The 72,089-nt window shown below is 37.6% G+C and overlaps 2 protein-coding genes across 2 annotated transcripts; one reads left to right on the plus strand and one right to left on the minus strand.

The window, feature by feature from the left end:
• Positions 1–4,764: 4,764 nt before the first annotated feature.
• Positions 4,765–30,778, plus strand: CGAS (cyclic GMP-AMP synthase). Its single transcript, XM_021000142.2, is given in 6 exon segments — positions 4,765–5,008; positions 5,011–5,468; positions 14,889–15,108; positions 26,918–27,160; positions 29,281–29,383; positions 30,360–30,778. Coding segments are annotated over 6 exon segments (1,494 nt in total). The 5' UTR covers positions 4,765–4,887; the 3' UTR covers positions 30,709–30,778.
• A 3,838-nt stretch (positions 30,779–34,616) lies between these two features.
• Positions 34,617–49,984, minus strand: DDX43 (DEAD-box helicase 43). The gene is made up of 16 exons (XM_021000141.2): positions 49,574–49,984; positions 47,852–47,907; positions 46,034–46,163; positions 44,121–44,234; positions 41,215–41,296; positions 40,261–40,417; positions 40,017–40,135; positions 38,875–38,985; positions 38,624–38,765; positions 37,957–38,057; positions 36,955–37,042; positions 36,172–36,299; positions 35,854–35,963; positions 35,397–35,535; positions 35,031–35,118; positions 34,617–34,730 (listed from the first exon to the last, which is right to left on the minus strand). The coding sequence occupies exons 1-16, from the start codon at positions 49,833–49,835 to the stop codon at positions 34,617–34,619; spliced, it is 1,941 nt and encodes a 646-aa protein (XP_020855800.1). The 5' UTR covers positions 49,836–49,984.
• Between the last annotated feature and the right edge of the window lie 22,105 nt (positions 49,985–72,089).

Raw genomic sequence — 72,089 nt, forward strand, 5'->3', positions numbered from 1 at the left:
AATGAGAAAAGAAAAAAAAACATTGCCATGTACACAGTAGAACATGAGAGGATTCAATGTAAAACAATAAATTTCCATTTCAAGAAAACCTATATGATAAATACTACACGTTGTTTTCAAAGCTGCCCTTGTAGGTTTTCTTTTGTTCTCTGCTGTGCACTTTTAACTTATTTTTACCTCTTCCTTCACTCCCCTCCCCACCCTAAAGAACGCGACAATTGAGTGTGGATGAATATAGATATATATAGATACCTATAAATATACATATATATATGTAAGACCATACTATGCTTAGTTCTACTTGTCATCTGTTTCTCTGAAGGTGGATAGCATCTTCCTTCCTAAGTCCAAGTCTTTCCATGTTTTTCTAAATCAACCGGCTTATCATTTTCTGTACCTCAGCAATATTCCAATCCAATCACATCCTGAGAGATTTTCTATGAAAGTTCTCCCCCCCAATTTTCTGCATTCCTTCTATTCTTGGCTATATAGGGTTTATTTGTACAAGAAAATTTTAATTTAAAATAGTCAAAATTATCCATTTTACAATTCAACAATGCTTTCACCTTATAGTTTAAGGTCTGATAACTGCTGAATCTGCTTCCTTTACATCTTTTTTCCCCTGGTTTCTTTGATGTTCCTGATCTTCAGTTCTTGCAGATGAATTTTGTTATATTTTTTCCTAATTCAGATAATTTTTTGGTAATTTAACTGGGATGGTATTGAATAAATAGATTAGTTAAGTAAAAATGTCATTTTAAAATTATAATGGCTTTACCTATGCATGAACAATAAATATTACTTCAGTTGTTTAGATTTGAGTTTATCTGTATAAAAAAAGTGTTTTATGTTCATGTTTATATAGTTACTGTGTCTCTTTTGGCATGTATACTCTCAAGTATTTTATACTATCTAGTTACTTTAAATGGTCTAAAACAATATTGAATAATATTGCTGACACGTTTGTAGTTTCCCTATTTTCCTCCTTTAATTAAATCTATTTTTTATTTAATAGTATTTAATTTTTTCAAATTATACGTAAAGACAATTTTCAACATTCTGATTTTGAAAGATTTTGAGTTCCAAATTTTTCACCTTCCCCCCTCTCCTTCTCTCTCCCCTCCCCAAGCTGGAAAACAATCTGATATAGGTTATACATGTGCAATAATGTAAAACATTATTTCTATATTAATCATGTTGTGAAAGAAGAAATAGAACAAAAAGAAAATAACAAAATAACAAAAAAGTGAAAAAGTATGCTTTGATCTACATTCAGACTCCATCAGTTCTTTCTCTGGATGTGAATAGCATTTTCCATCATGAGTCTTTTGGAAATGTCTTGGATCATTCATTGTATTGCTGAGAAGAGCTAAGTCAATCATAGTTGATCATTGTGACTGTTACTGGGTACAGTGTTCTGGTTCTGTTCACTTCACTCAGCATCAGTTCATGTAAGTCTTTCCAGGTTTTTCTGAAATCATCTGCTTATCATTTCTTTTCCCCCCTTCCCCCAATTTATTTATTTTTAGTTTTCACCATTCACTTCCACAGATTTTGAGTTCCAAATTTTCTCCCCATGTCTCCCCTCCTGTACTCCATGATGACATGCATTCTGATTACTCCTTCCCCCAATCTGCCCTCCTTTCTATTACTCTCCCTTCTCTTATCCCCTTCCCCTCCTATTTTCCTGTAGAGTAAGATAAATTTCTATACCTCATTGCCTATGTATCTTATTTCCGAACAACATGTAAAAACAATTTTTAAACATTGGTCTTTAAAACTTTGAGTTCCAAATTCTCTCCCTTCCTCCCTCCCCACTCACCTTTAGTGAGAAGGCAAGCAATTTTGTTATACATGTGTAGTCATACAAAACACTTCCATAATAGTCATGTTGTGAAAGACTAACTATATTTCCCTCCATCCTATCTCCCTCCTTTCCCCCTATTTGGCCCTGTCCCTCCTCAAAAGTGTTTGCTTCTGATTACCTACCCATTACCCTAATCTGTCCTCCCTTCTATCACCCCTTTCACTGTCTTATCCCCTTCTCCCCCACTTTCCTGTAGGGTAAGACAGATTTTGATGAAATCTATTCTAGCTTTAATTTTGTCTGAGATTATGATTATTATCCCTACTTTATTTACATAACAAATTGTACTCCTGACCTTTATTTTGTTTTTGTGTGTATCTCTCATTTTTTATAGCATTTCTGGTTGAATTCAAATTTTTAATCTGCTATCAACTTCAATTTTACGGGTAAATTTGTTCCATTCATATTCTGAGCTATAATTAGTTGCGTATTTTCCTCCTCCCTATTTTTCCTCACTATCCTTCTCACCCTATTCCTATCCCTCCAAACTCCTCTGCTTTACTTCTACTCAATACCTTGTCCTCCTATTCCTTAACCTACCACCCCTCCAAGAGTCCTTCTCTTAACCTCTCCCCTGCCCCATCTCCTTGCCCTCTTACTTCTTTCTAAATTTAGAAGACTTTTATACCCTTTCTTTGACCCATTCCCAGAGAGAGTAATCCAGCACTACCTTCCCTCCCCCCTACTAGCTTCTTCTGTATCTATTTTCCCTATTATGCCTCATTTGCATGAGATAATTACTCTTTTTTATCTCTCCCTATGGTTTTTTTAGAATCACCCCATCATGTGTAGCTCAGCCCAAACCTTTCTTTTAAACTATCCAAATAATGAGGACATTCATAAGAGTACTGATAATATTTTCACATGTTAGAAGTAAACAATTTGACCTTTATTGAGTCCTTTATAATTGGTCCTTGATGTTTTCTTATATTTCTCCTGGATGTTATTTGTTGAATTTTTCCTTAAGTTCTGCTGTTTTTGTCACAAATACCTGGAAGTCTTCCAGCTTATTAAATGTCCATTCTTTTTCATTCAGGATTATTACTTAACTTTGCTGGGTAAGTTACCCAGCTCTTTTGCTCTATGGAATATAGCATTCCAAGACCTGTGGCCTTTCAGTGGAGTAGCTGCTAGATCTTATGTAATCCTTATTGTAGTTCCATGATAATTAAATTTTCTTTCCTTGTTTCTTCCAATATTTTCTCCTTAACTGGGAGCTTTAAAACTTGGCTATGATATTCCTGTAAGTTTTCCTCTGGGATCTTTTCAGATGGTTATCAATGGATTTTTTTCTATTTCTACTTTGCCTTCTTGTTCTAGAATGTCAGGGCGATTTTCTTTGATAGTTTCTTGTAGTATTGTATCAAGATCCTTTTTTGTTGTAATTTTTAGGTAGTCTGACTATTCTTATATTATTTCTCCTCCACCTGTTCTCCAGATCAGTTGTTTTTCTGATAAGATGTTTCACATTCTCTTCTATTTTTTTTTCAATTCTTTTGATTTTGTTTTATTATTTCTTGGTGTCTTAGGACGTCATTAGCTTCTCTTTGCCTGATTCTAGTTTTCAAGGAATTATTTTCTTCCTTAAGCTGTTGATTCTCTATTTTAAGTTGGTTGATTGCTCTTATTTTTTTTCCTAATTTTCCCTCGGCCTCTATTATTTGATTATTAAAGTCTTTTTAAAGTTCTTCCAAGAATTCTTTTTGTGCTTAGAACCATTTGATATTTCTCATTGAAAATGGAGTGGCTTTTTTTTTTTAGCTCCATTATCTTCCTCTGAGTATGAACCCAAATCTTCTATATCCCCATGGTAGCTATCTATGGTTGTGATAGAATCCTAGCCACTGCCCAAAGACCCAATACCCTAAATTCCTCTTGGGCACACCTGCTGTTCTAGTGAGGCAGCGAGGCATATAAAGAAGGTGGGATATTGGGTCCTGGGGCAAAAGCTAGCTAGGGGCAGTGGCTAGGATTCCATCAGTTGGGTTTTCTCCTTTGCTTACTCATTTTTATTTTCGCTTTTTGTTTTATTTTGTTTTTAACAGATATTAGTGTAATCAAGTTTTAGTCCCAAGATATGGGGAATGCCTCTGCCAATCTCCTGTTTCCCTTCCGGCAGTAATGAAAGTCTCTCTTGGAGAAAAATGAGGGGGAGAAGAGGCTAGAGTTGTCTATTTTGCCTCCCTTAAAGCCACACACAAGGACAGCCCTTGCTACAGGTGGACCTCCTGGAATGTGAGGGAGGTTCTTCTTTCCATTATAAAGGATGAGATAAGAAGACAATGCCTCTCTTCAATCTTTTACAGAGGTAGGGGTTGGGGGAAGGATGTGTGGAACATTGTATATAACCTCAATTTTTTTTCAATATATTGATCAGTTTTGAAGATTTTTTTCTTTTCTTTTAAAATCCATTATAAGGAATAACTCTCTGAGAAGGGGAGGAGAGAAGGGTATAGGGGGAAATCTGGGAGATGTAAAAACAAAAAGACAACAATAAAATGCATTTTAAAAGAGAAAGTCTATATGCTATAATCAAGAATAGACTTGGAAAAATGAACTCTCTGTCAAAGGCATGCTTACATGTATATTGTGATAAAAGTGTAATTCCATGATAAAGAATGATTGCCAATCCAAAGCCAAATTGTACAAAGCAAGTGATTGCAGCCTAAGGACATACTGCTTACTAAAAAGTTTTTTTAGCTGTGAAAAGTTATAAAGTTTACTGCGCAAGTCAATAAACTTAACTATTTTACCCCATCCCAGTTAATTGCTCAAAGAGGGAACTTTGAGACACCTGGGGGTTTTCCTTCAATCTAAGTTCTTGGGCCTCAGACTTCCCGCCAGTTTCGTAAGTTTCATTTCCTTAGAATCTCCCCCCAACCCCCCCTCCCACACTCACCCGCCCTCGCTCCAGTCAGTCCTAACCCCGCACTCTCCACCCTCCCTCTCGCCTCTTCCTGGAAAGCCTTTTCTCTTAGAGACTCGAAGGCCGGAGACTCGGGAGAGCTCGGGTGGTCGGGATGGAGGGCACAGTGACAAGAGCTCCCGGAGCCCGGCGCAAGTGTTCTATCCGAGGTTCCGGCGAGACGCAGGCAGCACGAACCCGGGCTCCCCGCCGCCCCTCTCAGGCTGCCCCCGACCTTGGGACGCCGCGCCAGAGAAGGGCTCCCACTCCAGTGGGTCGAAGTCTCTACGGGAGAAGCAACCCCCTGTCATCCCTGTCAGAGCCCCGGGGTCTCAGGCCACTAAGAAAAGGCTTCCCCACCCAGGGGACGGACATACTCAGTGGGACGGGAAACCGGTCCTCAAGGAGGATCGCCCCCCTGGAGACCTTATGCCCGTATCCAACGAGCCAGGAATCTTACCCAAGGAAAAGGGGGATCCTGTGGACCGGGAGAAGGGAGTCCTCCGCCTGAACTCCCTGGGCTGGAGGCCACAACGTGTAGTGGAGAAACTAAAGCTGCGGCGTCAGGAGACATCCCAAGCCTGCGGGTTGGTGAACAAGGTCATCGACCACCTGCAGCGGCGGCTGCCCCTCTGCGACCCGGCCTTCGAGGGCATTGCGACGCTGGGCACCGGCAGCTACTACGAGCAAGTGAAGGTGAGTTGAGCAAGGGTTTGCTCACTCCTACCTCTCCACCTCTCCATTGAGAATGATAATAGCTGACTTCCTTGTAGATCTTTAACGTTTGCAAAATGCTTCATTATACTTTACATACATTACCTCCGGCTCTCTGCAGGCCCCTTTTTACCAAAACCTCAAATCCCCTTTGCTTCTATGTGTCATAGCTGTTCATTTTTCTGGGGGGATCCGAGAAAGAAAGCTGGATTTGGAATGGGAAATGGTTCACAAATCAACCTTGATACTTAATAACCTGTTGAGCAAGTCGTTTAACCTCTATGGGCCTAAGTTTTCTCAGATGTGAAATTGTGACTGATCTTTATATGACAAATGCACATATCTCACGTGAACCTCACAACAGCCCAGGACCGTAGTAGGTACCAGAGGCCCTCACTGTTTTACAGATGAGGAAACTGATAACTCACAAAGGTTAAGTGAATTGCTTGGTCAAGGGACAGAAGTGAAATTCAAATAATTTCGATAACTGACATTTACATAGCACTTTAAAGTGCAAAGAAGTAGGAGGGAAAAGTGTGATAAAACCTCACGATAGATTAAAATGAATACATTTTATGTTATTATTTTTGTCCATATCAGTGATTTTGTTGGTATAGGGTATTGCCATTTGGTAACTACTGTCTGAGAATATTGAAATTGATCCTGTATCATTTCTTATTGATTCTATTTACACTTAATTGATTTTGTCTTGTAACTTGGTAAGGCATGGTTCTTTGCCTTTGAACTTGGTTCAACGTTCAGTTGGCCTGTAATGGGTTAAGTTTAAAAATCCAGCTCTCTTCAAGGAATTTTGCTGACTTTGGGGAATGTGTGTGATCAGAATTTGGGTCTGGTATCTTTATCTACCAGGCTATCCTTTAAGCTTGTCTGGTTTGCTGTCCAAAAGTCTGGGCTGCTAGCTCACACCTGGACTCAAATAAGCATTTTTTTAGTCTCATGAGAGAAGGGGGTGGGTGGGTATTTGCTAGTCTCCATTACCAAACTTCCAACCATTCGTGTTGTTCCTTGTGCCTCAGGTCTGTAACCAATCATGTTGCTCTTAATCCCATGATTTCATGTACTCTGTTCTTTGTTCTGTACTCCCCAAAACCATTAAAAAAAAAAGAGCTGCCCATCTGCTTGGGGTCTTTGGCATTAACAGAGGCAAGCCCTTGACCCATTTACTGAGAGGTAGAAGGCCTCTGCTAATAAATGCTATATTGTGGGGAGATCTGCCTCAGTTTAACCTTTTGTTAAAATTCAGTTGCAACAAGTCCTTCTTTAGAGGCCTGGGGGCACTGAAAGGTTAAGGGGCTTTTCCCTCAGTCACACTACTAGTGAACCTCAGGGCAGAATTTAACATCAAGTTCTCTCCTCTTATTTTCTCACTGCGTTAGAGGTTAGACTGCGATGAACCCAGAACTCACTTCCTACCCTAAATCTTATGATCTTCAGCTTTGGGGGGGGGGGGGAGAGAGGAAGAAGGTGGCACTTGTTTCTCCTAGAGCCAATGATACTTCTGTTGCCACCCTCGGGTGAAGAGCTCCTATGACTCATGTTTAGATATGGAGGATTTACTCACAAAAGAACAGCGAATTTAGCAAAGAGTATAGCCTGGGCTGCCCTTTACACAGGTTCCCAAAATAGTTGATACCACCCCCCTGGGGTGGCTGGATCGGTCTAGGAGGGCAGTAGTAGCCCGGTGCAATTGCGGGACTTTGAATAAAAACAAGACGATGGTGGAAGCATAAGGAAAGAAGATAAGAAAATTTTGACAAACCGTTCATACATGTTTCATCTGTTGTATAACAGGGTTAAAATTACAGTGATCACGTTATTTTCCAAATAAATACACAAAATGCAAGTTATAACCCATCAGTCGTCAAGTCTGATGACAGGTCTTTAACAAGCAAGTGTTGGCAGGCAAGGGTGTAGCACATTATTCAGAAGTCTAGCATGCATTGGCAGGAATATGTGCCTGTAACGACTTGTTTACAGTAGATACTATTTGGTTACATAACAATATTGTGTCATCAAAATTTCATTCAGGAAAAAACCCACAAATTTATAATAAATTATTAAATTTAAGATATATTATTTAAAAATTATATTTTTTGAAGTGATGTAGATTTCAAAACAAAAAACAAAACTGTTTCCAGGGAGGCGCTGAGTAAATTTTTTTTTAAAAAAGGGGACAGGAGGCCAAATAAGTTTGGCAGTCTCTACCTTAACAGTCTATATGTCATCAAAATGACAGATGCAAGGGAACTGTAAAACCTTAGGGAAAAAGGGTGTAATTCCTCAAAACCTTCAAGTACTACATATAGCCTTTGACCTTCTGGCACTTTTTAAATACTCTGCTCTTTGATGGTAGGAAACTTAATGCCTTACTTTTTTACAATACCCAAATGTCAAGGTTACAGTTTCCCTTAAATCCTGAGGGATTTTGCAGTATAATTCTGCATTTCCTATCAGACATCATTTTATTTTGTGAAAAGAAAACTGAAATTTCTATGTGTTAATATTTCTAAGTAAAATTGAGGGTTATTTGCAAAAGAATTTCCTAAAAGCAGCAGTTATTAAGCTATAACTAGTTTAATTAAATTACTATAGAATGCCAACAATGGTAAAGTATTGTGAACCGAGGAAGGTTCGTTCATTCATTGACTGAACAAACCTTTCTGGGGTGTCTATCATGTAGAAGGCGTTTTGGATCTATAGACTTTAGTAATCAAAATATTGTGGGGTTTCTTGTGTAAGGTATGGGAGTTCATAAGAAGAAACATGACCATAGGTTCTTGTAGGAGAAAAGAAAATTCTTAGATCCCTATGCAGCAAATGCTTCATAGGATGATAAATTTAGAACTAGAAGAGACTTTAGAGGCCATGTAGTCCAATCTCTCCCTTTTTTAGATGGGAAAAAAAAAAACCAACTGAGGTCCAGAGAGGTTAAATGATTTATACAAAATTACAGAGGTAATTGTCAGAAGTGAGATTTTAATTTAGGTTCTCTAAGCAATAAAAACACTGGTGTTAAAAAGAGATTAAAATAAAAGGATAATATAGCATTGAGAGAATAAAATTCCATATTATATCATGACTGCATCAAAAGTAGTACTCCATTGCTGATTTTTCCTCCTATCAAAATCTGTCTGACCACTCCTCAGTCTCCTTTGCTGGTTCATTATCCCTATCAAGTCCCTTAACTGTGAGTGCTCCCAAGGTTTTGTCTTAGGCATTCTTCTCTTTTCCTTCTATACTCTTTGTCTTGGTCACCTCATTAGCACCCATGGATTCATGTATCATCTCTATGCAGATAACTAACAGATTCATATATTTAACAGTAATTGCTCCTGAGCTCCAATTCCATATCACCAATTGTTTTATTTTTCAGACCGGGTGTCCTAGAGACATCTTAAGCTCAACATGTCCAAAACTGAACTCATCTTTCTCCCCCAAAGCTTCCTTTCTTCTAAACTTCCCTATTTTTATCAAAGATATCACAATTCTTGTAGTCTTTTAGGTTTAGAATCTTGGCATTATTCCAGATTTATTATTCTCCCTCACTCCATCTATTTAATTAATTTTCAAATTTTGCTCTTTCAACTTTCACAAAATTTCTCACATCTGACCCCTTCACTCAAAACTATGTTCACCTGTGTTCAGGCTCTCATCATCTCTCACTTAGATTATTGCATCTGCCTCCTAATTGTCTCCCTGCACCAAATTTCCCATCATTCCACTCTATCCTATACACTGTTCCCAAGGTAATTTAACTTAAGTTTGTATCTGACCATGTAACTTCCCTATTCAATCAACTCCGGTGGCTTCTTATTGCCTGAAGGGTAGATATAAGACCCTCTGTTTAGCATTTAAAAGCGCTTCACAGCCTGCCCCTAACCTATCTCTTTAGCCCCACTGGACATTATGCCCTTTCCTACACTTTACAGTCCAGCCAAACTAGCCTTTTATCTGTTCATCATATGTGACATTCCATTTCCCACTGGCCACCTCCCCTTCCATGTCTGGAATACACTTCTCCTTACCTTTGCTTCTTCCTTGCCTTATCTTACCTTACCCTCTCTTTGTTTAAGACACTGCTCAAACACCATACTCTGCATGAAGTCTTTCTTGATCTGCTCTTTCTGCTAGTACTCTACCTTCCAAACTCCCTTGTGTTTAATTACTTTGCATATGTTTGTATTTATTTACTTTATATTTATAATTTTACTTTAAATTTATGCTCAAGGGCATGCTGGTGAATGTTTAATACCTCTGGGAGGAAGGGTATGCACACAGTCTTTTAAGTTTAATCTTCATCATAAACACCTCCTGACGTCTAGAGTAGACAATTAACCAAACAATAAATCAAACCCTAATTTGTAGACATCGTTGATTTCTGAGGTGTAGATGTTCACACTGAAAATTTAACAATTTGATGTTGCAAGTAGAGTTATCTCTAAGGCACCTGTTTATGTTTTATACATAGATACACACACAAATATCATATATATTTTCATATGCAATTGTTGTCTTCCCCATTAGAATGTACATTCTTGTTTTATTTAATGTACTTGTATCCCCAGGGCTTAGCACATAGTAAGTATATAATGCATATTTGTTGATTAAGGATTAAAAACTAGCCCAAGCAACCCCAGTTACATATAAATCAAATGAGAGAATATTTATAAAGAGCTTTACATACCTTAAAGCACTACACATATGTGGGGTGTTATTAGCAAGGGGAGGATAATGAGATGGAAATCACCTCTAATTGACCTGTTCATTCATTCAAAAAATTACTGAACACATATGATATATAAGGTATTGTGCTAGTTAATATGGGGGATGCAAAGATGAATAAAGCAAAGGCAAATCACAGACTCTCTGGACCCTTTTCCCCTTCAATGAGTGGTTTGGATAAACATGATCTCTAAGGTTCCTGTTGCCTTAAATTCTAAATATATGATTCTAATCTAGTAGAATGATAAGATGTGTGCACAAGTAATCTTAGAGAGGATATACATATATATATATGTATATATGTATATATACATATATATATATGTAATTATAGGGAGGGGAGGGGAGGTATTCAAACTGATGATGATAGCATGATCTTCAAAAGTGCAGAAGCACTGTGACTGACTGGTTACTTATGCCCAGAGAAATATGATTTTCTGAATTTCCTTATTTCCTTATCTTCCTTATATATATCTTTGGATACAAAGTCTCCCATTCTCTCCTACCTTCTCTTTCCTTTATTTACATTTCTTTTGCATACTTTAATTTGTCATTTATCCACCTTTAATTTGCTTGGGTGGTGAGGAAGGGGTGGGGAAGGGGAGAGAGAAAGCATGGTTTGCAGACTCTACATTGTAGAGCACAAGAGTGCTAGACTTTAGTGAGGAAAGCAGGGTTCAAATCCCAGCTGTGACACTTAGATGTGTGACAGTGTACAAGCCTATTAACTTCTTTGAACCCATCTCCTCATCTGTAAAATAAAGTACCACAAAAAAGTTAGTTATTGCTTTCCTCTTCAGTACTTCCTATTTTTTTAATCTACTTCTTCCAATAGGATTTTTCTTTTGTCTATTTTTACCCCTATTTTAAAAAAACTTTTCATTTTCCTACTTCTGGGGATTTTTGTTACAAGGGGTTTTTTCCCTTCAGTAGAGGTATGGGGAGGTTCAAGAGAGAAAAAAAATGAAATGTGAAATTATTGATAATTGGGAACAATAAAACTTAATTTAAAAAAAGTAAAGCTCTAGTTACCTAGAAACAGTGACATTCGTATACCATTTTGCAATCTACAAAGTGCTTTATATACATTATGAATTATTTAATTTTTATCCCCATTTTACAAATAAGTTTAAAAAAAGTCTCTCAGAAGCTAGATGTGATGAATAAAAAGCCCCAGAGACAGAATTTCTGGGTAATTAATAATCAATTTATTAATTAGGCTAGCTGATAATCAATTAATTGATGGTCAGTAGTCTCCCTTGGTAACTGTTATGGTCTGAGAGGTTGAGACCCCTCAAAAACTGGAGTACAGGATGGGGTCGTCTGGAATGAATTCACAGACTTGAGCATTCTTTAAGTCAAGTTGACAAAAACTTTATTGTTACACTTTTCAGTGGGCAAGGATTCCTAAGGAACCTTCGAGAGACTGATGATGGAGCTATGGTTTGTATGGAAAAGGGATGGGGAACAGAATGCAAGGGATACTGATTAGGTAATCTGAAAGTCCAGGTGTCTTTGGGAGCTATGGATGGGAAAGTATAGGGAGTATACCAGACAGGGAGGGAGATATCAGAGGCATGAATCTTGGGAATCTGGCAGGAGGAAGAGTCCTTGGGACAGCGAGGGACAAAACTCCTCGGGCCAGACAAGACACCCCTCTCTCTCTGTCCTGATTAGAGAATGCTCTGCAACAAGGGAAAGTTTTCTCACAAGACAGGAGCTTACTAAGGAATTGGGAGGCTTCCAGAGACATGGTTTGAGGGCTGGGGAGTGAGCAGCCCAGCACTCTTTCACCCAGCTTTGTGTACCTGCACCAGGGAGAGAGATAAGGGTCTTGCTGGGGCCCACTCATGAGTAATTGCTAGGCACAGTGTCCTTGGGCTGGGGAGAAATTGTCAGAGACAGTGTTTCTGAGACTACGGAGAAATTGGGGTCCGAGTACAAGCATAAGCACCCAGACACAAGCACCCAAGTACCTCATCATAACCAAGTGAAAACTATGGAGATTCCTGACTGCTTATATACTTTTGGAAGAGGAGGTGCCCCAACAGGTGAAAATCACCCCTGATTGGTGAACAATTAATGAGGGGGGTAGACATTTTAATGAAGAGGTGGGCTAAAAGTCTTCAGTTCCTCTTGCTGAGAACATGACTTGGTCATGAGACTCAGCTGCCTCCAGCAATCTGAACATAGAAATCCATCTCTACCCAGACCACTCTGATTGGTTTTCTCCTTTGTAAGCTGAGTCCCCCTAAATTCTAATGGAGGGCCTGCAAAGGGCATAGACTTACCTCCTAAGGGCAAGAATTCACCTAGATTAGATTCTGTTTGTCAGGTCTTCTAGTTGGTTGGGGTACTACCCAAGATCAAGAGCATGTACCTGGAGGATTTGGGCAGTCTCATCTATCAGCAGTGTCCTTCAGAGACTGACTGACCTGCAAGGGCTGGTCCCTGAAAGAGGAAATAGAAAGGAAAAACCTCAATCCTGATTTAATAATTGGTTATTAAAAGAAAATTAAAACCACTCAGTGTCTTGTCTAAGTTCACAACTATAGGAAGTGGCAAAATCTAAAACTGAAAGAAGATCCCCCAACTCTAAGTTCAGCATTCCTTCCTATACTAAGCAGCCTCATTCAATTATTTGGATGTTTCTGTCCCTGCTAGATAAATGAGCTTTTATTTCTTTACAAAAGTACCTGCAAACTCCAATATAAACCAGAAAAAAATAAGGTTGGGGACTACAAATGTATAAATAGGGCAAGATTTCAAAGTATGTCAAATAATGATAACAATACTAGCTAGCACTTATATAGTTCTTTAAGTTGTGCAAAGCACTTTACAAAAATTATCTCATTTATCCTCCCAACAACCTGGGAGGTAGGTGCTATTTATTATCTACATTTTAAAGTTAAAGAAATGGAAGCAGACCTAGGTTAAATGATTTGCCCAGGGTCATACAACTAGTAAGTATGTGAGGCTAGATTTAAATTCTGATCTTCCTGTCTCCAATTTGGGGAATTAAATTTTTTTGATAATCAAAAGAAGGCATTAGAAAACCTATCCTCAGCCAATGTCGTAGGGAGGATAATGAATATGGAACCCTATGTGTGTAGTTAATTCTCTTGCAATGGGACACTGGACTGTATCCCTAAGCCAAATCGCCCATCTCAAAAATGTATTCCAGGGCAGCTAGGTGGCGCAGTGCATAGAGCACCGGCCCTGAAGTCAGGAGAACCTGAGTTCAAATCCGGTCTCAGACCAAAACCTTGATTCTAGCTGTGTGACCTTGGGGAAGTCACTTAACCCCAACTGCCCCCCCAAAAAAGTATTCCAATGGCCTTATTCATGGGCAGAATATTAACCACCAACATGGTATTTCAAAAGGACTGAGAAGGCTCCCTTTTTTTCCTTTTTACACTAACACTTAACCTTTATTCTCATTCTTTGGATTGATAAATGCTGGTAAATAATTAGCAAGCTGGAAATTCCCAGACCACATTCCAATTTTTTGCATAGTTAGAATGATTTATGTAACTTTCCATCCAAATAGGGCTAAAGCTACTACTACCTTAATTCCTCTGCTAAGAGCCATAACTAGATTGATGGAAAGACAGATCAAAAAAATAAAAATAAAAAGGTTGGAATCAGAAAAGTGATTAAAATTAAGGAGGTCTCATCCAAGGACAGGAGCCTATGAGAAAGCAATGTCAAAAGAGGAAGGCTCGCTTGTTAAAAACAACAACACAAAATTACACCCCCACCCAATGGGTGAATGTCTGAAATTCTAAGATTTATATGTTCATTTGTCATTGGTCCTTGATCACATGTTCAAATAGGAATATCTCTGTTCTTCTCTTTCTCCATAAGATTAGTAGGCCATAAGAGTTACATTACAGTAGGCCATTACAAGTCAGTCACTTCTAATTTAGGATAAATGAGGATACCAGATCCTATCTTGGGAAGGTTTAATGAGGAAGAATGGAAAAGAGCAGGACCAGAACTGGAAGGGACCTCGGAGACTATCTGGTTTAATCGCTTCATTTTACAGATGAGGAATCTGAGGCACAAGGCAGTTAAAATGACTTGCCCAAAGTCACATAGATAGTAAGCATAGAGATGACATTTGAGCTCTGGTCTTCTGACTCTCTCCATTGTCCCATATGAACTCCCTATGGGTCCAGACACCTAAGGACCTATATTGAATACCAGTGAGGGAAGGAAAAGATTAAAGACAAAGGAAGTCTGTCTCATTATTTACCACCTTCAAGGAAGAGTGACTACATGGATAAGTCCATTCTCAATACAGGAAGAACAACTTGAGATATAAATCTTGGCAATAGTGGGTGACTAGTACTATTTTCACAAATGAAGAACATGATTCCTTACTATAGTGAGGAGCAAAGAAAGAATAAAGATTCATTCAAGGTCCTAGCCCATTCTATGATCTTAATATCTTTCTTTAAAAAATTTTTAATGAAAATTAAAACTTGAAAAACTGATTTGGGGACAAAAGCTTGTGTGATAAAATTTTAATCTTCAGAACTTTGCAAATTGAATTAGTAAATGAAAATTTTAAGGAAAATTCAAGTTCTGGTAACAGCAAAATATTAAAAAATACACCATACATATCTGTGTAATTTTTTTTTGGCTGTTTCACAGATTTCTGCTCCAAATGAATTTGATGTCATGCTTAAACTGGAAGTTTCCAGAGTTGAATTAGAAGAATATGATAACAGTGGTGCTTTTTACTTTGTGAAGTTTAAAAGAAATCCAAAAGGAAACCCTCTGACCACTTTTTTAGAGAATGAAATATTATCAGCTTCTAAGCTGATGTCTCAATTTAGGAAAATCATTAAGGCAGAAGTAAACCGTATTAAAGGTAAGAAGTTAGTATCATCTATTGTTAAAGCTCTGCTTGTACGATTATATTGGCTCTTTGCCTATTATTATGATCATAGAATTATGTAACACATAACACTTAAATATTAACTCATCTTCACAGCCTGCCAGGAAGTATCATAAAAATGCTTGATTATATGGTTGGTTTTTTCTTTGTATTTCCATAGGAAACTATTTAGGCACATTTCTCAATGACTTCAGCATTGGTTCATAGATTTTTCTCTTCCTTAGGAGGCTTCAGAATGTTTATGGGAGGGGATACGCCAAGATGGTGGAGTAAAAGCAGTGACTTGCTTGAGCTCTCCCCCAAACCCCTCCAAATACCTATAAAAAGATGGCTCTAAACAAATTATAAAGCAGCAGAACCCACAAAAAGACAGAGTGAAACAAATTTCTAGCCCGAGACCACCTGGATGGTTGATTGGAAAGGTATATTGTTCTAGGTGGGGAGAGGAGCAGTTTGGCAGAACAGGCCTCAGTGAACCTGGAGCAGGCCTCAGAGGACTGAATCACGGTCAGCTATGGTGGTTTCCAGACTTCTCAACCCATGAATGCCAAAGATAACTTAGAAGGTCAGTAGGAAAAGTCTGTGACTGGGGTGTGAGAGAGAAGCTCAGTCCTAGCCCCAGCCCCCAAGTGTGGCCTCAGGGCAGCGGCTGCTTCCACGGCTTCCAGCCCACAGACTGAGGGGGAATCAAATGGCTGATCAGAGGGGGATTACAGGGATCTCTCTGCTGGTGCAGGATTCTCTTGCTTTGCCAGTGCTTGGATCCGGGTCATAGTTCTGAATGGTGGTCCTGGGGCGAGGAGGAATGCTGGCATGGTGGAGCTTGTAGTGGTGGTGGAGAGAGAAAATCCTCCTCATAGTACCATGGCAGGAAAGAGTGCTTGTGGTCACTAATAGACCAGAGCCCAGGCCAGGAAAGGGGTAAACACCTAGCCCCTTATCATACCACCTTGGAAGAACTGAAAATTTACAGGTCCCTAGAAGTATCTCTGAAAACAGCTGCACAAAACCCCCAAAGCTTAGGACGGTACATTCTCCACACTGGAAGCAGACACCTACCTTAACAAAGAGTTTAAAACTCAAGTAATTGGCTGGGATCATGACCAAACCTCCCAAAAAAGATCAGACCATAGAATCATTCTTTGGTAACAAAGAAGATCAAAACATATAACCAGAAGAAGCAACAAAGTCAAAGCTCCAACATCCAAAACCTCCAAGAAAAATGTGAACTGGTCCCAGGCCATGGAAGAGCTCAAAAAGGAGTTTGAGAAACAAGAGAAGTAGAGGAAAAACTGGGAAGAGAAATGAGAGTGATGCAAGAAAATCATGAGAAACAAGTTAACAGCTTGCTAAAGGAGACCCCCAAAAATATACTGAAGAAAATAACACCTTAAAAAACAGCTTAACACAAATGGCAAAAGAGGTCCAAAAAGCCAATGAGAAGAATGCCTTAAAAAGCAAAATTGGCCAAATGGAAAAAGAAGTCCAAAAGATTACTGAAGAAAATACTTCCTTAAAAATTTGAATGGAACATTGGAAGCTAGTGACTTTATGAGAAATCAAGACACTGTAAAACAAATCCAAAAGAATGAAAAAATAGAAAACAATGTGAAATATCTCACTGGAAAAACAGCTGACCTGGAAAATAGATCCAGGAGAGATAATTTAGAAATTATTGGACTATCTGAAAGCCATAATCAAAAAAAGAGCCTAGATTTCATCTTTCAAGAAGTTATCAAGGAAAACTGCCCTGATATGTTAGAACCAGAGGGCAAAATAGAAATGGAAAGAATCCATCAATCACCTCCTGAAAGAGATCTCCAAAGGAATATCCTAGGGATATTGTATCCAAATTCCAGAGTTCCCAGGTCAAGGAGAAAATATTGCAAGCAGCCAGAAAGAAACAATTCAAGTATTATGGAAATACAATCAAGATAACACAAGATTTAGCAGCTTCTACATTAAGGGACCATAGGACTTGGAATATTATATTCCAGAGGGCAAAGGAGATAGGATTACAACCAAGAATCACCTACCCAGCAAAACTGAGTATAATCCTTCAGGGGGAAAAATGGTCATTCAGTGAAATAGGGGTCTTTCAAGCATTCTTGATGAAAAGAACTGAGCTGAATAGAAAATCTGAGTTTCAAATACAAGACTCAAAGAGATGCAAGAAAATCATGAAAAACAAGTCAACAGCTTGCTAAAGGAGACCCAAAAAATATACAGAAGAAAATAAAGCCTTAAAAAATCGCCTAACCCAAAGGGCAAAAGAGGTCCAAAAAGCCAATGAGGAGAAGAATGCCCTAAAAAGCAAAATTGGCCAAATGGAAAAGGCCATATTCCAGAGTTCCCAGGTCAAGGAGAAAATATTACAAGCTGCCAGAAAGAAACAATTCAAGTATTGTGGAAACACAATCAGGATAACACAAGATTTACCAGCTTCTACGTTAAAGCTGAATGGAAAATTTGTCTTTCAAATGCAAGACTCAAGTGGAACATGAAGAGGTAAACAGGAAAGAGAAATCATAAGAGATGTATTAAGGTTGAACTGTTTACATTCCTGCGTGGAAAGATGATATTTATACCTCATGAGACCTTTGTCAGTATTAGGGTAGTTGGAGGAAAAAAATTATATGTATGTATATGTAGATAGATAGATAGATAGATAGATAGATAGATATAGATAGATAGAGGGCACAGGGTGAGTTGAAGATTAAGGGGTCATATCTGGAGAATAAAATTAAGGGATCAGAGAGGATTATACTTGGAGAAGAAAGGGAGAAGTAGAATGGGGTAAAATATCTCACAAAAAAAAAGTCTCTTACAGTAGAGGGGAAAACGGGGGAAGGTGAGAGGGAATGAGTGAATCTTATTCTCATAGGATTTGGCTTAAGGAGGGAATAACATACACATTCAATTGGGTATGGAAATCTGTCTTATCCTACAGGAAAATAGGGGGAGAAGGGGACAAGAGAGTAGGGGTATGATAGAAAGGATGGCAAACTGGGAAAGGGGGTAATCAGAAGCAAATACTTCTGAGGAGGGACAGGGTCAAAAGAAAGAAAAGAATAAATGGGAGGGCAGGATAGGATTAAGAAATAGAGTTAGTTTTTCATAACATGTCTACTATGGAAGTGTTTTGTATAACTGCACATGTATAACCTATATTGAGTTGCTTGCCTTTTCAATGAGGATGGGTGGGGAGGGAGGAAGGGAGAAAATTTGAAACCTAAAGTTTTAAAAACATATGTTTAAAAAAAATGTTTTCACATGCTACTGGGAAATAAGAAATACAGGAAATGGGGTACAGAAGTCTATCCTGCCCTACAGGAAAATAGAAGAGGAAGGGGATAAGAGAAGAGGGGGAGAGATAGAAGAGAGGACAGACTAGGGGAAGGAATATTCAGAATGCATGCCATCTTGGGGTGGGGGGAGGGGTGAGATGGGATGAGATGGAACTCAAAATCTTGTGGACGTAAATGTTGAAAACTAAAAATAAATAAATTTATATTAAAAAAACCAAATACAAGACTCAAGTGAAATATGAAGGAAAGGAAATCATGAGACTTATTATGGTTGAACTGTTTACATTGCTGCATAGAAAAATTATATTTGTAACTCATGAGGGTACTTGGAGGGGAAAAATTATATGTATGTATATATATATATATGTGTGTGTGTGTGTGTGTATATATATATATATATATATATAGAGAGAGAGAGAGAAGAGAGAGAGAGAGAGAGGGAGGGAGAGATAAATAGAGGGCACAGGGTGAGTTGAAGATGAAGATGAAGGGGTGATATCTGGAGAATAAAATTGAGGGATGAGAGAGGATTATACTGGGAGAAGGAGAAAGGGAGAGGTAGAATGGGGTAAATTATTTCACATAAAATAGGCAAGAAAAGGCTTTTACAGTGGAGGGAAAACAGGGGAAAGTAGAGGGAATGAGTGAATCTCATTCTCATCAGTTTTGGCTTAAAAAGGGAATAACATATATACTCAATTGGGTATGGAAATCCATCTTACCCTACAGGAAAATAGAGGGGAAGGGAACAAGAGAGCAGGAGGATGACAAAGGAGAGGGCAGACTGGGGGAGGGGGTAATCAGAAGTAAACACTTCTAAGGAGGGACAGGGTGAAAAGAGAATAGAATAAATGGGGGGTGGAATAGGATTAAGGGAAATATACTTAGTTTTTCACAATATGGCTACTATGGAAGTGTTTTGCATGACTACAAATGTATAATCTGTATCGAGCTGCTTGACTTCTCAATGAGGGTGGGTGGAGAGGGAGGAAGAGAGAAAATCTGGAACCCGAAGTTTTAAAAAGAAATGTTAAAAAAAATTGTTTTCACATACAACTGGGAAATAAGTTATACAGGAAATGGATTATAGAAATCTATTCTGCCCTGCAGGAAAATTGAAGGGGAAGAGGATAAGAGAAGGAGGGGGGAAGAGATAGAAGGGAGGGTAGATTAGGAAAAGGAGTATTCAGAATGCATGCAATCTTGGGGTGGGGGGAGGGAGGAAATGGGAAGAAAATTTGGAACTCAAAATCTTGTGGAAGTGAATGTTGAAAACTAAAAATAAATAAATAAATTTTTTAAAAAAAGAATGTTTGTGAGGCCTTTTCCATCCTGATTATGCAATTCTTCAACTTTCTTCTCTAGACACAGAATTACAGAGACATATTTTTGGACACAGCCACAGCAAAGAATTTGTTTTGATTGACTTTGCTTATTTGTTACAAGAGTTTTTTCTCTTTCCGAAAAATAAAGTAAAATAGAAACTATTTATACATGTCTTCTGCCTATTGGCAAATGGGTGGTGGACAGTAGGTTCAGAATGAGATATATTTTCACATAAGGCCAATATATTAATTAATTTTGATTGCACTTGTTTATTACAGGGGAAGGTTCTATTGGGTATTGGTGGTAGGGGGAATTGTAAGGAATGAGTTATTTCAGTTCTACTACTTTCATGAAATTACTCTCTCCAAGGTTGTTTTGTGACTTCCTAACTGTCTGTTTCAATGATTTATTTTAGTTTTTATTGTCCTTGATCTTTCTGGTGCATGGTATTGATAACTGTTCATTTATTCTGGTTACTGGTACCATATTCTCCCAATCTTCCATGTTTGAAACTTTGGCAGTAAATCTTTGATGCTTCCTTTTCCTTTACTTCTTATATCCAATTGGTTACTAATGCTATCAATTCTATCTTCACAATATTTCTCACATCTCTTTTCTATTCTCTCTACCACCATGCTAATAAAAGACATAATTACTACTTGCCTAGAGTACTGAGAAAACTTCCAAAGAGAACTTTCTGTTTCCATTCTTTTTCCTTTTCAATCTGTTCTTCATATTACTGCCAGACTAATTTTATTATGCATAGTCTTGTCACTCTTCTGCTCAAAACTCTTCTGCCTAGCAAATAAAGTTCAAATTAAGTCATATAATATAGTTCAAGATAAAGAAATTAAAGGGTTCAAAGGAATGTAGACTACTCAGAAGCACCGCAGTTATGCATCATGAATACTTTCTTTAAGAAGAATAAAGAGGTTCTAGATATGGTAGATACTGAATGAAATTGTACTGTGACTTCATGATTTTCATGTTGCCTCCAGCAATGTGTAGCACGACCCATCTGTGTTTGCCTATCCATTACTCTTATCCCTGTATTCCCATAAATGTAAGTGTGTGGGTGTGTGAATAGGAATCAATTAAACAGGCTAACAGCTGTCCTCATTTTATCTTAACATCATGAAGGTACCAGTGGTGCACCCAAGGCTGTCTTTTGGTTATATCGCACTCATACTTTTAATCAGCCCATCTTCTTTTTTTTTTATCATACTTTTGTTCGGATGCCATTCTTTACTCCAGTTCTTTATATTTCTGTATTTGTTATATTTGCCTAACACAAGTATTTCTCTATTACTCTGTGAGTGATCCTCACTTTAAATTTTTTCATAGACTATAGTATTGCATGAATCACAACAATATAATATTACCTGTAGAATATTGGTATTAAAAAGATGGGTCTTTGTTTCTGGGAGAAATCTGGGGTCATTAATGAAACTTTAAAACTTCCCAAAGGCAATTCAGTCCACTCTTCTTAACCTATTTAATTCCGTGTCCAAATTACTCTCTATTTACGGTGTTTGTTCAAGATATATGTACTGATGGAAGTTGTCCTTACTGCACATCATAATTTGGAAAATAGCTTTAAAAATTTTATTTATATATCAATGATGTGTTTGGACAAGAATCTTAGGTTTTTTTTTAACTTTTCTTTTTTGAAAAATTCTTTTTTCACTTTCAAAAGAAAGACAGACAGAAAGACAGACAGATAGAGATACACACATATACATAAGATGAAGGAAAGAGAGACGACATCCAGGATCAGGGCTAGTCACCTGTAGTTTTAATGTAGTTTTTCAGCAGGTACTTTGTAAAGCTGTGGTGTTTAACTAAAGCTTAGTGTAGTCAATATTGTGTTCTCACAGGAGACTCTGGATGGACAATAGGATGATCATGATATCACATAGGGTTGGTTGACCACTTGTCCTTGAGGATATCCAAGCAGTTATAGCCCTGAGTGCCCACACTGGGATGATAATAGGGGGTGACAAACTTCACAGTGGGATCATTAGAGGAGTGGCCACTGGGAAACTCCTAGGAGTGCTTGTACCTCAGGTCTTTATATATTATCTGTTCCAAGCTGCCCCATGGATGGTCCTACCTCATATAAAGAGATTATCTAACTTAGGAAAGGCAGAAATTACTTTAATGATGGTTTCAGACATCATTGAAAGTCTTAAGTTCTCTGTAACCTCTTGCCCTCGGACCCCTTACTTGTGACAAGGTTGATTGTTTGATTATTAGGCCAAACTCTCTTGAGTGGTAATGGGTCTCATCCAGGAGACTCTGAAATGTTTCAAGGCTTGAGACAACCAGCAACACCTACAAGTAGCAGGTTTGGAAGACTTCACATCTATAGGGAAATCCCTCTTCAATTTGAACTGTGCTAAATCTTCATCATGACAGTGGCAAACACTTTTGGTGAGCATTCATCCATCTGTGTTGTATATGTTATTTTGTTATTGTTCAAGAATTGTTAAACTATGTTTTCTTGGTTGTTATATTGTTTGTGGACTTTTGAATGATATTGGTATGCCATTTTGGAAGGAGGGAGCCTTTATGGTGGTGTTTTGTTCTTAAGAACCATGAGATCATAAAAAATGAAAATCTTTTTTTTTTAAGGCAGTTGGTGTTAAGTGACTTGCCCAGGGTCACACAGCTAGTAAGTGTCAAGTGTTTGGTCTGAGGCCAGATTTAAACTCAGCTCCTCCTGACTTCAGTACCAGTGCTCTATCCACTGCGCCACCTAGCTGCCCCCCAAAATGAAAATCTTAACAGTTAGGAAACAGCTTATTATGGGTGAAACAATCATTCCATAATCAACTATCTGTGTGAAGTAAAATCATCTGTTTAGAACAAATATCAAAATAAATAATAAATTAGAAGAAAATATAAAGATGAGCAGAAGACATTGTGTGTACTTAGAATAACGCCAACCCAGTGGATTAAGCTATCAACTCTGAAAAGTGGTTAAAAGTAAAGATATTGTTAGGGAAAGATATCAGCAATATTAAATCAATACATTAAAAAATATGGCAATATATTCAGTGTTCCACATCTGTGGACCCAGTACCTCTCTAAATGAGTTGGAGGAGATGTCTTCTTATATCTTTTCTTTGGGGCCTTGCTTATGCTTTATTTCACAACATTCTTCTTTAGTTTTGTTGTGGCTTTTTTCCATTTCTGTTATTGTAGTTATTATATATTTTGTTTTCCTACATCTGCTTGCTTTACTTTGTGCTAGTTCATGTAAATCTTTTCATGCTTCTCTGTATTCAACATATTTTCCATTTCTTGCAGCACAGTAATATTCTATTACATTCAGGTACCACATTGTGTTTAGTCATTCCCCAGTTATAGTTTGCTTAATGCTTGTACTTGACCTCTTTTCTGTGATTAGGTCCTGGGATTTCAAAGACTGAAGTGGTAAGTGGCACTTATTAAAATGAAGTCAGGAAGTCAGAGTTCATTATCCTGACCAAATCTATCTTGGAAGTGACATTATATTAAAGTCACTGAGGGACTGATTTTCAAGATATTTCAAAGAAGGAAAGATTCCAAAAGAATGCAAAAGATCACAAACAATGCTTTTACAAAAAAACCAAAAAAAGTTACATTGGTGAAGTGACATCAGCAACTATCAATGCATATGTCTACTTCCCAGGTCTATACAATTGTGAAAATAGTCTTGCTATACATTAAAAGTATCTTGGATATAAACAAGAAGAGGTGATGAGCATTCTTTTCATATAGTTTTCCATGGGTCACATCTTTTTAGTCATAAACTTGACTGTTAACTGTAGAGAATAATATTAACTTAAAATTTGAAAAGTGTTTTACACACATTATTTTGAGCCTCACAATGGTCTTGGGATGTCAGTACATATGGCAATTCTTATCTTACATGAGAAAACTGATGCTCAGAAAGGTGGGTGACTTGGCCATAGTCAGTTATTAAGTAACTGAGGTAAGATTTGAGCCCAAGTTTTCCTCACTCCAAATCCAACATGTCATCCATTGGGTCATAGTGCCTCTCACTATATCTTACTGGGTCTGTTACTTTTTGATTTTAAAAAGCATTTGATTTGATAGCAGGAAATGTAGCTTTGTAGAGGACAGCGAGATGAGGATTAGACATGTGATGTTATTAATATGGGAAATTCTTTGATGAGGAAACTCTCTCTACCAAGACAGGTCGATATCTTCTCTCAAATTTATAGTCTTAGAGAGTTGCTTAGAGCATTGAGAGATTAAGGACCTTGCCCAGGATTCCATAGCCAATATGCATCAGAAGTGGGACTTGAAACCAGGTCTTCCTGACTCTAAGGCCATTATATCACAGTGTCTCCTGTGTATATGTTAAAATTATACAAGAAATCTATTATAGATGTGGTTACAGAGCTAACTTTATTTACTAATACACTGGGCATTGACATAAAGCAAGTCATGAAACCACAGGCCATGTGTTCACTTGAGTTATTGACCAGTGTCATAGAAGATGACTCACATAGAATCCAAAGAGAAGGATTTCCTGTTGATAGAAAGAATCTCTAAATGCTCCTGTTTTCAGTTGATACTGTACTAATTGCATCATTTTAAAATATAACAAAATCTTCTGAGTGAAATCCACAGCATTGTAAATAACATTAGACATCTACCCTTGAAAAACAAAGTAGATGAAATGTGATTCATGTCATACAGCTTGATGGTCAGTCCTTTACTTAGTCTAGCAATACATGTGTCTTGGACTGAGTGGCATATATAGGCAATGAGCTGAGAGCAAAACAGCAGGATCACACTTGGGAAACTACTATGCCTTAAATGATACCAAACTGCTGTCTGATGCCAAAGCTTAGTTGTTGTTGTTTTTGTAATAACACCAACACCATCAGTGCCTCCTGGAGATGCTGTATGGCTGCAAATCTTGTAGCATTATGGATTTCAGAAAAATCAAAATTACAAACCAAAAGCTAATGGAAAGATACCTGGTGAGCACAAGTAGGCTCCACCATTTTGCAATGATACATGATATATGAGAGATGTCATAAAAACCATCAAGGGCATGTAGTATTTCTTGATGTGTCATGAGGTCATTAGTTTCCACTTGCACAATTCTAGTTTTTAAGGAATTATTTTCCTCAGTGAATTTTTGGACCTTTTTTCCATTTGGTCAATTCAGCTTTCCAAGGACTTCTTTTTCTTCATGAATTTTTGTGCCTCTTTTACCACTTGGCCATTTTAAGATATTACTTTCATCAGTATTTTTTTTTTTTGCCTCTTTGACCAAGCTGTTAATTCCCATTTCAGAATTTTCTTGCATCACTCTCATTTCTTTTCCCAATTTTTTCTCTACTGCTCCTCTCTTTCTTTGGCTCTTCCAAGAATTCTTGTTGGGCTTTTATCCAGTTTGCAGTTTTCTTGGAGGCTTTGCTTGTAGATGTTTTCCACATTGTTGTTGTCTTATGAGTTTTATGCCTTACTATTCCCTGCCACCATAGTAGCCTTTTTTTACCCTGCTGTTTATAAAGCTAGTTTTGGGGAGAGGGTGTCTGTAAGTTTTCAGTGCTTCCAAGGTGGTATGTTCTAGGGAGAAGTGTGGTAACTGCTCTCCTCATCTGTGCTCTGGTCTTTACCCAGGAAGGGGCTCTGCTCCCTGGCAGTTGCAAGCTCTAGTACTCTTCTCAGCCCTGGAACTTTACCAGGGCCCCTTTTCCCTTGTGACTGACCACAAGTTTTCCTTTCTGTCCTGGAACTGTGACCCAGAACTGCATATGGGTGATGGAGCACCCAGTCCTGTGCCCAGTGTCAGTTCACGGTCCCTTGTAATCTGTTTCTGACTAGTTGTCCAGTTCTCTTACTGGCTCTGGTCTGAGAGCTCCCAAAGCTATTGCTGCTGGTGCTGGTGCTGCAGCTACCTCCAAGGCCCACTATTGATGTTGCCTTTCTGTGTGCTTCCTGTGCACCCTGATGTCACAGACTTCTCCTTCTGACCTCCAAAATTGTCTTGGGCTAAAAAAAGTCTCGCCTTGACTTTTTGTTGGTTATGCTGCTCCAAAATTAAATTTGAAGCATCATTTCAAATTTGTTTATGGGGAGATGTTAGGAGAGTTTGGCTGGATTGCTGCCTCTACTCAGTCATCTTATCGAGGACATGTGTACTTGGAAAAGAAAGAAGGCTAGTCATGGACTAAGAATGCAAAAAAAAACTTTGGAGGAGGAGGACTTGGTGAGAGTGGGAAGGGCCATATTTGGAAATAAAAGTGATGTAAAAAACAAATTATGTCAATAAAAATGTAAAAAAAAATTTTTTTTCTGTTTATATCCACTGGCCATTTATTCATTGTTGTCTTTCATATTTGGCATAAACATTTTCCCTAATCTGTTTATATAAAGGAAATAGTACCTTAACAGTTCAAGCATATATAGATAGATAGATAGATAGATAGATAGATAGATAGATAGATAGATAGGTATATCTATCTATCTATATCTATATCTATATCTATATCTATATCTATATCTATATCTATATCTATATCTATATCTATATCTATATCTATATATGAATGTGTGTACACATACACATCCATATATATGTGTGTATGTGTCTGTATATGTATGTATATAGATATGTGTGTGTACATATATATGTGTGTGTGTACATATATCTAGCTATATAAAATATTTTGTGAGGATAGGCAACTTGGGATCATTAAAAGTGGTACATGATTTCTTTAAAAAAATTGTGAGGAGACAACAGATGAACAGCCAAACCATGATATTGGTACACCTAGAAATGTTAAAGGAAGCAGAGGAAGGGCTCCAGTTGTTGAGTGAATCTTCTTAAGAGATTTTTGGGAAGCAAGGTTAAGTTGGGATTGCACAGGATGAATAGGCACTGATGGATTGCGATTTTCCCTAGAAAAGGGAGTTAGCACATTGGTTAAATCATGTAAGTATATAAGTATACTTATTTTAATATGTGCCAGAGTAACTAAGAGACAGAAAGGGTAGGTAACATAATTAACAAACTCTTTCTCTTTGATAGTGTCTAGCATAATGCTCAGCCACTTAATAAATGTTATTGAATTAAATTATGCAAACTTCATATTTTTTTCTTTTAAATATTTAAACAGAAATGGACATTACTGTGGAGAGAAAAAAGCCTACAAGCCCGGCAGTAACCCTCCTAATTAGAAAACCTGAAGAAATATCAGTGGATATAGTCCTAGCTTTGGAATCGAGGAGCAGCTGGCCGCCAAGTACACAGGGGGGCCTAACAATTGAAAACTGGCTTGGAAGAAAAGTAAAGGTGGAATTTAAATACAGGCCAGTTTACCTGATAGCTAAGCCTGCAAAGGGAGGAAATGGTTTTCAAGGTATTTTGAATATTAAATACTATTAACATTAGTTCAAGCATATATATATACATACATATGTATATATATGTATATATATATATACATATGTATGTATATATATATTTTATAGTTTACTTTAGGCATTTAAAAATATGATTCTTTTTTTTTTTTTTGGTGAGGCAGTCGGGGTTAAGTGACTTGCCCAAGGTCACACAGCTAGTAAGTGTTAAGTGTCTGAGGCTGGATTTGAAATCAGGTCCTCCTGACTCCAAGGCCAGAGTTCTATTCACTGCACCACCTAGTTGCCCCTTAAAAATATGATTCTGAAGAGGGGTCCACAGACTTTACCAAAAAGTCTGTGACACGAAAAGGTTAAGAACTTTTGGTCCAAACAGGATTGGTGCAATCAAACAGAAGGTTAGTAATTTTTTGTCCTTTCAATGCTGGATATATTTTCATGAAATCAGAACCAGAGATACTTCCCATGCTTTCTGTCTGTCCCTTATGATTAAAGTAAAAGAAAACTATCAAAACCACTTTATAAATCATGTCAATTACTTAGCAATGAGGTAGAGAAGCTGCTAAAATGTCTTGTGTGCCATTAATTGCTACATGGAAATCATATGAAACATGATATGAAATGTAATATGATAACCAGAGGGTCACCAAAATTTCTCTCTGCTTAAAATGGAATTTCTTCTGGAAACATCAAGTTAAAATAATACTTCTTACTGGAAATAACTTGTATTTATATAGTTCTTTGATTTTTCTCGGACTTTCACCTTACTGATCCTTATCCTAAAATAGCTCACTTTTATATATCCTTTCCTCACAAGGAACCTGTGAGGAAGGCACTATCCATCTTTTACAATTAGAGAAACTGAGGCTTAGAGATATTAAGTGACTTACTGATGGTTACACAGCCAGTAAGTGTTGGAACTAGGATTTGAACCCAGGTGTCCAGATACCAGGTCTAGGTTCCCACCTCTCCCACATCTGGGAAGAAAGCAGGGCCACAGTAAATTAACCGCAAAGTTGCATCTAGGACACAGCTCTAAGTAGATTCATACCACCTTCAGTACACTTTAAGTCCAAATAATCTTTCAGAGAATATATTTCACACAAATTTTCTAATTATACAACCAGCCTTTTTCTATGGTTGCTAGAAAGTGCCTACACATATTTAGAGATCAATTGAAGCTATGCTTCAGTGTTTTGTACCTTCTGTAGTAGGGTTTAAAAGCCAACTACTTAAGAATATTTTGATTAGGCTGAGGGAGAGTCTATTTCAACCGAATTACCTTTACATGAGTATCCTAACAAAATAAGCTCATTTATTAAGCACCTACTATAGGCCAGACACTATGCTAAGTACTGTACAAATATCTCATTTGATTTTTACAACAATCTTGGGAGGCAGATGTTGTTATTATGCCCATTTTATAATTAAGGAAACTAAAACAAACAGGTTACTTGCCCAGGGTTGCATAGCTTGTGTTGGAGCCTGGATTTGAACTCAGGTCTTATCAACTCCAGGCCCAGCATGCTATCCACAGCACCACTTAGCTACCAAAATACATTTTAAAACATTCAATTAATTATAAATGGATTGTGTGTTTTTTGATGAGTTGGCTTCAACATAAAAGATGACTTTTTAATATTAAATATCTACTGATTTAGGTACACCTTCCCTTGTCCCTCCCCCCCAATGTAAACAAACAAATAAACCTTAAACATAGTTCCAAGCTACTTAAAATTTCTCTTCAAAATATTAGAGGTTATTAGCATGTAATTAGACAAAATGTCAGGAGAGCTAGTTTCTCGTTCTGGTTCTGCCACTAATTAACTAGATGCTAGACCTCAGTCAAGTCAGTTTCTCTGGGCCCAGTGCCTTCATCTGTAAAACAAGGGAGTGGGGCAAGATGACCTTTCAAGTTCCCTTTAATTCCATGTAAAATAACCCTGGCCTGCTGAGCTTTTAATGACGTGTATGAAATTAAACCTATTAAAGCTATAGATATTTCCTAAGATTAGGATGATGTTTTGTTGGATAGAATTGATTGGCTGTTTACCCGAATAAATGGAACATGATATTTTGGTAAACTGACATTTTTCTATTTACTTTTTAAAAAATTCAGCAAATACATGGCGGCTTTCCTTCTCACACATTGAGAAGGACATACTAAGAAATCATGGAAGTTCTAAAACGTGCTGTGAAACGAATGGAGTGCCATGTTGCAGGTGAGTTGTGTGTCTGGTTTTCATGCTTCTTTGTTAGATGGTCATTAGAATGTAGAACAGGAACTGTTTATTTTGTTTTGTTTTTGTTGTTCTTTATATTTCCGTGGGACTAGCAGTTCCTTTTAGTAGCAAATGCTTTCTTGAGTTGATTTTTTCAAAAATTTTATTAATTTATTTTGATTTATCAACAATCACTTCCATATGCTTTTGAGTTTAATATTTTTCTCCCCCTTCCTCCCCACCACCCTCCCCAAGATAGCATACAATCTCATATAGGCTATACATTTACCTTGAATTGATTTTTAAAAATCTATTAAGGCTTTCTCTACAAAGTGTTAGTATGCCCCCAAAGAGTTAATTCAACATACTTTAAGCCTATGTTTAGAGGAGTTATTCAATTGCCTTTTTTTTTCTGCTAGGCAGTGGGGTTTAAGTAACTTGCCCAGGGTCACAGAGCTAGTAAATGTCACATGTCTGAGGGAGGCTGGATTTGAACTCAGGTACTCCTGACTCCAAGGCCAGAGCTCTATCCAATTTCTGTTGCCTTTTAAAGCAGGTTTTAAGATTTTAAATATGGCACAGAGTAGTATCAAATCAGAAAAACTAACTTGCTATCAGTAAGATTGTATAACCAAGGGTGGGGAACCTGGGGCCTCCAGGTAGAGATTCAAAGGGCCACACTTGAGGACATAGAGGGCCACATGTGGCCTGGAGGACACAGGTTCCCCACCCCCAATAGGCTTTGGTATATGAATAAACAGTCTGCACCCTCCCCTTGCAAATAAAAAGAATCCCAAACCCTACAATATGGTATATTCTGTACCTACTACATTCCCACGATATATTAAGCACTGCCATATAAGACATAGTCCACACCCACAAACCTTTGTAATCTATTATGGGAGAAATTAGCTCACAACAATTAGAATACAAGACAGCAAAAGTGCCAGTCTTATAACTGCTTTTTCTTTAACAGGAAAAAATGTTTAAAGTTGATGAAATATCTTCTTGAACAGCTGAAAAAAAAGTTTGAGAACCGGAAGGAGCTAGAAAAATTCAATTCTTATCACATGAAAACTGCTTTCTTTCACTTATGTGCTCAGAAACCAGATGACAGTCAGTGGCAATTAAGAGATCTAGAACAGTGTTTTGATAACTGTGTGACTTATTTTCTTCAGTGTCTGCGGGTAGAACAACTTGTACATTTTTTTATTCCTAGATATAATCTGTTTAGTCGTGACCTCATTGGTAAAACCAGTCAAGTATTTCTGTTAAGGCAAATTGAATTTCAAAGAAACAATATGTTTCCAGTGTTTGATGAATAAGATTATGCTTAGAAAAGAACCAAGACTTATAGTTGCTGTCACCTTAATAAAGTAATTTCTGAAACTGTAATTGGATTTTCTTCTCAGAGAATAGACATATTCTTCTTTTGGTAGAATGGGGCAAAGAATGGAGGGTTAGAATGGGGTAGGTGGGGCAAAGAAAGACGAAAGGAGAAGAATGTTCCATATTCTGTCAGGCTTTGCCAATATAGGGGAAAGGATAGGGGTTTTCTTGGTAAACTGGGATAAAAAAACAAAAATCAATAAAAGCTTAAAAATTTGTCATTGAGATGGCAGCCACTTTTAAATTGGAATTTTAAAAATAAGTTATTCAGTAAACAGTAAAGAAATCATAGTTAAAAATCTAAATGCTGTCCAATTAGGATGAAGACTACAAATCAATTTAATTCAGTCATGTATTATGTGGTCAAAGGTGAGATGTCAGGAGAGCAAAAGTATGAAATGACCTCAGTGTCCTCAAGAAGAGTTATAAAATGATTAAGATTAATTATAAAAGGCAACATGTACAGGACATGTGGCTGAAGGAATTGAGAGGACAAAGCCTTCAAAAGAGAGATGGATTTTTGAAGGAAACAAGCCCCAGAAAGAACTGATTACAGATCTGTTGTCACTGGAGTTTCTGTATATATGAATATGGCTACAAAGAAATCTTGTCGGAAAATGTCAAAAGCAGACATTTATTAAACTCTTACTATGTGCTAAGAGTTAGGGGCAAAAGCAGTCCCTCCTTCAAGGAACTCACATTTTAGTTGGGGAAAACAGGCAAACAGCTATGTGCGTGTAAGGTATATACACACACACACACATACACATGTTAAATTGGAGTAATTTCAGAGGGAAGGCACAGAGGGGGAATGAGAAAGGCTTGAAAGAAGCTAGAAAAGGCAGAAGATGAAAATGAGGTTAGGAGGGCATTCCAGGTATGAGGGAGAGCCAATGAAAAGACAGTCAGGAGATCAAAGGTTTGTAATTGAGTGATAATGAGGCTATTGTCACTGAATCTGAATATATGGAGAGGAGTCAAGTGTAAGAAGACTGGAAAGGTAGGAAGGGACCAAGTTGTGAAGGGCTTTAAAAGGCATGCAGAGGCTTTTATATTTTGTTCAGGAGATAACAGGGAGCCACTGGATTTTACTGACTATGAGGGGAGGGATAATACCGTCAGACCTGTGCTTCAGGATAATCATTTGGTAGGTGAGGGGAGGATGGAATGGAGTAGGGAGAGATGAGGCACGGAGACCCACCGGAAGGATATTGCAACGTCTAGATGTGATGTGAAGGCCTGCACCAAGGTTGCTGTTGTGTCAGAGGAGAGAAGGGGATATATAGGAGAAATGTTGCAAAAGGGGAATCAACAGGACTTGGCAATAGATTGAATATGAATGGTGAGAGGAAGTGGAGAGTTGAGGATGACACTGGGAGTATAATCCTGTGTGACTGAGAGAATGGTGGTATCCTACAGTAATAAGGAAGTTAGGAAGAGGGGAGGGTTGGGGGGAGTAAGATATGTTCAGTTTTGGGCACGTTGAGCTTAAGATTTCTACAGGACATATAGTCTGAAATGTCCAAGAGGTAGCTGGAGATAGGAGACTGGAGGTCAGGAGAGAGGATGGGGTAGATAAATAGATCTGGGAATCATCAGCATAGACATGATAATTAAATCAAACTAAGATCACCAAGTGAATTACTATGGAGGGAGAAGAGAAGTCTTAGGATAGAGCCCTGGGATCATCCATAATTAGTAGGTGTGTTCTAGATGAAGATCCAGGAAAGGAGACTGAGGAGTGATCATATGGGTAGGAGAACCAGGAGAGAGCAGTGGTATTAAAAACTACAGAAAAGAGTATCAAGGAGAAGAGGGTGATGACACTTGTACAGCCAATGACCTAAATTTTTTCAGTGAAGTTTGAAGCAAGATTTTTAGCTAAGGGGGTTGAGGGGCAGAAGGTAAGGTTGAAAGAGAGACAATGTTTGGAACAGGTGCTGTGGAGATAATGAATTGATTAGAGAGGAATAGAATATTTGCCTTTATTCAGTGATGGCTCAGTTCAGATTAGACAAATTTGGACCTAATCAATATGGTTTTTATGACTTTCTCTAGCTCTGTTCAGCAGCATATGAATAGGAGAGAAGGCAGCAGATGGGAGTAATCCAAAGTTAGGGCCTTGCAAGGCATAATTGATGACATAGGGGCCGAGGGACTCCTGGATAGAGGACAGTGTAGAATTGAACTGGTTTACCAAGTGGTCAAGGTGGGGGGAAAGAGTGAAGCCAGTGCAGGGGTGATGGCCTAGAAAAGAACCAAGGGGTGGAGAGATTGGAGGTCATATTAAGAGGGAAGATTAGGGTTAGGGATCTAAGACATAGGTGAAGATGGAATGGTAAAAGATTATGACCAGATAAAGGAATTTGAGAGTTCACAAACATGCAAGTGGGACATTTGTGGCTAAATCAAGGGTATGATCATCTTTGTGTATAGGTGAGGTCGGTGATGGGAAATAGGCAAATTAAGGAACCAGGAAATTGAGAGTGTTCAAGGGAATAACAATATGTATGTTGAAGTCCCCCAGTATGAGGGCAATAAAGAAGACTGTGAGCCCATTGAGGAAAGAAGATAAGTGCCTAAATGTATTGAATGTCCGTAGATAATGGCTACCACAGTCTTGATTGGGGATAAATATGGAATGATCTGAACCTCAGAGGAAAGTTTACTGAGTAAGCGAAAGTCCCAAAGTAGCAAAAAGGAGCATGGATTATTCTGACTCTCTCTCCACAACCAGTATGTGTGTGTGTGCAGAATAAAAGCACAATGGGTACTGAAAAGGATGGCCAAGGATACAACAAATCAGGAATGAGCAGTTCTGAGTGCAAGAAAATGGAATGAGTGAGAAAGGAAAATGTTTAAGACGAAATCAAGTTTGTTAATTATGGAATTCTAATTCTAGAGAGCACAGTGGAAGGTGTGGGTAGATTTGGAGTGGGTCATGGTATAAGGTGGTTAGGCTTGAGGGGACAGCAAAGGATGAAGAATGGGATTTGTATCATGAAAACTTCAAGTTCAGAATCACTAGGATGGGGAACAGTATGATGGGACGGGAGTACACTAACCATTGGGAAATGAGTTCAGGAATATTATCAGTGGCTGCAGAGAAGTCTATTGAGGGAGGAAGGTCATTAAGATTGTTAAGGGTCTAACACCTTGTGGCAAGTGATAAGGTGTCCTGTGAGGCCCAGGAGGCATGATTCCCTGCAGGAGCAAAAGTACAGCCTAGGGAAGTCTAGACAAAGGAAGAGGTGGTCACTTGAGGTAGACCTAATCTAGAAACTACTTCTAAAGCCCTGGGAAGGCCCTTTGGTAAAAACAAAAGCCACAGATCCAGCCACGCTGGAACAGGCTAACAGAAATAAAGATGCATCATGAGAAGGAAGGCAAAGTTCTAATGTTTTTAGCATATGTATTCTAATTATGCAAGATAGTTTTGTTATTTTGGAGGGAGGACAAGGAGAAAGGAATCAGGAGAAGGAAAGATTTCAAAGAGCCCAAACATTTTAAAAATGCTTTTGATTTTATTAAACAAAGTACAAAAATGTTCTAAGATGTTCCAAGATGATCTTTTTAAACATATATTGACCACTGAACTGTCCCTTCATATGCAAGTCAGATTTTCTCTACTTCCATTCAGATCTGAACTTTCAATGTTCAATCAGAAATTTGTAGTACTCTTGTTTCCTGACAATATTTTTTTAAAAAAGTAAAGAAACCAAAAAAACCAAACTCCAAACCCCAGAATCGTCTTTCTTCCGATGCTAATTGTTCAGCTTTTGCTAAGTTGAAAGGCAACAACCCCAAAAGTAAGTTGTTCCCTGGACTGTACATGCTTCCAGGATCAATAAATGTTTCTTGTCCTTCCACAAGTTCTTGCCAAGTTTCTCTCTTCATCTTTTTTCTGTTTGTGTTGTTTATATCGTTCAGCCATTAATTTAAGCTCATCTGGAATTTCCTGAAATCATTAAGTGCATTAGGTTATCTGAATTTTATGAAAAATTGTTTTCTGGAGTGCTATTCCACATTCTCGGTAGTAAATTGAGGGGAATTTTAAAAGAGATACTAATTATTGAGATTAAAAACACAAAAAAACCTGATTTCTTAATAGTAAATTTGCAGATCTTGTCATGAAATCTTACAAAATTAAATTTACTCTCACATTTGCTAACATAACTAAAACATTTGTTTCATATTTGCTAATAAACAAAAATTTTAAATTAAAGAAATTAGGAAATACCAAATTATATCTCCTCACCTGGTTGGCTCTCTCCAAAATACTGATTAATTCACCAGCTATTTTCCAGTCGTTCCTAGTAAGTAGGGTAATTGATTCCCCTGTATGCCTTTAACAGAAGAGTCTCACATAAATAAACTCTTACCATGTTTTCTATGTAATATTAAAATAAGTTATGTTATTGTTTTGTTGATTTACTAATGGAGTTTCAGGTTAGTAAGCAAGTTTGAAAAGGACATAAAATAACAGAATAATAGGCAGAGGAGACATGTTATAAAGTTATAGGTAGGAACAAGCAACTTATATGCAAGGAACAGTAAAGAGATATGCTTGGCTAGGAGTAATGAAAAGTGAAAAGTTCTAACTGCTAAAGCATAACATTCTCACCCAGCTCTTCCAGTACGTCCTACTCTATGGACATACTCCTCAAGGTTCCGAGGAAAATCGAAGTTAAAAACATGGGTGATGTCTAAGACATCAAGACCTCGCGATGCCAGATCTGTAGCTATCAATATTCTTACTATTCCTAGAAAAATTGAAAAACCAAAAACAGGGATTTAATTATGTATATGTATGTGTGTGTATATGTATATAAAATACATATATTATATATGTATATATTTTACATGCAAACCAGACTGCTCAATTTACTAAGCACCAAGGGATATCTTCAATCTACATCTGAGTTTTTACACTTTTTAGGTGGGTACTATTTTTTGTTAGTGCTTACAGGCCTTATGGACCTCTGTCAATGGTAATTAAAATCCTCAGTCTAGAATTAGTTTAAAGACAAAATGAATGTGAAACATGATTCAGTGGAATAGTAATCATTGTATAAACATACCTGTTTTAAACTCGTTCAGTGCTCGTTCACGATCACTTTGTTCTCGATTACCATGTAATGACTGTACGGGCAAACCCTTAATGCTCAGGTCACTGGATATGTCATCAGCACTAAACATAAAATCGACAAATTAAAATGCAATCTGAACTACTAAATTACAAAATTTCTAGCAGTACAGCTATCAACTTAAGAGGGTGGTACCTTATCAATGCCATACTTCTCAATTAGATTTTGGCTTCTATCGTCAAAAGAGACACAAATAAGATCAGTAAAATTTGATGTTTCTGAGACAGGCAGAAAATGAAAGATAGTACTCACGTAAGTTTTCTCCCTACAAAAATAATTGCTTTATCTTCAGGCTTCATTGACTCAATGAAGGAATATATAAGAGAAGGCTTCTCTTGTTCTGTGGTTATGATTATTTTCTGTTTTACGGTATTCACAGCCTACACCATTCAAGGAAAGAATATTTCAGATTTAGAAAAACAGGTAAAATAAGATACAAATGTTATCAGTTTTATAAGTTATTACCATTTAGCCCTCATTCATCCAAAACATAAGCAATAGACTGCTATGAGCAGTGTCATAGCTTCCTTTAGAGCAGTTTTTTTATTCCCACTGAAAAACATGAACAAAGCATGTCTTATGCCTTGATTTCCTCTAAGTGGGCCTTCTATGTGAACTATGTCTCTCTTTTTCCTGAACCAGGAAACAATAATTGTATTTTAAAAATTGGTCAGACAATGCCATTTTTCTTTAAAGCTAGCTAGTTAAGAGTCCCAAAGTCTAGAGTTCTAAAGGCCTGAGGTAGAGAAGTTAAAAGAAGAATCTGAGTCTCTAGTGAAACACGATTATATTGGGGCCTATATATACCTGCCATCTAGTGGTTGGAGCTCACCCAGATCCTTAAAACACACAGGAAAGGGGAGGGATTATGCCGTGTGTCCCTGCTTAAAATGTTTTCCTAACAGCACGTCAATGACAGGAGTTCATTCTCTATGTAGGATATGGAAGCTATAACCATCTTCACTGACTTGCAACACAAGCTACCTTATACCCACTCAAAAGAAGGGACACAAATCCCAAGCTGAAAAAGCTTACGGCAAGATCCAGGGTTCCAACATAAACAATCATTGGATCGTTCAAATATTTTTGTGAAAGGCGACGTACAGCATCAGGCCAAGTAGCACTGTATTTAAGAAAACAAGATACATAGAAACATGTTAGGTTTTTAGATAATGCCTTCAAACAAAGTATGTGACAATGTAAGCCACTGTACTTTGTCCTAGAAGAGATAACAAAGATAATGAAGACATGAGCTACAACCTCATGGAATTTCTAATCTAGTAGGGCAAAAATAAGAAGTGATCTTTCCTTTTTTTCCTTCTGCCTGGGGATAGGCAAGAGGTCATTAGGGAAGTTTTCATGAAGGCAGCATTTGATCTGGGTCATAAAAGGAGAGACAGGATTTCATTAGGCTGAGAGTTAGATAAAGGAACTTAATTATATTGTATTGAGTAAGAATAGCTGAAAATTTATCTTATTTAAGAAAGCCAGGACTGAATAGGCAGGGTGGCATCATATAGTAAAGTATTTAAGTGAGCAACAATTGAATGGTTTGAAAAAGCAAAGACAATTACCTCTATACATAAGGAAGATTAATTTGGCAGTCTTGGGATGGATGGCTTTGAGTCAGGTGAGTAAGGCTGAATGTGGGGAGACTTATAGAGGAAGCAGATAAAGTGCTGCTGTGACTTTAAGAAGGCCTGGGTTTGAATCCTAGGCCAGACACATACTAGCTATGTGACCCTGAATAAATCATTTAACCTCTCAGCCTCAGTTTCCTTATCTGTAATATAGGAATACAGAGGTCAGAAGGGAAATCAGGAGAAAATGAAAAGAACTGGCTGTTAATCCAAAATATGGTTTCATTATGTAGTTGTTAAACTACGTTTAGCATTCACTTTGTTAATACTATTCAAGGGAATAACTTAGAACTTTAAGAAGTGGCCTTCATAGTACATGAAGAAATTGTGAAATCAGAAGGAGCCTATAGATTTCATTAATTCTATTTTATAAATGGAAATGATGTGATTTACATACCTGGTCATAATAGTTTGTCTATCTGGCCGTACATCTAATAAAATCTTCATTATTTGAGGTTCAAATCCCATATCTAACATTTTATCAGCCTCATCTAGAACCTGCAAAAAATAGGAAATGCTATTTTAAACACTTCTTTTAGATCCCATTTCCCCCCATGCTCAACCTAAAACCTACTAATCATTTAAGACAGTGGTTCTCAACCTTTGTTTCATGGACCTTATTGGTGATCAAAAGAAACCTATGGATCTTTTCTCAGAATACTGTTTATTGCCTATATTCATAATTAAAAGAAGTGCTGCATTTTAGTTAGAGGTTAGTGAAAATAAAGATGTAATTTCTTTTCTTATTCGAATTTATGAACCACTTGATAATCTATCCAAATACCCCAAGTTAAGAACCTCTGATTTAAGAGGATTTCTCCAAAAAAGTTATGGTTACTTCATGTAATACACAATAAAATCTCCTTTGGGTTTCTAGGAATTTGATTTTGTAATTCACTGAATTTCTAACACAATAAGTATGTGCCTATTGTGGCCATACATATTTCACTGAGGATGAAATGAATGGTTCTTGGAGTCTTACATTAACAAAAGTTAAAAATTATTTGGGAAGGTCTTTTTTTTTTTAGTCCTCTACTTCCTGTCCCAGTTTGAAACAGACTTACCAAATACGTGATGCTATTCAGGTTGATGAATTCATTCATTTGAAGATCATTGAGTCTACCAGGGGTAGCAATAACAATATCTACACCCTTAGTAACATGTTCAATCTGACCTCTTCTGTCTCCACCACCATATATACAAATGCTGCCAAGAGTTCCACAAAGTTTAGTTACAAAAAAACTCATGGCAACAATCATGGCAAATAGCCATTGAACAGAAATACTATTAAAATCTAACTGGAAATACAAATTACCTTTTAATCCCTTTATAGGTATATTTTTTACATTCACTCTCGACTTGTAGAGCCAGTTCTCTGGTTGGTGTCAGCACAAGCATTCCGGGACCATCCCTTTTCTCCCTGGTTCTTTAGAGTACAGATCAAGAAGTGTAGTTATATTCAATAGGAACCATGCTTTGCTACTCTAAAAAAATAAGAATCAAGTCTTAGTAATTTAATTAAATGAGGGTGGGGGGTTGGAAGATGGCAAGGGAAATCTAACCTGACCAAAGCTTTAAGCCTGGATATGAGAGAATGGTGGTTGGATCCAGAAACAGGAAGTTAGGCAGATGGTTTTAGTACTGGAGAAACTTATTCAGTAAGTCAGGTGAGAGATTGGTGGGGTGAGGCAAAGGTTAAGATACTGGGAATCATATGCACGGATGATAGTTGAAGATGTGAGAATGGTAAATTATCAGGTACGAGAAGAAAGGCAGGAGAGGAATGAGAAGAAACCTTGGAGAAAGTCTATCATTTAGGAATAGGATCTGATACCAGATACTGACTTAGGGTTGTTTGTGATGGATATTTGAGAAAATATGCCTTTTTGGTAGTTTTTTTCTAAAATATTTGAATTATTTGAGTAATTACTTCTGTGGGGTCTCTAATTTTCTACTTACAAATGCCCTAAACTATACCTGGCTGAAATCTATTGTGGAAAGATGCAAGAGTGCCTTAAGACTTGATTTTAGATGCTGTCCAGAAAAAGAACTATGGAATCTTAATGCAGATCAAAGCATATTATTTGTTCTCCTTTTCTTTTGTTGTTTTCTTTTGTTTCTTCTTTCTTGCATTTTCTTCCACTGGTTCTAATTCTTCTTTATAACATAACTAATGTGAAAATAAGTTTAATAGGAATGTATATGTTGAGCCTATATCAATTTATATGCCATCTTGAGGTGAGGGGAGAGATGGGGAGAAAATTGGGAACTCAAAATCTTATGGAAATAAATGTTGAAAACTAAAAATAAATGAATAAATTTATTTTTTAAAAAAGACTTGATTTTAGATTAATTCACTAATTACCAAAGATTTTAAAATCCCTCATTAAAGATGAATCCTATCTTTGGAAAAAAAAACAGTTTACACTACTAAAACAGGAAAATAGGAACACTTACTCTGGTTGCAGGTCAAGATGAATAAATCCTGGCATTAAATAGGCCAAGGTCTTTCCTGTGCCAGTTTGGGCAATGCCAATTAGATCAATTCCTTTTAATATTATTGGCCATGCTTGTGACTGAAAAAAATGACAAGCATTAAAACCCAAACTACAGCTTTAAATGTAATTTCTCTACTACAACTGTCCTCTCTCTCCCTCAAATATTATACCCCAATCAATATACTGAGCACTTTATATCATACCTGTATAGGTGTAGGTCTTGTGAAACCTACTTTCTTTATATTAGCCATAACATCAGGATAATGATCAAATGCATCTTCAAATGCACATACTGGATTGGGAATTACACGTTTTTCATTTTCTCTTAAGTCATCACACATTATATTATTGTTTTCTTCCCTTTAAAGGAAAAAGGGAAAGCTTAATAGCAGTCGATTTAGAGCTCACTAATCTGGTGCACAAACCAAAAAACTAACCCAACCTTCTCTTGTGTTTAAAAATTATACACCATCAAGAAAAGCATACATATTCAAATACCAATGAGTATAAAAGAAAGACTATATATAGAACCACAAATTCCTCTCTTCTTTGACAAAGGCCAGTCAAAACTGTTTACAAATGATGACACATTTAAAGAAAGCTGTATCTGCAAAGCTGTCATAATTTTGACAGAAATGTAAAAATTCATACAATGGATGCCACAGGACTTTCATTCCCAGATTAATCTGAGGTGGAGCTGAGAAATTCTTGTGTGGTAATTATCACTTTATTCTCAGTCTAGTAGTTTCAATTATTATAGAGGTGAAATTATGCCACATTTTCCATTTCAATTAGCTGGCATCTGACTTCCCTGATACATTTAAGCCAACTGCAAACAACCATACAGTGAGTTCACTTGAAGTACTTCAATATATAAAAGTTAGGGGCAGCTAGGTGGCACAGTGGATAGAGCACAGGCCCTGGATTCAGGAGGAACTGAGTTCAAATCCGGCTTCAGACACATGACATTTACTAGCTGTGTGACCCTGGGCAAGTCACGTAACCCCATCGCCCAGCCAAAAATAAATAAATAAATAAATAAGTGAGTGATTAAATAAGTAAATAAATAAATAAATGAATATATATGTATATATATATATATATATATATATATATATATATATATATATATATATATATATATATGAATTACTTACCTCCACTTATCTACTTGTGTTTGTGACATTAATTTTGTCTTTGAAGATTCTATGTAGAAATCTTTCTTAATTGGAGGAAGACCTTAGCAGAAAAAAAAAAAAGAACTCCACTAGTCAAGTTACTTGGAAATTCTAATTAGAATTAAGATGTACATAAGTGCCTAAATATGTAGCAGATAATCATAACTTCAACTGGATATCAAGCTGACTAAAAAAAAATAAATCTCTTTCAGTGTAACATTTTCTATCATTTTATGACTTGTCTCAACCACAGTTAGCATACTTTACAAAAGAAGTATCAATTCATAACAATCATGAAATCAGAATGGGTCACAGATAACTATCCTAACACAGTCAAACCTGCCTCTTCAGCAGTGACCTCTCCATCAACCATGTCCAATCTAGCCTCTATTTGACATTCCTAATATCTCCAGGGCATCCACTTTGGAGATTCTTTGTTTAAAAAATTTTGCTTCTCCTCCAGCCCTCTGGAATGTGAAATAATTATACCATGTGACAACTCTTTAAATATTTGAACAACTCACTAAACCTTCTCTTCTGCAGTTCTTTCAGTGTTCCCCATGACATGGCTTCTAGACCCTCCTTTATTCTTGTTACTTTATCTTTTTTTTTAGATTTCTCATCTTTTTATTTAATTTTTTTTTAATATTTTAAGTTCCAAATTGTCTTCCTCCCTCCCCAACTCACAGTAGAGAAGGCTACCACTTGACTCGAATTTATAAATATATGTAAAACTATACTGTGCATACTTCTATTTATCAGTTCTTTCTTTGGAGGTGGGTAACATCTTCCTTCATAGGTCATTTATAGTTGATCTGAATATTTATAATATTCAGAATAACTTGGTTGTTCACAATTATATATCTTTGAACAGTATTGCTGTTACTGTATACACAATGTTCTTTTGGCTCTGCTCACTTCACTTTTCATTATTTCATGCAAATCTTTCTGTGTTTTTCTGAAATCAACCGCTCATCATTTCTTACCAAGCACAGTAGTATTCTATCACAGTCATATACCACAACTTTTTCAGCCATTTCCTAATTGATGGGTATCCCCTTAATTTCTAATTCTTTGCCACCACAAAGAGAGCTGCTATAAATATTTTAGAACATAGAGGTTCTTTTCCTTTTTCCCTGATCATGTTGGAAAACAGATCTAATAATGGTATTGCTGGGTCAAAGGGTATACACAGTTTTGTAACTCTTTAAGCATAATTCCAGATTGCTTTCCAAAATGATTGGATTAGTTCAAAGTTCCACCAATAATATATTAAAGTCCCAATTTTTCCACATCCCCTCCAAAATTTGTTTTCCCTTCTATTATTTTAGCCAATCTGATAGATATGAGATGATATCTCAAAGTTGTTTTAATTTGCATTTCTCTAGTCAATAATGATTTAGAGCATTTTTTCATGACAACAGATAGTTTTGATTTCTTCATCCAAAAATTGCCTGTTCATATCTTCCGACCATTTACCAACTGGGGAATGACTCATTCTTAAAAATTTGACCAAGTTCTCTATATATTTGAGATATGAGACCTTTATCTGAGAAACTGTCTATAAAATTCCCACCCCCATTTTCTGCTTTCCTTCTAATCTTGGCTACACTAGTTTTATTTGTACAAAACCTTTGTAATTTCATGTAATCAAAATTATCCATTTTATCATTTTACATCTCATAGTGCTCTTTGCCTCTTGTTTATTCATAAATTCTCCTATGTGTCTGATATATACTATGTTCCATATTGTTATAATTCACTTATATTTCCCTTTATATCTAGGTCATGTATCCACTGTGACCTCATCTTGGTAAATGGTGTAAGATATTGGTCTACACCCAATTTCTGCTCAAAACTGCTTTCCAGTTTTCCCAACAATTTTTACCAGATAGTTTATTCTTATCCCAAAAGTTTAAATCTTTACATTTTTCAGACACAAGGTTACTATAATAATTTACTACTGTGTATTATATGTCTACTTTATTCCACTGATCCACCTTTCTGTTTCTTAGCCAGTACCAGATAGTTTTGATAATTGCTGCCTTATAATACAGTTTAAGATCTGGTATTGCTAAACCTCCTTCCTTTACAATTTTTTAAAAATCAATTTCTGATATTCTTAACCTTTTGTTCTTCTAAATGAATTTTATTATTTTTTTCTAGCTCAAAAACCCAATTTTTTTGGTAGGGTAATTGGATGGCATTGAATAAGTAGATTAGTTTAGATAGAATTGTCATTTTTATTATATTGGCTCACCTTACTTTTTCAAACTCAGATCCTAGAACCAAACTAAAGAAGACAGGCAGTTTCCTCCTTATCTGGAGTCTATTAATATGACCTAAGATTGAGAGATCCAGTGGAGTACTGGATAGAAAGCCTGCTAGGGGCTGAGGAAAACCTAGGGCCAAGTACTAATCCAGACACAGAATGGGCCAAGTTAAGACCACTTCACCTCCCAGTGTCTCAGGCAGCTAAGACTATAAATTAGAATGCAAGCACAAGACCTGCTTTGGTAACAAGAATTCTCTATACCAGTGAAATCACAGGTCCACATTCCAAAGCTGTCTTCCTCAATATATATAATATTACTAACTATATGCATTACTAACATACAACACACACACACAACACACACCCTAAGATGGTTTGTGAAAAAGGATTAGAGAGAGCCATCGTAGTCATATCACACACTACTCAGTTACTGCCTTACCCTTCAGTCAGCAACTTGCACAAAGGATTAAAATAAGATCATATCCTATAAAACTGTTTATGTTCCTTTTTTAGTATAGAATTCTTTAACAATGGTAAGAGAATTATATTTTACCAGAATTATTATTTACATTTAAGACAAAAGTCACAAGAATGTTTATGTTGTACTAACCGTCCCACTTTGTTTTAATATAGTGGAGGTGGTCCTGTTTAATAGCCTCCCAATCAATCACTGGCACTTTTTTCTCTGGGCCATTTTCATTACAGGATGATTTCAAAGTGTTTCCTTCAGGGTGCAGAGAAGTTAAGAAGGCAAAGTCATCAAAAGTTCAAAAATATTACTTTGTAACAATTTCTGCTTTCATAACCATTGTCTTCCATTTACTAATAAAGAGAAAATTCTTCAACATAAATTACTTTTATTAGTTCAGTATGAAGTGTTGGTCATGATTTCTAAGATGTTTTTGAATGTAGAAAGTAGGTAATGTGGAAAGAATAACAAACATTCCTTACAGTTGGGTTTTTTTTTTGAGGCAATCGGGATTAAGTGACTTACCCAGGGTCACCTAGCTAGTAAGAATCTGGGGCTGGATTTAATTCAGGTCCTGACTCCAGGGCCATGCTGTATCCACTATGCCACCTAGCTGCACCCTTATACTTTTCTCCCCCTTTCCCAAGAAGTAAGTAATAATACGTTATTTACTAATTATAGTACTTACCTTGCAGGGTTGTAAGAAAAGCACTTTGTACACCTTAAAATCACTATATAAATGTGAATTATACAGTATCATCTTTCTCCATTCTAATGGAAATAAAGAACAACTCCCTTTAAATGAGTAAAATTCATTTTGAAATTCTCAAGTTAAACATACATGTCTAACAAACTCAGGCTTTCTCTACCAACTAATTATGTGTACCTCATTTTCCTCATCTACAAAATAGGCTAGTAACTATACATACTGCCCAATTCACTGTATTGTTCTGAGAATAACATGGTATATGAAAACCTTTGAAAAACATAATAGCAACTCACATTTCTATAGCATTTTAAAGATGACACAGGATTTTCCTAAGAGCCTAGTGAGATGGATTGTATAAATATCATCCTATTACATTCATCATAGGGTCACAGCTCTAGAACTTTAGAGGTCTGTCAACAAGATCATCTCACTGTGAGGGAACTAAGGCTCAGGTAAGCCAAGTCAATACTTCTTAAACCTCACTGGGGACCCGACCCCCAGTTTAGGAAGTGTTGATGGGGTCGGGAATGGAAAAAGCTTAAGAAGTCCTGGGCTAAGTGACTAGCCCCAGGTCATACAAGTGATCAGATCACTGGCTGGATTTAAACGCAGGAAATAATCACAGAACATATTTCTGCTTTTCTATCCTCCAAAAGCCTAAAGCAGTATTATGTATCATAGACTTAATGCTTATTAAACAAATGATTAAGTTTGTACAAAAAAATAGCTTATATTACATATAATTTTATAACTTTATATATCATATAAACTTAAAGTGCTGTCTTTTGACATTATTAAGGCCAAGTCAACATGTTCAAATAAGAATATGGAGAGTAGTTGTGGATATAGTTAAATTACCAAGTGACAAATGTCATGTTTTTCATGACAGCCAACATTATTTCAATTAAGGAAGCTAGGTGGCTCTGTAGATACAGCACTGGGTCTGAAGTCAGGAAGACCCAAGTTCAAATCTGTCCATGGGGAAGTCACATTCTGTCTCAGTTTCCTCAACTGTAAGATGGGAACAAGTGCACCTATCTGGAAGGGTTGTTGTGGGGATCAAATGAGATAATATTTAAGTGCTTAGCCCAGTACCTGGCATACAGGAGGGCAATTAATAAATTCTTCTTCCCTAAGGCAAAGGGTATGAACTAGAGAAACTAGGAAAACCCCTGGAAGACTAGAGATCCATTGAAATTTAGTAAAGAAGGGGGTTAGGGGAAGTAAAATGTTATAGCTGTTAAGGTCCAACAACAGTTGAAAATTCATTTAATGGCTTTCGCATAAAGGATTCTGTTAGAGTGGCTGTTTTATAAATACATTTATGGTATAAAAATTAACTTACCAGTTTTGCTGTCCTCTTTGGAATACTTTTCTGTTTTTTTTACTATTTCTTCTATCATTAACTTAGCTGATTTCTGGTTCTCCTTGTTGCCATATATTCTGGTTTCTGACTCGAGAGTCCCTTTTATTATCTAAAAATACAGAAAGACATCGATAATCATAATCTTGTTATACTCAAGTTTCCAAATTCAAAATGGTAAAAAATTTAAGCAAATATAATAAAAGTGCTAATGGATCTGGATTATCAAGTTTCAGAAGCTGTTTGGCTCACCTCCTGTATCTCTCTTCTGATTTCATAAGGGATATATCTCTAATAGTTGAACAAGATTGTTACTCAGGATGGACCTTAGAATAAGGTATAACCCTCTAAAAAAGCAAATTTTAACAGAACTGTTCCATGAAAGTAGAATTTTTTGTAGTGTTTCAAGATGATATAATGGTCAATTAAGATAAGAATATCATTTCAGTTGACAAGGCAATAACAAAATGATAGTGAAAACAGCTTTCCAAAGGGCCTCTCTCTATCTTTTAAGATAGGGTAAGGGGAAAGGAGGTCATTTGAATCTCTTTCCCAAAGTTGTACATTGCTCACCCTCCAGGAGAGTAAGGGATTATAGAAATTTCATGTGCCACTGAGGCAGGGCATCTGATTAGCTATATAAACTTAAAATGTTATTGATGTTTTCTGTTTCTTAATCACCATAGTATCCCACTCCACATATCCCATCCCTTCCCTCTCCCCAAGAACCATCTCATATGACAAACAGTATTTGTTTTTCAAGAGGAAAACAAAAAAGTCAGTACAACTGAAAAATCCATTAAGAAAGTCTGAAAATATGTGGAATGTGTAACATTTCAGACCTCCCACCTCCACAAAGGGGTAGGTTAGGGACTTCTTCTCATATCTCTTCATTTAAGTTCTAGTCTATTTTTATAATTTTGTTATATTTACTTCTTATTTTTTTGGTGCATTGTTGGTCTTTTCATTTACACTGTTGTAGTTCCTGTTCATATTGGTTTCTTGGCTCTGCTCATTTCACTCTGCCCATCAGTTCATATAGCACTTTTCAGGCCTTTCTGTATTCACTACACACACAGCACAGTAATGTTTCATTACATTCATGTACCACAATTTGTATAATCATTCCCCAGCTGATAGGCATTTACTTTGTTTTCAATTCTTAGTTATCACAAAAAGAGCTGCTATAAATATTTTGGAGTATAGTGGTACTTTTTTCTTATTGATGGCTACCTTGAGGTATAAGTCTAGTAACAGTGTTTCGGTTCAAAAGGTACAAATATTTTAGTCACTTTATTTGCACAATTCCAAATTGCTTTCTAAAATGGTTATATCATTTTAAAGACAATGTATGTGCCTTCTTCCCATAACCCCTTCAACAATGACTATTGACATTTTTTGTCATTTTTGCCAATTTGCAGGGTATGAGGTGAAACCTCAGAGTCATTAAGATTTGAATTTCTCTTATTATTACTGATTTAGAGCATTTTTTCATATGGTTGCTATATGACCTTAGGCAAACTTTTGAGTTTCATCTATAAAACAAGTTTAATTTCTGCCTCACAGGGTAGTTATGAAGAAGACAATAAAAATGCAAGGAATTGCATGACAAATTAAAAGCAATAAAGCTAAACATAAAAGTAAAATCAGAGGTTTACACTTTGCTCAAGGTTCACCAGCAACTTTATGCCAATTCTTTTTCCACTGCCACACTTCAAAGAATACCTGATGATTAGATTTTATGAAATCACATGTTTAGTTCCAGAGTTTCATTTCAAGATGATCCAAATTAACATTTACCTGAATTTTAGAACCCGTTGAGTCTTGAATTTCTTTTATTTTTGCTCCACCCCGACCTGTTAAAACATTTGTAAATTGTACAAAATAAGTATGATTGATAAGATTTGGACAATTTGTTGGGTTAATTATCAGGTGTCTAAGACTACTAGACTAAACTCTAGGGACTCTCTCTCTACTTTCTCCTTCATCTCCCTCCAGTTTTCTGGCTAACTGGGCAGTCTGCCCACATATACATTTTTTTTTAAAAGAGAAGAATGAACAAACATTTCTCTGACCTCCTAAAACATGACCAGTTGAAATAAAGATCAAATGTGTTGAATTGGGTGTTGTTCTGCCTTGGTTTACATATTGCATGTACTCTTCTCCTCTCCAATCCTGAAGAATAAATTCCTCTAGGCCTGGGACTTTTCTTTCTGTATCCCTATTGCCTAAATAGTACCTTCCTCAAAGGTTGGGCTTAATAAATGCTTGTTGAATTGAACCGGTAAAGGAGACTAGATTGGAATAGGTAGTTAAAAAGATCATAGATTTAGAGCTTCTCTACCACTTCCTAAAAGAAAGATGATGGACTCAGAATGCAGGTTTTTTGGTAACGGGGGTTTTGTTTTTCTTGTTTTCTCAGTGGGGAAAGAGAAGGAGAGAGGTAGGAGAGAAGCTGATTTTTATTGATTGAAAAAAAATGAGAACTTGTCTAGTCCAATGGTCTTTCTCTGTTTAAGAGAAACTGAGACTGAGGTTCAAACTTTATGTTACTTGCTCAAAGTCACACTTTGTACTAAGGAAGTGACCTGGGACTCGGAATCAGCTTTTGACCATACTAGATCTTCCCCTGCTTATTGTTATTTTACCTAAAACTGAACAATTTCTTTTAAAGGCCAGCAGGTTTTAGAGTCCCTAGGTTTAAAATACAAAATACAAAACAAAAAACAAACCCCAAAATAAAACAAACCCCAGGGAAGCATAAACACCTTTATCTGTTAAGAGCCAACACGTTCTGAGTGTAAAAAGAATATGCGACCTTTGGGGGTAGTCTTGTATTGGATAACCAATTCAACCCAACCTCTGAGGAAGGCATTCTTCAGGCAAGAGGGAAAAGTAAGGGTTTAAGCTTCCTTTAAAGTGCACAGGCAACAGGAACCAGTAAGGGTGCCAGGCTCTAAGTTTACAGTCCCATTCTCACAAAGAGGACACGGGTCTCTCCTTTCTCCAGGGTATACATCTATCTTCTCCCTCCCCTTCCTACCCTAAAGCAGTCCCAAGGGGGAAAGGTAGGTTGGGAGAGGAATGCTCCCCGAGGGGCAGAACAGGGGATGGCTTGGTTTGGGTCAGTCCTAGAGGAAGCTGGGGGCCCTGGCCTAGGAAAGTGGTCAGGGAAGCACAGGTTCATAGCATCAGGGGGAGGGCCACACCCTTTGCGAACTCTGTTCCTCAAGCCAAGTCAACCAGCATTTATTAAGCTCCTACAGCATACCAGGTACCCTGTGTCAAAGCAAATCCTTTCTAAGTCAATTCCAGTCAAAGAGTGCATATTAAGAGCCTACTGTATGTGACAGGCGCTGGGGAAACCCAAGCCCACCAAACTAGAGAAACGAGGAAAAGGAGACCCCCCCCCCCCGCCTCAGGGCAGGCATCTGACCTTCGAAGGTCCGAGGTCAAGGCCAAAGGCCAAGCAGATGGCCCCGCCCTCCCGTGGCCCCGGGATTCCCCCGCCCGGCTCCTTACCTATGACCGCCCCTACGACGGAGCTGTCGAGTTTAAAACAGAGCGGCGCTTCCCTGTAGCAGGAGCCCCGGGCCCGGTACTCCAGGGATCCCGAGGGCCGGGAGCCTCCGCGGCTGCGGCCGCCGCCGCCTCCCCGCCCCCTTGCACTGCCGCCCGCCGCCCGAGGGGGCGCTGTGGGCGTTTTCTTGTCAGGGGCCTGACCGCGAGAGGCAGCACTGGAGGTGCGGGAGGCGCAGTTGCTGCGAGTTTCTTTGGTGGACATTGCGGGGGCGGGGCGGGGGGCGGCGGGGTAGGTCAGGAGGTGGAGAAGTTAGGGGGGAAGGCGTCGGGTTTCTCCTGTCCTCGATGGTAGGAGCCTCCCCAGAGGTGGAAGAGCCGGGACAACCAAAGCTCTGTCCAGCAGCGAACTGGGCCCAGCCTCGCCTACACGAGGCCAGCGTTTACATACCCGAGACCTGCCTCCGCCCCTCTGAGGCCTGAACACCGCCCGAGGAAGCGATTGGTTGGCGGGAGAAGAGGGGCGGTGCCTCTGGAGCACGGCCAATCAGCTCTCATGAAGACCTTGAGCTCCTGAAAAGTTGTCCCGTAAGGGGTGGGGCAAGCGCGTTGGGACTTGTGCTGCCTTTGCAGTTAGAGTTCTATCCTGTCTATCTAGGACTAGATAATCATAATGATTAATGATAACAGCCCTGATTAAAGGGACTTTTAGGGCTGGCCTTTCCTCCTAAGGAGGCTCCGTAAAATGGCACAGTGCAAGCCTATTTTTTCTCCCTTTTTTTTGTGTGAGGCAATTGGGTTAAAGTGATTTTCCCAGGGTCATACAGCTAGTGTTAAGTGTCTGAGGTCGAATTTGAACTCAGGTCCTCCTAACTCCAGGGCCGATGCTCTACCCACTGCACCACCTAGCTGCCCCTATTTTTTTTTTACAGATTTGGAAACTGAGGCTCAGTGTAAGTGATGTATCCACTTTCTCCAACACCACACTTCCTTCTCAATGGACTGTTCAGCAGATCCTCTATCCCTCTTCTACCATATAGCCTTTCCTGGTCTATTTCAGGAAAGAGAGCTGAGCAGCTGAGACTCCCAAGTGTTATTTACAAATAAAAGAAAGTAATTGGAAAGAATAGAGTGTACTCTTGCTTGGGGTGGGAGCCCCAGATTTTTTTGATAATAAGTGGAAATATTTTGCCACTTTTAGGGGTATATCTCCTGAGCACAATGTGATTATTTCTATCAGTAGGTGCATCATTCTGTGCCATACCGTTTTCTTATTTACCCTACTACAGGCCTCCACAGAGGGCATTTGGCAAATACTGGTCTTGACTAACACTTTGAAATGATCAGTTAATTCCCCAGTCTTATTTTGAACTGCATTTAAAGACAAGGCTGAGCCAGATTTCTCTAAATGCAGATGCTGTGCATGTAAGTTAGTTGGTTCTTCTAACTATTCAGTTATTTTTCTGTAACCTGCAAGTGTTTCAAATAGAATAGTGTACAGCATTGGGTGGCAAGAAACCTGGGTTCTTCTGATTCTTTATTCCTGGGAAAGTCATTAACTTCTTGTGGGACTCAATTTCCTCATTCTTGATAGAGTCTAACTCTCTGATTTCCAGCCCTACTTCATTACTACAAAATAAAACATGATATTAGACCAACTTTTCCACTTTAATTGGTCTATAAACTATAGCTATAGTTAGAGGGAAAAAGGTGAGATTAAAGGTAGTTTATGGTAGTAGAGAGGAAAGAACCTCCAATCTTTAGTTGTCCAGAAATCTTCATTCAAATTTCAGCTTTCTGGTTTGATTGAGGAAAGAAAAGTTTCAAAGAAGAGGACTCTCCCCCACTGTCTCTGCTTTCAAGAAGCTTACATTCTAAGGAGGGAGACATTTGTAAAAAATTTTACAAATATTTACAAATATTACTTAGGAGAGCCAAGATGGTGGAGTAAGAATTAAGTCACTCTTACCATCCCTTATTAACCTCTGAAAGCCCAGAAAATATCACTCCAGGAAAAACCCTGGAACAGCTGAACTAGAAGAAAGACAGGGTGCAACAGTCTGGTAGCCCAGGTGGGAAAGGCCCCTCCCTCTTGCCCTGGGAGAAGTAGAGCAGTACAGAATGAGGGGTGTCCCAGCAAGCTAGCAGAAAACCTCATCTCAGCATACCAGGGGGAGATCCTGAAACCCAAGTGGTAGAGTAGGCAAACACCAACACCAGGAACCCCAGTGCCTCAGTAAGGGCACGGGAACCAGTGGAAACCAGATCAAAAAACCACCACATGCCTTGGCATTCTATGGCAACCAAGTTTCCTAGTGCCTTAGCAAAACTCTGGGAAGCGGTCCAAGGAGCCCCAGGCAAACATCCTGAAACATCCATCTGAAAGGAGCTGAAGAAAGCAAAAGGAAGGAAAGGCCCAGGTAAGCAGGCAACCTCCAGGGGCCACACTACCCAATCCTACCTCTAGAGTTCCAGTGTTGCTTATTCCAGCCCAACACCAGGTAAGCTGCCAGAACCCTACAACCTCCAACTGCCAACGTCAGAGGTCCCTGAGTCACACAAAGCCAGTGATCAGGCCCTGGGCTCCCAATACAAGAAGCTTGGGTCAGTGCTCCTTGCTCCCCAGAAGGAGAGCTTGGTATCTTTAAAGGCCAGGAAATAAGCAGACACCATGAGCAAAAAGAAATGTACTATAGATTCTTATTATGGGAACAGTGAAGATCAAGGCAGAAATTCTGAAGAGGACAACATTGTCAACAAACCCACATCTGGAGCCTCAAAAGGGAATATGAATTTGTCTGAAGCCCAAAAAGCCTTCTCAGAAGAGCTCAAGAAGGATTTTAAAGGTCAAATAAGAGAGGTAGAAGAAAAATTGGGAAAAGAAAGGAGAGGTATGCAAGAGAGAGTCAATAGCTTGGAAAAGGAAGGACAAAAATTAATTGTAGAAAACAAGTCCCAAAAAAATACAGTTGGCCAAATGGAGAAGGAGGTACAAAATCTAATAGAAGAAAACAATTTGTTAAAAATTAGAATTGGGCAAATGGAAGCTAATGACTCTATGAGAGAGTGAGAATCAAACAAAAAGAATGAAAAAATAGATGAAAATGTAAAATACCTCATTGGTAAAACAACTGACCTGGAAAATAGATTCAGGAGACACAATTTAAAAATTAGTGATGTACCTGAAAATCATGATGAAAAAGAGAACCTACACAATATCTTTCAGGAAATCATCAGGAAAAACTGCTCTGAAGTCCTAGAACCAGAGGGTAAAATAGCCATAAAAAGAATCCTATCACCTCCTGAAAGAGATCCCCAATTGAAAATGCCAAATTCCAAAATTACCAGGTCAAAGAGAAAATACTGCAAGCAGCCAGAAAGGAACAATTTAAACATGATGGAACCACAGTCAAGATTATGCAGAACCTTGTAACTTCTACATTAAAAGATCATAAGTGACTGTGGGCAAGTCACTTAACCCCAATTGCCTCACTAACAAAAAAGATCATAAGGCATGGAATACAATATTCCATAAGGCAAAGGAGTTTGGATTACAACCAAGAATCAACTACCCAGTGAAAATGAGGTTGATTTTTCAGGGGGGCAGATGGATATTCAATGAAATAGGGGACTTTCAAACCTTCCTGATAAAAAGACCACAGCTCAACAGAAAATTTGACCTTCAAATACAAGGGGTATACATAGAGGGGGTGAGTATAAGTTGACTTTGATGTAATGATTAAAAAAAAATCTAATCAAGTGGGTTAAATGGATCCAAGTAAGTGGATTAATCTAATCTAACTAAGAAAATGTACTGAGGAGTTTAATGTCCCAGATATCTATAGAGATTTATATATGTACACATATCCATATATATCTCTCTCTATAGAACCTTGATGAAGTTGCCCAAGGGTTATGTAAATTAGACATTTTAGGAATTTTAAGCTTCACATAATCATTTGGTTCATTTACTATTTCCTTTTTTTCCTTGTTAAATACAACAGAACTTAAATGAATTTTGATCTTTCTTTTTAATGATTATTTTAAAAATGTGCATATATTGCTCTCTGTGGCACACAGCTTTCACAACACTACAGATATGATCTCAGTGTAGTACATATAAAACTGCACATTGATTTTCCTTGAGTGCTTTATACTGTTGAATTACATCTCCATGTAGGGCTGAAAAAAATTAACGATGTTTATATATAAAACTTTGTTGCTTTTGATGTTGTGTTATTGTGCACAGAAATGTGTGCAGTAAGTTTTTGCATATGGTCCAGGTAAAAAATCATGGTCGCCTTGCAAGTTAAGTGCTGCTTCAATTCATTGTTCATGCTGGAAATTTTTTCTCCCCATGGAATGTAAGTAAAATTGAGTGTCTGTCACCAATAAATGGTCATACAAAAAAAGAAGAAAGAAAAGAAATGTACTGAGAGAAAAGGAAAGGAGGAAGCAGACAAGGGTAAATTACATTACAGGAAAAGGCGCAAAAACCTATTACAGTAGAGGGAAAGAAGGGAGGGAGATTAGCATTGTTTGAATCTTACTCTCATCAGATTTGGTTCAAGGAGGGAATAACATAATCACTTGGGTATAGAAACCTAACTTGCCCTATAGGCAGTAGGACGGAAAGGGGAAAAGAAAAGAGGGGGGCAATAGAAGGGAGGGAGGAAGTAGTAAGGGTAAAGGGGAAAAAAAGGGAGGGGGCTAATAGAAGGGATGTGGGACTGAGGGAGACATTGGTCAAAAGCAAAACACTAGTGAGAAGGGAAAGGGAGAAAGGAGAAAGAAAAGCATAAACGGGGGAAATAGGATGGAGAAAAAGACACAGATAGTAATCATAACTGTGAATGTGAATGGGATGAACTCTCCCACTAAACAGAAGTGGATAGCAGAATGGATTAAAAACCATAATCTTACAATATATTGTTTATAGGAAATTATGGACCAATTTCCCTAGTGAATATAGATGCAAAAATTTTCAATAAAATATTAGCAAATAGATTACAGCAACTTATCACAAGAATAATACACTATGAACAGGTAGGATTTATACCAGGAATGCAGGGCTGGTTCAGTATTAGGAAAACTATCAGCATAGTTGATCATATCAACAACAAAACTAACAGAAACCACATGATCATCTCAATAGATGCAGAAAAGGCTTTTGACAAAATACAATGCCCATTCCTATTAAAAACACTAGAGAGCATAGGAATAAATGGAGTCTTCCTTAAAATAGTAAGTAGCATCTACCTAAAACCTTCAGCAAGCATCATATGTAATGGGGACAAGCTAGAAGCATTTCCAATAAGATCAGGGGTGAAACAAGGATGTCCATTATCACCACTGCTGTTCAATATCATACTGGAAATATTAGCTTTAGCAATAAGAGAAGAAAAAGAAATTGAAGGTATTAGAATAGGCAAAGAAGAAACAAAGCTATCACTCTTTGCAGATGATATGATGATATACTTAGAGAATCCTAGAGAATCAAGTAAAAAACTACTTGAAATAATAAACAACTTTAGCAAAGTTGCAGGCTATAAAATAAACCCACATAAATCATTGAGCATTTCTATTATTACCAACAAAGCCCAACAGCAAGAGATAGAAAGAGAAATTCCATTTAAACTTACTGTAGACATTATAAAATATTTAGGAGTCTACCTGAAACAAACCCAGGAACTCTATGAACACAATTACAAAACACTTTTCACACAAATAAAGTCAGATCTAAATAATTGGAAAAACATCAATTGTTCATGGGGAGGCTAAGCTAATATAAGAAAAATGACAATTCTACCTAAGCTAATTTACTTATTCAGTGCCATACCAATCAAACTACCAAAAATTATTTTATAGAGTTAGAAAAAATAATAACAAGATTCATTTGGAATAACAAAAGGTCCAGAATATCAAGGGAACTAATGAAAAGAAATGCAGGGGAAGTGGCCTAGCATTCCAGATCTTAAATTGTATTATAAAGCAGCAATCATCAAAACTGCTTGGTACTGGCTAAGAAAGAATGGTGGATCAGTGGAATAGGTTAAAGTATGCAAGACACAGTAGTCAATGACTATAGTAATCTATTATTTGATAAACCCAAAGACCCCAGCTTCTGGGATAAGAACCACTCTTTGAAAAAAACTGCTGGGAAAACTGGAAAAGAGTATGGCAGAAACTAGGCATAGACCCAAATCTCACACCATATACCAAAATAAAGTCAAAATGGTTCTGATTTAGATATAAAGGCTGATACTGTAAGCAAACTGGAGAAGCAAGAATAGTTTACCTATCAGATTATGGAGAACAGAAGAATTCATGACCAAACAGGAGATAGAGAACATTATGAAAGCAAAATGGATAACTTTGATTACATTAAATTGAAAAGTTTTTGCACAAACAAAGCCAACGCAACCAAGATTAGAAGGAAAGCAGAAAATTGGGAAAGAATTTTTATACAGTGTCTCTGATAAGGGCATCATTTCTAAAATATGTAGAGAAGTAAGTCAAATTTATAAGAATACAGGTCATTCCCCAGCTGATAAATGGTCAAAGAATATGAAAGCAGTTTCAGATGAAGAAATTAAAGCCATCTATAGTCATATGAAAAAATGCTCTAAATCACTATTGATTAGAGAAATGCAAATCAAAACAGCTCTGAGGTACTACATCACACCTTTCAGAATGGCCAACATGACAAAACAGGAAAATGATAAATGTTGGAGAAGATGTGGAAAAATTGGAATTCTAATTCATTGTTGGTGGAGTTGTGAAATCATCCAACCATTTTGGAGAGCAATTTGGAACTATGCCCAAAGGGCTTTTAAAATGTGCATACCCTTTGATCCAGCAATAGTACTTCTAGGGCTGTATCCCAAAGAGATCATACAAATGGGAAAAACACCTACATATGCAAAAAAATCTATAGCAGCTCTTTTTGTGGTGGTCAAGAATTGGAAATTGAGGGGATGCCCATCAATTGGGGAATGACTGGACAAGTTGTGGTATATGAATGTAATGGAATACTATTTTGCTATAAGAAATGATGAGCAAGTGGACTTCAGAAAAACCTGGAAAGACTTGTATGGACTGATGCTGAGTGGACTGAGCAGAACCAGGAGAACATTGTACACAGTACCAGCTACGTTGTGCAATGACTAACAATGACAGACTTAGCCCTTCTCAGCAACGCAAAGATCTAAGACATCTCCAAAGGTCTCATGCTGGAAAATGCTATCCACATCCAAAGAAAGAACTATGGAGTTTGAATGTAGATCGAAGTATACTATTTGCTATTTTTTTCTTCTGCTGTGTTTTGTTTCCTCTTTCTTGTAATTCCTCCTATTGTTTCTAATTCTTACTTACAACATGACTAATGTGAAAATATGTTTAAATGGAATGTATATGTATAGCCTACATCAGATTGCACACCATCTTGGGGAGGGAAGTTGGGAGGAAGGGAAAGAAAAATTTAAAACTCAAAAGCTTATGGAAGTAATTGCTGAGAAATCAAAATAAATTAATAAAAAAAATTTTTAAAAAGAAATATTAGTAATAGTTGCTGTGCCTTACTCACAGAGTTGTGGTGGGGTTGGAGTGAGGAAAAAATTTCAGTGAAAAAAGTGTACTTCTATTTTTCCTTCTTTTTTCATACTACTCCCCTTTGGGAGGTAGGGTAGCAGAAGGGGTACCTTGAAGTGAGGTTTGTTGACTATTGTTATTGAAGGCATAAACTCTAAGTGTGTCTCCCCCAGGAGAGCACTCTCTAAATGAACGGATGAATGGCTTTTGCTCTTTTCTGAGAATAGTCAAGTAGAAAATATCTACCTGGGATTTTAAGGGACTTCCCTTCTTCATTTATTCTGAACAATAGATGTCAATTTTTGCCTCTTTTTTGAATGGAATTGCATTAGTTACTGGAGTTCCAAAAGGACCTTCATTTCTTTCTTTATAAATACTATCTCAATGTAAGGAAAGCATTAAAGAAAAGTTTTGTCCAGCAGTTTATTCATATACATTGCTTCAGTGGTGTCCTCTATGCTTATGACTTGCAAATTACTATCAACAAGTGTTATCCTCTCATCTGAGGATCTTTCCTAAATCTTCCTTTGCCTACAAGATATCTCCACTTGGATGCCCTGTTGTTACCCAAACTGATATGTTAAAAACTGAAATAATCATGTTTGGTATATTTGGAAATGTGAAGAACTGAGTGAGATGGGGTTAGAAGAGAAAGATTCAGGGGAAAATTGTCCCACTTTCTTCCTGAAAGGGGCCTAATGTGAAATAAGGTTGGGAAAAGTAGGGTGACCCCACCCTACTTCAGGAATTCTAAGTTTTTGACTACTACCAGCTGTTCCTTAGAGTTGATAATTAATCTCCCACCTCCATGCATTTGCATAAGGTGTTCACACTTGTAAAGAAGTCTGTCTTCAACTACACTTCTCAAAATTATTTTATTCCTTCAAGGCTCAGCTTAGGAGCTAACTCCTTTGTGAAGTTCTCCTTAGTCATCAGTTGTTAGTGTTCTTTCCCTTCTCAAATGACCTTGTATCATATCTATCTGTGTACAAGACTTATCCTCCCAATAGAATATAAGCTCCTGGAGGGCAAGATACTTTCATTTTTTTCTTCATATAACCAGTTTAATTTGCACATAGTCGTCACTTCAAACATTTTGTGAAATTGACTTGAACATCCTTCAAAAGGCTTTTGGAATTAAAAAATGAGGGTAGATGAGTGAAATTGCTCAAAGAAGGCACTGTTGACCACTTTCCACCTTTCTATAGCAAGGAGAGCAAGGATGAGTGAATTACTTGCCTTTTTTAAAATTCAGTTTTATTTTCATTTCCAAATTCCCTCCTCACTTCTCCCCTGCTCATTAAGAAGGCAAAAATATAATATCCATTAATCATATGAAGTCATGCAAAACATATTTCTGCATTAGCCACGTTCTGGAAAAAATAATTAAATCAAGGAAAAGAAAGAAAATATGCTTCAATCTACACTTGGAGTACATCAGTTTTCTATCTGGAGGTGAACAACCTTTTTCGTTATGAGTACTTTGGAATTGTGGTGGACCATTGCATTGATCAGAGTTAAGTCTTTCACAGTCGATTATTTTGACAATATCACTGTTACTGTGTACATTGTTCTTCTGGTTCTGCTCACTTCACTGTCCATCAGTTCATATGTTTTCCCACATTTTCTGAAACCATGCCCTTTGTTTCTTATAGCACAATAGTATTTGATCGCATTCAAATAACATTTGATCACATTCATATCTTGTTCAATCATTCCCCAGTTGATGGGCATCCCCTCAGTTTCTTATTCTTTGTCACCACAAAAAGAACTGCAATAAATATTTTTGTGCACATGGATCCTCTCCCATTTTCTTTGGTATCTTTGGGGTATAGAGCTAGTGGTGGTATTTCTGAATCAAAGAGTGTACATAGTTTTATAACTTTTAGGGCATAGTTCTAAATTAACTCTCTAGAGTGGTTAGGCTAATTCACAGCCCCCCCTCCAGTGTGTCATTGTATGTATTTTCCCACATCTCACCAGTATTTGTCATTTCATTTTCCTTTTCTGTTATCTTAATCAATTTGATAAGTGGAAAGTGCTACCTGAGAGTTGCTTTAATTTGCATTTATGTAATTATTAGTGATTCAGAGAATTTTTTGATCACTGTATTTCTTTTTTTTTTGTAAGGCAATTGGGGTTAAGTGACTTGCCCAGAGTCACATGGCTAATGAGTGTTACATCCACCTAGCTGCCCCTAGAGAATTTTTTTTGGTTTTTGTTTTTTGCTAGGTGATGGAGTTAAGTAACTTGGGTCACACAGCTAGTAAGTGTCAAGTGCCTGAGGTCGGATTTGAACTCAGGTCCTCCTGATTCCAAGGCTGATGCTTTATCCACTGTGCCACCTAGCTGCCCCTAGAGAAATTTTTAATATGACCATTGGTGGCTTTGATTTCTTCTATAAACTTCTATAAACTGTTCATATCCTTTAATCATTTATCAATTGGGGAATGGCTCTTATTCTTATAAACTTGGCTCAGTTCCCTCTATATTTGAGAAATGAGACCTTTATCAGAGGAACTGGCTGCAATTTTTCTCCTCCAGTTTCTTGCTTTCCTTCCAATTTTAGCTGCATTGGTTCTGTTTATGCAAAAACTTTAAAAAAATGGAATCAAAATTATCCATTTTATCTTCTGTGAATCCCTCTATCTCTTGTTTTGATATAAACTCTTCCTTTATCGATAGATCTGACAGGTACTTTCTTCCATGCTACCCTAATTTATTTATAATATCACCCTTTATATCTGAATCACGTACCCATTCTGAAATTATCTTTGTATATAATACAAGGTATTGATCTATGCCAAGTTTCTCCTAGACTGCTTTCCAGTTGTCCCAGCAGTTTTTGTCAAATATTCTTGTCCAAATAGCTGATATCTTTGGGTTTATCAAACATTAGGATACTGGGTTCATTTGCCTCTGTATATTGTATACCTAATCTATTACATTGACCAACCACTCTTATTTCTTATCCAATACCAAATTATTTTGATGATTATAGTTTTGTAGTATAGTTTGAGATCTGGTACTGCTAGACCCCTTCCTTCACTTTTTCCCCCCATGGATTCCTTTGATAGACTTCATCTGTTGTTCCTCCAGATGAATTCTGTTATTATGGCACTAAGTAAATTAATTTAGGTTGTATTGTCATTTTCATTATATTGGCTCAGCCTACCCAGGAGCAATTAATATTTCTACAATTGTTTAAATCTATCTTTGTTTATGTGAAAAATGTTTTGTAATTGTATTGATATAGTTCCTATGTGTGTCTTTTATACTATCTGCAGTTATTTTAAATGAAATTTCTCTATATTTTCCTGCTGAATTTTGTTGGTAACACAGAAATGCTAAAGATTTGTGTAGCTTTATTTTCTATCCAGCAACTTTGCTGAAGTTGCTAATTATTTCAATTACTTTTTTTTAGTTGATTCTCTAGGGTTCTCTAAGTATACTTCATATTATTTACGAACAGTGCCAGTTTTAATTCCCTACCTTTGTGATGTGGATTAGGAAATAGATGTTTAGAAACTGAAAATTTTTGTTGCTGTCATCATTCAGTTGCAAACCCCATTTGAGGTTTTCTTGGTAAAGATACTGAAGTGGTTTGCCATTTCCTTTTCCAGCTCATTTTACAGAGGAGGAAACTGAGCCAAACAGGGTTAAGTGGCTTGTTCAGGATCACACAGCTAATAAGTGTCTGAGGCCAGATTTGAACTTATGAAGGTCAGTCTTTCTGACTTAAGACCCACTGCGCTATCCACCGTGTCACCTAGCTGCCCCTTCTTGGCAGCCAGACTCCCAGATATTTTATACTATCTTCAGTTACCTTATTATTATTATTTTTGTGAGGCAATTGGGGTTAAGTCACTTGCCCAGGGTCACACTGTTGGTAAGTGTCAAGTGTCTGGTCTGGGGCTGGATTTGAATTCGGGTCCTCCTGACTCCTGGTCCAATGCTCTAACCGTTGTGCAACCTGGCTGTGTTTTATCTGTAGTTATTTTAAATGAAATTTCTTTCTCTGTCTTCCTGCTGAGTTTTGAACTCACAAGGATGAGTCTTCCTGACTCCAGGCCCAGCACTCTACCTACTATGCCATGTAGCTGCCTGTGATAAAATTAGGCAGATTGATAATGAGGACGAACAAGCACTGGGAATCAATCATAAAATCATAATTGAAAGGGTCATACAGCCAGTACATGTCAGAGGCAGGACTTGAATTCAGGTCTATTTTTGCTTTTCCTTTGTATCCTCCATTCATAGTACAGTACCTACCTCCATCCTCCTATCTCCTTACCCATAGGATAATGCCTAGCCTATACTACATGCTTAACAATATTTGACAATTCATAGATTAGTTGATGGGCTGATTCTTGACTTGAAGATCTCTGCCTTCTATCAATCCACTGCCACACTATGCCCCTCCTTTGTAAAAGAAAGATAATAACACTTGTACTGCCTACTTCACTCTGTTATGATCCAAGGAAATAGCACCAGGGGAGTCCTTTGTAACCATAAAAAAAAATTGTCACCACAGAGAATGAAGTCTCCAAGCAAACAATAAAAAGCCAGATTATCAATTAGAGGAAAAGTCAGTGTCCATCAATTTTCATCTTCAAAGTACCCATACAGAAAGTTTAATTAGGGAAATGAGGTAATAATAGTTAACACATAGGAGCTTTAAGGTTTGCAAAACACTTTAGAGACATTATCTCATTTGACTCTCATTAAAAGCCTCATTACAGGGAAGGAGGTGCTATTATTACTGTTGAGGTTTTGTAGATATGGAAACAATGTCTGAAACATGATAAGTGAGTTGCCCAGTTAGAAAAGGTGTTGAATCCGCCAGCACTCTGTCTACTATGCAACCTAATTGCCTCTCTTTAAAAATTGAGAGTTCATTTCCTTCTCTGAGTTAAATACACAGTATGTGGGTAAACTACTCTTAACGTTTTGAAAACAGAAGAGGGGGGGAAAAACCCTAAGAAACTGATGGAAAGTTGACTAAAAGGGTGTTCTCTGATTCACCTATCTGGGTGCTTTCAAGATGCCAGGATAATCTGATAACATTTCACGAGATCCAGCCTCCTCACTGGTGTGGGTGAGCCATGCCCACCTCAGGCAAATGAGAGGAGAAAAGATTTGTGTGTCCTTGGAGGGCTGCATGGCATTGGGAGGTTGAGAATTTTGCTTTTTCTTTTTTAAGTTTATCTAATACCTTCAGACTTCGAGTGGAGACTCCATGTTATGCTAGGCAGGGAAAAAGAGGATGGAGAGAACGGAATCTCGTTTTGTCTTAGTCCCCCAGAACCAGCCCAGTTCCTGGCACATAGAAGGTTCTCTACAAATGCTGATTGGACTCGATTAGACAGCACACCTCCAATTTCAGGAAGCCTAGTTTTGTCTAGGTCGTCTTAAGTGCTGCTGCTGAGGCACAGGGGCAGAGGAAAGTCCTTCTACATTCTTCCAGACCCTAGGTGAAACGGGCTCCAAATCTGAAAATGAAGATTGGTGCATCCCAACCCTGCCTTCCTGGGAAGGTGAGCTCTACAAAGCGACCAGCTTCTGTCCTGTGGGTTAGAATTCACTCCATAATGCCTTCAGTTCTTCTCAGGAACACAAGGGCTTAATCTGACCCTGGTGGTCGTGGGGACTTATGTTTTACACGTTTATTTAAAGAAATTGTGGTTGAAGGGAAAGATACTTTACTTTGAGAAGTTTGGGGCAGGTATTGAGACATGAAGCCCAGAGAGAAGAAAAACAAAACAAAACAAAACTGGTGCAAGAGCTTATGCCCGTTCAGGGAAATATCTTTGCTCCTTAATGTGACAGCCAAGTAGAGCAGTGGGAAAAATGCTGGACCTGGAGTCAAGAAGATCTGAGTTCAGATTCAGCCTCAGACACTAGCTGTGACAACCTAGCAAATTACTTATTCTCTGCCTCAGTTTCCTCAGCTATAAGGGGGGTTGGTAATAATAGCATCTACTTCCCAAGTCAGGATCAAATGAGATATTATTTGTAAAGCACTTAATGAGGAGCCTAACACCTTGTAAGAGCTATATAAATACTTACTCTCTTTCTTTTCCCTCCCCCCTACTCTAACTCAAAGAACAAAACCAATAGTAGCATTCCCAAAATTCACACCACAGTGCCTGATATAGTGCCATGCTTAGTAGGAGCTTCACACATGAACAGGAATGGAATTCTTCCTACCCTTGGTGTCCCTTTTGTTTCAGTCACAACCTCCCAAGAATCTACTTTCATTGCTCAGGGTTCCTATTCAGACTACCCCTGAGAAGCTCAGGGAAAACTGCTAAAGGGAAATCTGATCACTGCAGTGACCAATCATGCATGAGTCCACAGGGCTGATAGTGAGGCATCCTGCCCACCTCTTGGTGTGGGCATTTTGAACTGTAAATACTGAAGGCGTGGTACATTTTTAGTCATGGTCAGTATATTAATTTGTTTTGCTTGACTAAACTTATTTTTTATGAGGGAGAATTATAACAAATTGTCATCGAGAAATGACAATCCTGTAACAAAAAGAAAAGAGATGAAACATTTTAAAAAGGAACCTCCTTTTGTCCGGGAGATCTGAATTAGATGAATGTCAATGAATGAATTTTTTTTAAAAAATCATTTACTAAGTGTTTACAATGTGCTGAGCACTCTGCTAAGTAAAGTTGAAATATAAATACAAAAGCAAACAGTATGTGAGGCCTATGAGGCAAAGTGTGGGGAGAGGAGGGAGGAATTTTAAGAAAGTAGATTGACACATCCCATCCAGGAGCAATGGCATAGTTGATTTGCAGTTAGTAAATCCGCAGAAGATTGTGGTATATCATTGTGGTTGTATTTATGTTCAATATCTCCTTTCCTTTTTTTTTTTAAACCTTACCAGAGTTAAAGAGCTGAAACAGAATACATAGCCAATGTTTACATTTTTGGAGGACAGGGTTTTTTACAAATGTTTTTTATTGGTATCTTTTGTTTGTATATCACCCCAAGCAGAGGCAGCATGGCCTCCTACATAGAGAGCTGGCCTCTGAGTAAGGGAGTCTGGATTCAAGTTCCGGCCCTGACACATACTGACCAAGTGACCCTGTGCAAGTCACTTAGCCCTTCAGTGTTCCAGGCAGCTCTCTAAGACTCTAAGTTGCCTGGCAGCTATACAGCTACATTAGTTCAGGGAAATCCTTACCTGGAACTCCTTCCACTAATACAAATCACAAGTGTGGGCAAAGACAACAGCAAAATTCCCTCAAATATTTCTTTCCCCTCCCAAGTGTGAATTTTGAATCTTTGAATAACATTAAATTATCCTCTGTAATTCTCTTGTTTGATGAAATTTATCATCTAGAAAAATCTCAATCAGGAGTTGGTCTATTTTTATTTCATTACCAAGGTGCTGTCTCCTCCTCTCTCTGAACTCTAGGCTTAAAAAAACAAAGACAAAAATCTCATCCTACCAAGATGGATGATAGGTTTTTTTTTTTTGAGGCAGGAGCATTAGATCTAATACTGAAAAAGGAGAGAAGAAAGTTTAGAGGATGCTTGCATTAATTCAAGTTAGCAAATATTTATTTACACCCTATGTGCTAACCGCTGAGGTACAAAAATCAAAATCAAATAGTCTCTGGCCTTTGGAACTTACATATAATTGGTAGAAAACACTGTATAGATAAGAATATAAATAAAAATATATGCAGAGTAAATACAAAGGTGTTTTTTGGTTTTTGTTTGCTTAAATGTAGTACTAAAAACTAGGGTGTTGGGGAGGAATCAGAAAAGGCCTACTATAGGAAATAACTGACTTACTGATTGCTTAATGAGTGATTTTGTAGAATTTGTATGTTAGATTTTTTGATATGTAGGTTCATTTAGGTAAACTGTTTTTCTCCCTCTTTTCTGTTCTTTGTTAAAGGGAGAACTCTGGGAAGGGAAAAGAGGAATTCCTTTGGGAAATACAAGTCAAGAAAAATCTGAAGATATCCATAAAATATTTTAATAGATTTCATTTTATTTTTTCAATGACTAAAATTCCATTTTCCCTCCTACCTCCCTTTCTCCCCTTTTAGAGAACAAACCCCTTAATACCAATGTTCCCAATGCCCACTTAGGCCATGGCCCAAAATATATGTTTCATTGTTGAACTCCCTCCTACCCTTCCCCCCGCAAGGTAGGCAATTCTTCATCCCTAGTCCTCTGGGATTAAGGTTAGTCATGGCATTGACTAGAAACAGAGTCTTTGAGAAATCCATCTTTGCATCCCCAGTAGTACTCAGCTCAGAGCAGGTCATTAAGAGACATTTCTTGAAACTGAAAAGGATTGAAATAGAAGGCTCTACTAGAATGGCTGGACTCAGACAAAATGTGAGACACCCTTCATTTGTTTGGGGGCAGCTGTATTCTTTCTTCCTTAGAATCAACTAAGTCCATATTATTTGAGTGCTGGTTTTCACCGACCAAGTATACATTCCACTACATTTTGTCCTCTTTCACAGGCTTCTTAGCTTTCATAGATGTCGATGCAATGATGATTTCCTCTTTCTTCTTTGATGCATATGCCTGTGCTGGTGAGCTGCTCCACGGCCCTTATTTTAAGAGCCCCTAGAGCCTGTGCAGAGAGAATGGAGGAAGCGTGAGACATGGGGCCCTGCTTCAGGGTGGGGGGAGCAAGATTGCTGAGAGGAGGAAGACGGATTCTGCCCAAGGACCCCGAGATTGCCTAGCAGAATGAAGGCAGGTAGCAGCACTAGGTGTCCCGGTGGGGAGAGCCTGCTTGAGACCTATGGTTGGTGATGGGACCTACTTAGGCTCTGCCTGCCTACTGGAAAAATACCAGGAACCACTTGGGACCTTGGAGACCTGTGGTGAGAGAAGGGCAGGGAAGATGGACAGTATATAAGGGAGAGGCTGTTGAGAAAGGGCTCTGGCAAGGGTTCACTCACCAATAAGGGCTCCTACGGGATTCCTACCCAGTAGGAGACAAAGTGCTGCCTTGAGGCATGGTCTTGCCTTTGGACTCTCGGACTTCGGCTTCTGCCTCTCTGCCTTCCTGGGATGCGCCTGGCCCTACCTCGGATGCGCCTGGCCCACCTCGGCTTCGGCTTGGACTTTGGCGTCTGCCTCGAGGGGCTCTTCTGCCTCTTGCTTGTCTGCATTGCTCCTCTTCCTCCAGGTCACTCATGTTTCTATGAGTATTCACAGTTGCCTGCAGCTATGGCAAGAATTTGCTGCATGGTTGGAATGCACTACCTCTTTTAAAGGTCCAAGCCCTTGGAGTCCCACCCCTTCATAGTCCCGCCTCCACCCTGCCATTTGCTAGAACCTTTGGCGACATCCAATCCCTTTTCACCTTAAATGCCCTTTTCACACTTGCTCTCGCTGACCCCATCAGCATTCTCACACACCTTCTCCCTCTTCCCCTCTATCCTACCTGACTCCTACCTTTCTTTGGGTGGGGCTGATGAAAATGGTACTCTAGTTTGTAAGATTAATTGAATTGTCAAGATAAGGAGGACAAGAATAGGGAGAGGTGAGGAGGAAGAAACCCAATTTTCAGATTACTAAAGGAACAACAAAGGTGCAAATGTGCATTTTGATTAATTCATCTAGTCCTAGGCCCTGAGAGAGCAGTAGCACTTTCTTAGTGCTCTTCAATTTAAGTATATAATGAAGTGCTACTAAGTTCAAAGGTGTGTTAAGCACCAGGTATAACAAAGATAGAAATTAAAGTATACCCTTGTACCACATCACACCTATCAGATTAGCCTACGTGACAAAACAGGAAAATGATAAATGTTGGAGAAGATGTGGGAAAATTGGAACACTAATGCATTGTTGGTGGAGTTGTGAACTGATCCAACCATTTTGGAGAGCAATTTGGAACTATGCTCAAAGGGCTATAAAAATGTACATACCCTTTGACCCAGCAATAGGCCTTCTAGGACTGTATCCCAAAAAGATCGTGCAAATGGGAAAAGAAACTATAGGTACAAAACAATTTATAGCAGCTCTTTCTGTGGTGGTCAAGAATTGGAAATTGAGAGGATGCCCATCAATTGGGGAATGGCTGAGCAAGTTGTGGTATATGAATGTAATGGAATACTATTGTGCTATAAGAAATGATGAACAGGCTGACTTCAGAAAAACCTGGAAAGACGTATATGGTCTGATGCTGAGTGAAGTGAGCAGAACCAAGAGGACTTTGTACACAATAACAGCCACGTTATGCAATGACTAAGATTGTTAAACTGAACCCTTCTCAGCATTACGAGGATCTAAGACATCTCCAGAGGTCTTGGGATTGAAAATGCTGTCCACATCCAAAGAAAGTACTATGGAAGTCAAATCGCTCTCACTTATTTTTACCTTCTGTTGAGTTTTGTTTCATCTTTCTGATGGTTCCTCCTATTGGTTTCGATTTTTGTTTACAGCTTCACTAATGTGAAAATATGTTTAATGGGTATGTAAATGTAAAGCCTATATCAGATTGTGCACCATCTTGGGGAGGGTGGGGGGGAAGAAGGGGGGAGAAAAATTTTAAACTCAAAACTGATTGTTGATAAATCAATATAAATTAATAAAAATAAATTTAAAAAACAAAAAAAATTAAAATTAAAAAAAGAAGTGATGAGCAAGTGGACTTCAGAAAAACCTAGAAAGACTTGTATGAACTGATGCTGAGTGAAATGAGCAAAACCAGGAGAACATTGTACACAGTAAGAGCCATGTCGTTCAATAACTAACTTTGATAGACTTAATTATTCTCAGCAATGCAAAGACCAAAGACATCTCCAAAAGTCTCATGATGGAAAGTGCTATCCATATCTAGAGAAATATGGAGTTTGAATGCACATCGAAGCATACTATTTGCTCTTTTCTTTCTTCTGTTTTTTTTTTGTTTTGTTTCGTTTCTTTCTTGTGGTTCCTCCCATTGGTTCTAATTCTTCTTTACAACATGACTAATGTGAAAATATGTTTAATAGGAATACATATGTAAAGCCTATATCAGATTGCATGCTGTCTTGGGGACAGAGAGAAAATTTAAAATTCAAAAGCTTATGGAAGTGATTGTTGAAAACTAAAAATAAATTAATTAAAAAATAAATTATACCCTTAACCTCAGAGAGCTTACATTCTGTCTAGTGAGGTTGCAACCTATACCCAGAGAAATTTTTTTTTTATCAAAAAAATTTTTTTTTTGGCTAGGCAATGGGGTTAAGTGGTCACACAGCTAGTGGGTGTTATATGTCTGAGACTGGACTTGAATTCAGGTTCTCCTGACTCCAAGGCCGGTGCTGTATACACTGCGCCTCTTAGCTGCCCCCCAGAGAAATTTTTAAAAGTAATTTTAGAGGCAGATGGAGGAAAATATAAAATTAACTCACATAACTTTAAATGTGAATAGATAAAACAATCTAACAAAATAAATAAGTGACAGATTAGATAAGAAGTCAAAACCCTACAACTGATTGTTTACAAGAAACACATTTGAAAAATGAAGACATACACAAAATAAAAATGAGGGGATGGAAAAAATTTACTATGAATCAAATGAATTTTTAAAAAAAGCAGGAGTTACCACCATGCTATCAGACAAAGCAAAATAAACATTCAAAAAATAAAAAGGGATTAACAAGGAAACAATATCGTGCTTAAGGGCTCCATAGAAAACAAACCAATATCAATAATAAACTTATAGGGGCAGGTAGGGTGGCTTAGTGGATAGAGCACCGACCCTGAAGTCAGGAGAACCTGAGTTCAAATGTGGCCTCACACCAAACACTTGACATTTAGTAGCTGTGTGACCCTGGGCATGTCACTTAACCCCCAATTGCCTAAAAAAAATATGTTTGTGTGTGTATATATATATATATATATATATATATAAACAAACTTATATGCTCCAAATGCTTCAGAACCAAATTCATAAAGGAAACACTTGAGCTTCAAAAAGATTCAGACAGTAACACAACGGTGCCAGGAGACTTCAATATCACTTTATTGTTTTTGAATAAGTCTAACAGAAAGAAAATCTAACTTCCCTTTCAAAAGGGAAAATATGGAACTGAAAAAATCCCTCAAGAAAGTAGAGTTAAAACACACAGTATCTTATAAATGGGTCAGTAAAAGAATATACATGTTTCTTTGCACCACATAGAACTTTTACAAAAGTTGTCCATGTACTAGGGCACAGAGACATTGCCAACAAATGTCCAAAGGCAGAATTAATCAATATATCCTTTATAGATGCAATAAGAATAAAAATTGGTTCAGGGGCACAAACAAATGTAGATCCAAATGGAGACAACAATGAAATCGTAAGTAATGAATGGGCTAAAGAACAAATAATGGAAATAATTAATAACTATGTATGAAACAACATACCAAAATTTCTGTGATGAAGCTATAGCAGTCCTTGGGGAAAATCATATTCTTATAATCAAACATTAGATAGAACAAACAAGATAGAAAAAGAGAATTCTAATGAACTAAATAAGCATATAAAAAATAGGAGAATCAACAAAAAACTACAATAAGCACAAAAGAAATATCAAAAATTAGAGGGGAAATAGATAAACTGGAAAGAATCATAAAAATGATAACTAAAGCTGAAATAAAAAGAAATGAAACTTTTTTGGAAAGACAAATAATCATCAAAATCAAATGGTAATATTTTAGAAATAGAGAGGTAGATCAATTGAACAGGCTCTACATGGGATATCTAGAAACAATAAAACTCAATAATTCAGTGTCTAAAATACAGAAAAACATAAATTGCTTTGGAAATAACTCCTAAGTTAATTTTTAAAAAAATTAAAAATCTGGAATAACTAGAAAGTGGTCTGGCACTTCTTGTGATAGCTAAGAATTGGAACAAAGTAGATGCCCATCTATTGAGGATGGCAAAACAAATTTGTGATATGTGAATGTAATGGAATAAGCGCTCTAAGAAATTATACTTGTGATGAATACGGAGAAACATGGAAAGCTAAATATGAACTGATGCAAAGTAAGTAAGCAGAGTCAAGAAAACAATATATATAGTAATTATAAAAATGTAAGTGAAAGGAACAATGATACACCAAAAATAAAAGTAAATGTAACAAAATTATAAAGATCAATAGAGACTTAAGTGAAGAAATATAAGAAAACACCCACAATCTACCCTTTTGTGAAGGTGGGTGGTCCCACAGATGTTAAACAAGGCACATGTATTCTGACTTTCTCAATGTACTGATTAATTATGCTGATTTCCCCCCCTTTCTTTAAAAACTCTCACTATTTGTCATATGGGATGTCTCTGGGGGAGTAGAAAGGGGACAGATGCATGGGATACTATGGTGATGTAAGAAACAGAAAATATCAATACAAATTTTTTAAAAATTTATTGAAACAATAATTTTGGCAGAATGGCAGGATATAAAACAAATCCACAGAAATCAGCATTTTTGTATAATGACAACAAAATTCAGCCGTTAAGAGCTAGAAAAAGAAATTCCATTTGAAATAACTACAGAATGAATAAAGTACTTGGAAGTCTACTTACCAAGGTAAACAAGAGAACTATATAGATACAAGTACAAACCATTGTTAACAGGAATATAGACTAAATAATTGGAAAAATATTAATTGCTCTGGGATAGGGTGAGTAAATATAATAAAAATGACAATACTATATAAATTAATTTACTTATCAAATGCCATACTAATCAAACTCCCAAAGAATTCCTTTATAGAATTAGAATGAAATTTATATGAAGGCCCAAAAAGGTCAATTATCTCAAGGAAAATAATGGGAAAAATAGGAATGAAGGGATCCTAGCAGTATCAGATTTCAAATTTTGCTGCAAAGCAGTAATTCTCAACACAATTTGATAATGGTTAAAAAAGAGAGAGATGGACAGATTACTCATACAACACACAGAAGCAAAGGAACCTAATAATGGTTAATAAACACAAAGATCCCAGGTGGTAGAGAAAAGACTCATTATTTGATCAAACCCTGTTTGGGAAATTGCTCAGCAGTAAGGAAAAAATTAGATATAGATTAATGCCTGGAGCAGCTAGGTGGCACAGTGGATAGAGTGCTGGGCCTGAAGTCAGGAAGACTCATCTTCTTGAGTTCGCATCTGGCCTCAGACATTTACTAGCTGTGTGACCCTGGACAAGTCACTTAACCCTGTTTGTCTCAGTTTCCTCAGCTGTAAAATGAACTGGAGAAGGAAATGGCAAACCATCCCAGTATCTCTGCCAGGAAAATCCCAAACGGGGGCACAGAGAGTTGGACATGACTGAACAATAACTGAACAACATAAAGCAGAATGGTTTCCAACAAACCCAGGAGTGCAATAGACTGTCCATTGTCACCACTTCGAGGAGTGGATAGGGAACTGGCCTCAAAGATAAGACCTGGGTTCAAGTCACTCCTCTTGACACATCCAGGCTGTGTGACCCTGGTTGAAGCAATTTACCCTTCAGTGCTTTAAACAACTCTCTTAAGTATCAGAGAAGATGTCCTTTTTGTGTGCCGGCTAGTACCAACCAAGCACTATTCCAACACATCTAGCCCTCTTCCGCAGGCCTCATAGGTGTAATCTAGAGGTAGATAGATTCTGGATTGCCTTTTGCTTTGATGTTTATGCCTGTGAGTATGGTATGAGCTGCTCCATCGCCTTTTTGTAGAGCCCTTAGGGACTTGTGCAAAGATAATGGAGAAGGGTTGAGACAAGGGGTCCTGGAGTCAGGGGGTAACAGAAGTAAATCCCCCGGAGGGAAAGGCGGAAAGAGGAATGAGTCATCCTGAAGATCCTGATCTAACTTGGCAGAGAAAGGGAAGGCAGCAGGATAGGGTGTCCCGGGGAGGTGGAGAGCTGGGGAATGGGGGAAGCCGAGTCCTAAACTTGATGATATCCTAAACTACTTA

Source organism: Phascolarctos cinereus, unplaced genomic scaffold (assembly GCF_003287225.1).
Source record: "Phascolarctos cinereus isolate Bilbo 61053 unplaced genomic scaffold, phaCin_HiC Scaffold_5;HRSCAF=322, whole genome shotgun sequence".
Lineage (NCBI taxonomy): Eukaryota > Metazoa > Chordata > Mammalia > Diprotodontia > Phascolarctidae > Phascolarctos > Phascolarctos cinereus.

What these genes read in the sequence shown, in the direction of transcription:
- DDX43 (XM_021000141.2), bottom strand. Translation starts at nt 49,835, where the DNA reads ATGTCCACCAAAGAAACTCGCAGCAACTGCGCCTCCCGCACCTCCAGT. An exon ending in TTGGAACCCTGGATCTTGCC is followed by an intron (nt 36,300 to 36,954) that starts GTAAGCTTTTTC and finishes TGAATGGTGTAG; the next exon opens with GCTGTGAATACCGTAAAACA. An exon ending in ACTGAACGAGTTTAAAACAG is followed by an intron (nt 35,536 to 35,853) that starts GTATGTTTATAC and finishes CAATTTTTCTAG; the next exon opens with GAATAGTAAGAATATTGATA.